The 72,089-nt window shown below is 44.6% G+C and overlaps 1 protein-coding gene and 3 non-coding genes across 4 annotated transcripts; 2 read left to right on the top strand and 2 right to left on the bottom strand.

The window, feature by feature from the left end:
• The first annotated feature begins 45,004 nt into the window (after positions 1–45,004).
• On the top strand, positions 45,005–45,086 carry trnal-aag (transfer RNA leucine (anticodon AAG)). Its single transcript has one exon. It is a non-coding gene; the product is annotated as a tRNA-Leu (tRNA).
• Positions 45,087–52,377: 7,291 nt separating this feature from the next.
• Positions 52,378–52,459, bottom strand: trnal-uag (transfer RNA leucine (anticodon UAG)). Its single transcript has one exon. It is a non-coding gene; the product is annotated as a tRNA-Leu (tRNA).
• A 6,043-nt stretch (positions 52,460–58,502) lies between these two features.
• trnas-gcu (transfer RNA serine (anticodon GCU)) lies at positions 58,503–58,584 on the top strand. The gene has a single exon. It is a non-coding gene; the product is annotated as a tRNA-Ser (tRNA).
• Positions 58,585–64,701: 6,117 nt separating this feature from the next.
• LOC137357527 (transcription factor HES-7.1-A-like) lies at positions 64,702–66,330 on the bottom strand. The gene is made up of 3 exons (XM_068023907.1): positions 66,235–66,330; positions 65,897–65,984; positions 64,702–65,238 (listed from the first exon to the last, which is right to left on the bottom strand). Exons 1-3 carry the CDS (start codon positions 66,289–66,291, stop codon positions 64,703–64,705), a joined length of 681 nt encoding a protein of 226 aa, XP_067880008.1. The 5' UTR covers positions 66,292–66,330; the 3' UTR covers position 64,702.
• Positions 66,331–72,089: the final 5,759 nt, after the last annotated feature.

The following is a 72,089-nucleotide window of genomic DNA, read 5'->3' as shown; positions in this document are numbered from 1 at the left end:
ATCACTATCCAGACTAACCCCCGGGAATACAGTGTTCCCCACATCACTATCCAGACTAACCCCCGGGAATACAGTGTTCCCCACATCATTATCCTGACTAACCACCGGGAATACAATATTCCCCAAATCACTATCCTGACTCACCCTGGGAATACAGTGTTCCCCACATCAATATCCAGACTAACCCCCGGGAATACAGTGTTCCCCACATCACTATCCTGACTCACCCTGGGAATACAGTGTTCCCCACATCACTATCCAGACTAACCCCCAGGAATACAATATTCCCCACATCAATATCCAGACTAACCCCCGGGAATACAGTGTTCCCCACATCAATATCCTGACTAACCCCCGGGAATACAATATTCCCCAAATCACTATCCTGACTCACCCTGGGAATACAGTGTTCCCCACATCAATATCCAGACTAACCCCCGGGAATACAGTGTTCCCCACATCACTATCCTGACTCACCCTGGGAATACAGTGTTCCCCACATCACTATCCTGACTCACCCTGGGAATACAATATTCCCCACATCACTATCCAGACTAACCCCCGGGAATACAGTGTTCCCCACATCAATATCCAGACTAACCCCCGGGAATACAGTGTTCCCCACATCACTATCCTGACTAACCCCCGGGAATACAATATTCCCCAAATCACTATCCAGACTAACCCCCGGGAATACAGTGTTCCCCAAATCACTATCCTGACTCACCCTGGGAATACAGTGTTCCCCACATCACTATCCTGACTAACCCCCGGGAATACAGTGTTCCCCACATCACTATCCAGACTAACCCCCGGGAATACAATATTCCCCAAATCACTATCCAGACTAACCCCCGGGAATACAGTGTTCCCCACATCACTATCCTGACTCACCCTGGGAATACAGTGTTCCCCACATCAATATCCTGACTAACCCCCGGGAATACAGTGTTCCCCACATCACTATCCAGACTAACCCCCGGGAATACAGTGTTCCCCACATCACTATCCAGACTAACCCCCGGGAATACAGTGTTCCCCACATCACTATCCAGACTAACCCCCGGGAATACAGTGTTCCCCACATCACTATCCTGACTAACCCCCGGGAATACAATATTCCCCACGTCACTATCCAGACTAACTCCTGGAAATACAATATTCCCCACGTCACTATCCTGACTAACCCCCGGGAATACAATATTCCCCACATCACTATCCTGACTAACCCCCGGGAATACAATATTCCCCACATCACTATCCTGACTAACTCCTGGAAATACAATATTCCCCACGTCACTATCCTGACTAACCCCCGGGAATACAATATTCCCCACATCACTATCCAGACTAACCCCCGGGAATACAGTGTTCCCCACATCACTATCCAGACTAACCCCCGGGAATACAGTGTTCCCCACATCACTATCCTGACTAACCCCCGGGAATACAATATTTCCCACGTCACTATCCAGACTAACTCCTGGAAATACAATATTCCCCACGTCACTATCCTGACTAACCCCCGGGAATACAATATTCCCCACATCACTATCCAGACTAACCCCCGGGAGTACAATATTCCCCATGTCACTATCCTGACTAACCCCCGGGAATACAGTGTTCCCCACATCACTATCCAGACTAACCCGCAGGAGTACAATATTCCCCAAATAACTGTCCTGACTAATCCCCGGGAATACAGTGTTCCCTACCCCCAACACCAACCCCCGCCCCCCCCCCCCAACCCCGCACCCCCCCTGCTCCCACATCACTGTCCTGGCAGATGTTGCATTAATTTATGTCATAGCTGTTCATGCTAACAAATAGATAACTATTTTCTCTCCTCAGGTTCGAACTGCTTTGCAGACCATTTAAATTGCTCACAGGGAATATATCTTATCTAATATTACTTTATAGCTTCCTGTGATCTTCTAAAGATTGAACTCTTCCTTCTATTTTGGTATGATCTGCAAATTAACACAACTCGCTCTAGCCCTATATTCAAATCATTGATATACACAGTAAAGGGCGGCACAGTGGCGCAGTGGTTAGCACCGCAGCCTCACAGCTCCAAGGACCCGGGTTCGATTCCGGGTACTGCCTGTGTGGAGTTTGCAAGTTCTCCCTGTGTCTGTGTGGATTTTCTCCGGGTGCTCCGGTTTCCTCCCACAAGCCAAAAGACTTGCAGGTTGGTAGGTAAATTGGCCATTATAAGTTGTCATTAGTATAGGTAGGTGGTAGGGAAATATAGGGACAAGTGGGGATGTTTGGTAGGAATATGGGATTAGTGTAGGATTAGTATAAATGGGTGGTTGATGGTCGGCACAGACTCGGTGGGCTGAAGGGCCTGTTTCAGTGCTGTATCTCTAAACTAATCTAATCTCAGAACAGGATGATATGAGACACCACACCCAGTTTGAACCACTCTGAGAAACTGCACTTAATGTCATCTCCATTCTAAATGTTTTTAATGCAGTTGCTCTTTTCCCATTCCCACCATATAAGAACATAAGAAATAGGAGCAGGAGTAAACCACATGGCCCCTTGAGCCTGCTCAGTCATTCAATACAACATGCCTCATCTTCTGCCTCAACTCCACTTTCCCGTCTTTTCCCTAATCCCTTGATTCCCTGAGAGATCTAAAATCTATCTCAGCCTGAAATATACACAATGGTGGCGCATCTCCAACTCTATTGTGTAGAGAATTCTAAAGATTCAACCCTTTGAGTGAAGAAATTTTTCCTTATCTCAGTTCTAAATGATCAACCACCTATCCTAATTGTGCCCCTGTGTTCTAGATTCTTTAGCCAGGGGAAACAACCTCTCAGGTTGTCAAGCCCCTTCAGAATCTTGTATATTTCAATGAGATTATCTCTCATCCATAGAGTATAGGCCCAATTTACTCAGCCTTTCATCACAGGACAACCCTCTCAGCCCAGCAGCCAATCTAGTGAACCTCCGCTGTACCACCTGCAATGCAACTATACCCTTGTGCACAATACTCTGGGTGCAGTTTCACCAAAGCCCCGAACTTGTTGCCCATTCACTTAACCTGTCTATATTTCTTTGCAGCCTCTTTCTGGGGCCAGAACAATTTCTTCCATTGTCTTCCTTGAGTTCCTGCAATTATCCTGTTGGGTCCTGGTGTTTTTCCTTTACCCGTCTAACTTATCTAAATGTTCTTTTTATCCATCATAATATCAGTCACCTCACTCTCGTTTGCTTCAGGATTCATCCCTGACTCTGACATCCTTCTCTTTAGTGAAGACCAGTGCAAAGTATTTATTAATGGATCAACTGTCAGGAGGAAAACATTTAAGGAACAGTGATCATAGTATCAGAAGGTTTAGGTTAGCTATGGAAAAGGACAAGGAGCAATCCAGAATAACAATACTTAATTGGTGGATGGCCAAATTCAGTGGGGTGAGAACAGACCTGGCGCAGGTAAATTGGAATCAAAGATTGGCCACAAAACTGTATCAGAACAATGGGCTGACTTTAAAGAGGACATGGTTCGGGTACAGTTGAGGTAGATTCCCATGAGGGGAAAGGTAGGGCATAGCTCACTGGATGATGAAAGAGATAGAAAGTAAGATGAAGCAGAAAAAGGGTGTGTATGACAGATGTCAGGTTGATAATACGAGTGAGAACCAGGCTGAATATAGAAAGTTCAGAGGGGAAGTGAAAAAGGAAATATGAGAGGTAAAGAAAATAAGTGAAAGTATGAGAATGAGAGTATGAGAAGAGACTGGCAGCTAACATAAAAGGGAATGCAACAGTCTTCTGTGAGTATATATATATATAGTAAAAGGGTAGTAAGAGGAGGGTGGGCTGATGAGAGACCATAAAGGGATCTATGCATGGAGGCAGAGGGCATGGCTGAGGTACTAAGTGAATACTTTACATCTGTCTTTACTAAGGAAGAAGATGCTTCCACTGTCATCGTGAGAAAGGAGGAGACACTGGATGGGCTAAAAATTGATTAAGAGAAAGTATAGAAAGGCTGCCTGTACTAAAAGTTGATAAGTCACTGGGACTGGAAGTAAGGGAGGAAATTGCGGAGGCACTGGCCATAATCTTCCAATCCTCCATAGGGGGCGGTGCCAGAGGACTGAAGAACTGCAAATGTTGCACCCCTGTTCAAAAAATGTTGTAAGGATAAGCCTAGCAACTACAGGTCAGTCAGTTTAACCTTGGTGGTGAGAAAGTTTTTAGAAAGTTAATCCAGGACAAAATTAACAGTCACTTGGACAAATGTGGATTAATTAAGGAAAGCCTGCATGGATTTATTAAAGGCAAATTGTGTTTCACTAACTTGCTTGAGTTTTTTGATGAGGTAACAGAGAGGGTTGATGAGGGAAATATGGTTGATGTTGTGCACATGGATTGCCAAAAGGCGTTTGATAAAGTGTCAAATAACAAGCTTGCCAGAAAAGTTAAAGTTTGTGGAATAAAAGGGACAGAGACAGCATGGATAGGAAGTTGGCTGAGTGATAGGAAACAGACAGTAGTGGTGCGCGGTTGTTTTTCAGACTGGAGGAAGCTGTATAATGAAGTTCCCCAGGGCTCGGTACCTGAACTACTGCTTTGCTTGATCTATATTAATTAGATTTGGGTATGCAGGGCACAATTTCAAAATGTGAAGGTGATTCAAAGCTCACAAGATTTGTAAACTGTGAGAAGGATAGTGATAGACTTCAGAAGGATATAGATAGGCTTGTGGAATGGACACCTGGCAGAAGAAATTTGATGCAGAGAAGTGTGAAATGATACACTTTGGTAGGAAGAATGAGGAGAGAAAATATAAAGTAAAGAGTACAATTCTAAAGGGGTGCAGAAACAGACCTGGGGGTATATGTGCACAAATTGTTGAAGGGAACAGGGCTGGTTGATAATGTGATTATAAATAGAGGCATGTAGTGCAGAAGTAAGGAAGTTATGATGAACCTTTATAAAACACTGGTTCAGCCTCAAATGGAGCATTATGTCCAATTCTGGGCACCATATTTTAGGAAGGCTTTAGAGAGGGTGCAGAAGAGATTTCCGGTATGAGGGACTTCAGTCACCTAGATAGATTAGAGAAACTGGAGTTTATTCACCTTAGAGAAGAGGTAGTTGAGGAAATTTGATAGAGGTGTTCAAAATCATGAGCAGTCTAAAGAGAGTAGGTACAGAGAAACTTCCCTTGGTGGAAGTGTCGAACCAGGGGACACCGATATAAGGTGACTAGAAAAAGAAACAAATGTAACGTAAAACAAAAACCTTTTTACCCAGCGAGTGATTAGGAGCTGGAATGCGTTACCCGAGAGTGTGCCGGAGGAAGATTCAATCGTGACTTTCAAAAGGGAACTGGATACACACCTGAAGGGAAATCATTTGCAGGGCTACAGGGAAAGGGTAGGGGAATGAGACCAGTTGAGTTGCTCTTGCAAATGACACGACACAGACACGATGAGCCAAATGGCATCATTCTGTGCCCTAACCATTCTATGATTAAGTCCATCCTGCCATTGTTTCATCATTATTTAGAGCAGATGATCCTCTACTCCTGGGTTCCACCTCACTTTAACAATTCTCTTTACACTGCTAGGTTTACCACTGCCTGTGGTATTTAACTAGCTTCTCAGACACTTCATTAACTGTTTGTTTCCCATTCCAGACCCTCACCCTGACTCATGAACTAACACCTGGCCTGATGAAGTCCCATTTTATCAGTTACGAGCAGCAGTCCATGCTCTCCAGTGGCCAAGCTGTGCCTTTCAGGAAGCATAGAACCTCCTTCGCGTGTCCGATTGTGGAAGTATTTCAGTCTTCGCCAATCCATGGAGGTCCTCAATGTTCATCTGCTTCTTCATATTTCCAGAGCTTGCCACCAACAGACTGCCCAGATCCAGGTTTTGGTGGCTTTCACAAGGAACACCTTGCGATCCCTCATGCAAGGTCTTTGAGCTTTAGAAATCAGATTCCAAGATCAGGAATGGGATACCCAGCTGTCGAAATTCTTCAATCTTCGTCAGTCGAGAAGGATATGCAGTGCATTGCTACATCTGCGAGCTTCCCTCCCTCAGAAGGTGACCACATTTCACCTTCATTTAACATACAGACAGTTGGCAGAGAGGCAATTGCTTCAAGTCAGGACATCCAAATACATCCAAATAACTGGTGCCCAATGCAAGGTGATGGGTCCTCCCCAGGTTATATATCACTTGCACCGGTGTTTGATGCATATGGGGTGCAACAGTCTGGATCAGCAGATCTGTTCAATGAAGGTTATCCTATGACTTTGAGTGGCACTTTCTAACTTAACGTAATGTGTGAATTTGGGACAGGAATGTATAGGGATGTTGCTCACAAGATGTTTGGGTCAGAGTGAAAGTTTAGAGGACTAACATTCTCATTCGAAGAAATCTTTGAAATTAAATCATTGCTGAACCCAAATTAAATTTACAAATAAATAATATTTGTTAAGCTGGGGAGTGGTAACTGGAATAAAGACAAGAAATGCTGGAATCACTCAGCAGGTCTGGCAGCATCTGTGGAAAGAGAAGCAGAGTTAACTTTTCGGGTCATTGACCCTTCATCGGAACAGGGTCAATGACCCGAAACGTTAACTCTGCTTCTCTTTCCACAGATGCTGCCAGACCTGCTGAGTGATTCCAGCATTTCTTGTTTTTATTTCAGATTTCCAGCATCCGCAGTATTTTGCTTTTATTTTAGTGGTAACTGGAAATGTCTTAATTGATAAATATCAAGCGTGATTCAGGGATATGTTAGATATTCAGAATTCCATTTACCTGGTGTGTACTGTGTTGGGCCAAGCATTGCCTTACTGTATAAATGGGAACACCAGATGCTTTACACACCTGGAGTGCTTGTTTGAGTGGATGTGAGAACAATGTACATGTTCCATTTTCAGTTGCACTGCTGTGCAGTTCGGAGAGACCGATGATTGTAACAGGTGTGACTGCTTCATCCAACCCAATCAGAAAGGGGAATTAGGTGCTAAGTTAAAATTAATTACAAAGTGGCTAAAAGGAGGGTAAGCCACAAACATTCTCCTCTCTCTCTTTCCAAGTAATGATGAGTTTTACCAAATATTTCATTTTGGGTTGATGGAATATGTATTTTGCACTGGAGAGCGTTTGCACTGAATATTCTTGAATTGTTGAGGCATTCATGTTTAGTGAATAAAGTTCATTGATATATCTGCTGGGATTCATTGTGCAATATGTAGCGAGGGACAGTGGATTGTGAACAATGTGCCTTTGGACAAGTTTTTGCACATTTACAGATGTAATGGAAAGTGTTCTGCAATGTAATCTATTTTCTGTTGTTACTTTGATATTAATATTGTTTGAAATAAAGGTTTTTACAAAATGTGCTGCTGGTGATTGTAGCTGGGGTCAGGGATATAAATTTTCGGGAGGGAGGAAGCTTTCTGAAGCAGATGTTCCAGAGGGATGGTCACTCCTGTGGAGTAGTGAGGCAGACTAGGAGACCACCGATAGGTGGGACAGGTAAGGGTAGAGATGGGGTCATATGGGATTCTGCTTTTGTCTAATATGATTACTGGTTTAGGTACCAGTGCTGTGGACCGAAAGATGGCATGAGAAGGGGTACACTGCATTAGGAAGTGAGTGAATATTCCTAGGACAGACAGTCTGTAAGAATAGGGAAATGGTGATTTGGGAATTCTATAGTCAGAGGGAATTCTATCATCAGAGGGGTAGATGGTTTCTTTTGTAGATGTTATTCTGCTTGTATGAGTGAATGCAATGGGTTTTGGAAAGTTGAAGTGGGAGTGCTTGTGGTGAGCATTCAGAGGTCATGATTCATGAACCAACTCATTAGACAATGACAGCACTAGGGTGGGTTTGAAGTTCTGCAAAGGAATTTTAAGAAGCAGAACTCCAGGATGGTGTCTGAATTACTCCCAGTGCTGCTCACTGGACCAGCCAGGGAGAGAAAGATTCGGATTGTCACTATGAGTCTGGAAGGAAGGTGTAGAAAGGGGCACTGGGACCACTTTTGTTGCCAGGGTGTGATGTGCAGAGGGGATGCATTGCACCGAAACCAGAGGAGGGCCCATATCCTTTCCAAGAGGGTAAATCGACATTACAAATGTGAGAAAAAGACCAGGGCACTGTCACAAGAAATAAAGCAAGTGAGTTAGAGAAACAAATTCAGCTTAATGACTATGGTGTAGCAGACATTGCAGAGACTTGGCTACAAGCTGGACATGACTGGAAGGTAAATATTCCAGGTTACAGGGTCTTTAGAAAGTAGGATGAGTGTTATTGATAAAAGGCACACTAACAGCAGTAGAAAGAAAGGGTGATTGGGAAATGCAAATTGTGGGTGGGATTAATGAACAGCAAAGGATGTAAACTCGAGTGGGAGTGCTGCATTTAGTTTTTATTGTCAGCCATTCAGGAGTGAATTCATTTTTCACACAAAGAGTAATGGAAATCTGGAACTCAGTTCACCCTCAAGACTGCAAATACTGAAACTCTGAAAAACGAGATTGACAGCTTTGGTTGGGTGATGATTCGCGGAAAGGGAACAGGATGAATGGAATTGAGATACAGATCAGTCATCATTTAATTGAATGACTGAACAGGTTTGAGCATCTGAAAGACCTTGTCATGTTCCCAAACTGTCACAGCACAGTATAATGTGTGGCAGTGGCTGTAGACGACATGAATATGACCACATGACCAAGCTTTAACAACAGTGATGTGCAACATTTCTTAAATGGCTCATTGTTGGTGCTCCCTGTGGCCTGAAATATATTTCACTTGTTTTTTTATGTATTTTTTACTCCTGTTCAGTATGGTGTACTGTGTATAGTGAGACTCTTGCCATGTCATGTGTGCACACAGTACTCCTCAAGTGTGGCCTAACCAACGTTATGTACAACTGTAACATGACGTCCCAACTCTTGTACTCAATGCCTCGGCCGATGAAGGCAAGCATGCCATACGCCTTCTTCACCACCCTGTCTACCTGTGTTGCCACTTGCAGGGAACGATGTACTTGCACCCCAAGGTCCCTCTGCTCAACAACACTCCCCAGGGCCCTGCCATTCACTGTATATGTCCTGCCCTGGTTTAACTTCCCAAAATGCATCACTTCACACTTGTCTGCATTAAATTCCATTCGCCACTCCCTTGCCCACTTTCCCAGTTGATCGATATCCTGTTGTGCTCTGCCTTGTCTGTTTGAATCTGGAGGTTGAAGAGGGAAAGGGTTGGCCCACTCAAGGACAGAGAAGGGAATCTACGTGTGGAGCCAGAGGAAATGGGCGAGGTACTAAATGAGTACTTTGCATCAGTATTTACCAAAGAGAAGGACTTGGTGGATGATGAGCCTTGGGAAGGGAGTGTAGATAGTCTCAGTCATCTCATTATCAAAAAGGAGGAGGTGTTGGGTGTCTTGCAAAGCATTAAGGTAGATAGGTCCCCAGGGCCTGATGGGATCTACCCCAGAATACTGAGGGAGGCAAGGGAAGAAATTGCTGGGGCCTTGACAGAAATCTTTGCATCCTCATTGGCTACAGGTGAGGTCCCAGAGGACTGGAGAATAGCCAATGTTGTGCCTTTGTTTAAGAAGGGTAGCAAGGATAATCCAGGAAATTATAGGCTGGTGAGCCTTACGTCAGTGGTAGGGAAACTATTAGAGAGGATTCTTCGGGACAGGATTTACTCCCATTTGGAAACAAACAAACTTATTAGCGAGAGGCAGCATGGTTTTGTGAAGGGGAGGTTATGTCTCACTAATTTGATTGAGTTTTTTGAGGAAGTGACAAAGATGATTGATGAAGGAAGGGCAGTGGATGTTGTCTATATGGACTTCAGTAAAGCCTTTGACAAGGTCCCGCATGGCAGACTGGTACAAAAGGTGAATCACACGGGATCAGAGGTGAGCTGGCAAGATGGATACAGAACTGGCTCAGTCATAGAAGACAGAGGGTAGCAGTGGAAGGGTGCTTTTCTGAATGGCTAGTGGTGTTCCGCAGGGATCAGTGCTGGGACCTTTGCTCTTTGTAGTATATATAAATGATTTGGAGGAAAATGTAGCTGGTCTGATTAGTAAGTTTGCAGACGACACAAAGGTTGGTGGAGTTGCGGATAGTGATGAGGATTGTCAGAGGATGCAGCAGGATATCGATCGGTTGGAGACTTGGGCGGAGAAATGGCAGATGGAGTTTAATCCGGACAAATGTGAGGTAATGCATTTTGGAAGGTCTAATGCAGGTGGGAAGTATACAGTAAATGGCAGAACCCTTCGGAGTATTGATAGGCAGAGAGATCTGGGCGTACAGGTCCACAGGTCACTGAAAGTGACAATGCAGGTGGATAAGGTAGTCAAGAAGGCATACGGCATGCTTGCCTTCATCGGTCGGGGCATAGAGTATAAAAATTGGCAAGTCATGTTGCAGCTGTACAGAACCTTAGTTAGGCCACACTTAGAATATTGCATGCAATTCTGGTCGCCACACTACCAGAAGGACGTGGAGGCTTTGGAGAGGGTACAGAAGACGTTTACCAGGATGTTGCCTGGTCTTGAGGGCATTAGCTATGAGGAGAGGTTGGATAAACTCGGATTGTTTTCACTGGAACGACGGAGGTGGAGGGGCGACATGATAGAGGTTTACAAAGTTATGAGTGGTATGGACAGAGTGGATAGTCAGAAGCTTTTTCCCAGGGTGGAAGAGTCAGTTACTAGGGGACATAGTTTAAGGTGAGAGGGGTAAAGTTTAGAGGGGATGTGTGAGGCAAGTTCTTTACACAGAGTGTGGTGAGTGCCTGGAACTTGCTGCCGGGGGAGGTGGTGGAAGCAGGTACGATAGCGACATTTAAGAGGCATCTTGACAAATACATGAATAGGATGGGAATAGAGGGATACGGTCCCTGGAAGTGCAGAAGGTTTTAGTTTAGGCAGGCATCAAGATCAGCGCAGGCTTGGAGGGCCGAATAGCCTGTTCCTGTGCTGTACTGTTCTTTGTTTGTTCTTTGACATAAAGAACATGAAAATCCAAAGTTTAATTTTAACTCTGTGCTGAGTTGCCTACTTACATGTTGAATGGCAGGAACTGCTTTCAGTTCTCATCGGCACCTCTGACAGGATATACTGGCCATGGAGGGGAATATGGCTAATCTATGCAGATCAGATGCATCAGGAAGTAAGGGTGGGAATTGCAGAGGCACAGGCCAAATTCTTTTAATCCTCCTTAGATATATGGGTGGTGCCAGATGACTGGAGAATTGCAAATGTGACACCCTTGTCCAAAAAACAGTGTAAGATAAGCCCAGCGACTACAGATTAGTCAGTTCTACCTTGGGGGTGGAGCAGTTAATGCTTTGGAATAGGAGTGATGCAGGAAACTTTGCATGATTAAGGAATCTTGATGAAAGGTCATTGACCTGAAATGTTGGCTGGGATTTTATCGGCCCCTGGTTGGCGGATGAGGAGGTGGGGGGGCCGATAAAATGCTGGGCAACCAAGTTGGGAGGGCTCCCTGACACAGTCCCACTGCTGGGCCTGTTTATTGGCAGCAGAACAGCAGCAGCTCTGTTGACCACTGACCAGAGGCTGGTGGCCAATTGACCGGCTTATTATCAACCATTTAACACAACTGTCGGCATTTTGCCTGCGTCAGCATGGCACCCTGCCGCATGGGGAGACCGACAGGTAGATCGAGGTAGCCTTCCAATGGCTTCCCCAGGGTGAGGAGGCGGCTGGTGAACCTTCCTTTAACAATGCTTGATGGCCCACGGAGGGGCTCCACTGGTGGCAATGACCAGCCCTGTGGCTCCGGCGATGCCACTGGAGGGTTCAGCCCTCCAACCCTCCCACTGCCGAGTCCTGCCTGCCTGGACATGATACATTGAACAAAATTCACACTGTGCTCTCGCTGTTCACCTGCATGGGTTCAGTCCCAGTGGCAGAACCCAACGTGTGCTGGTAAAATTCCGGCTGTTAACTCTGCTCCACAGGTGCTGCCAGACCGGCTGAACATTTCCAGCATTTGCTGTTTTTATTTCAGATTTCCAGCATTCACAGTAGTTTGCTTTTATTTTTACATTAGTTGAATTTGCTAAAGAATCAGTACAACTTCTAAAATAATGAGCTTGCTTCCAGTCTGGCAGTATTTCAGGACAACAACAAAAACTTATATTTATGTAGTGCCTTTAATGCTTTATAGGAGCATTATAAAACACCCAGCCGCAAAAGGAAATATTACTTCAGATGACCAAAACCTCAGTCAAAGAGGTGGGTTTTAAGCCGTGTCATAATGGAGGAAAGCGAGGTGGAGTGGCGGAGAGGTGTAGGGAGGGAATTCCAGAGCTTGGGGCCAAGTCTACTGAAGGCACGGCCACCAATGGTGGAGTGATTAAAATCAGGGATGTACAGGAAGCCAGAATTAGAGAAACACAGTTATGTTGGAGGGTTGTGAGGCTGGAGGAGGTTACAGAGATAGGGAGGGGAGAGGCCATGGAGGGATTTGAAAACAAGGATGAGAATTTTAAAATCAAGATGTTGCTTGACCGGGACCCAATGTAGGCCACAGGGTGATAGGTGAACGGGATTTGGTGTGAGTTAAGACACAGGCACCAGAGTTTTGCCTGACCTTAAGTTTACAGAGAATAGAATGTGGGAGACCAGCCAGGAGTGCATTGGAATAGTCAAGTCTAGAGGTAATGAAGACATGAATGAGGGTTTCAGCAGCAGATGAGTTGAGACAAGGCAAAATTGGGCGATGTTACAGAGGTGGAAATAGACAGTCTTCGTGATGGCATGAATATGAAATTCGGAAACTCATCTCGGGCTCAAATGTCACTGATTGTGTCCACCTCCACCTGGCTTGTGGGTAACGAGTGCCAGGTCATTACCAGCAGCCATGTAAAAAAGTGCTTCCTCATATTCCCCATGCATCTCTTCCCCAAAACTTTCAATCTGTGTCCCCAATAGCATTTGTTAATGGGAACAGTTTTTCCTTGTCTAATCTATCTAAACCTGCCATAATCTTGTACACTTCTATTAAATCTCCCCTCAATCTCCCTTGTTCTAAGGAGAACAAATCCAGCTTTTCCAACTGAACCGTGTGACTAAAATCCTCCATCCCTGGAACCATTCTGGTAAATCTCCTCTGCACCCTCTCAAGGATCCTCACATCCTTCCTGTACTGTATTGAAAGAAATTGATCTCTACTGGACTTTATGTAGTGTCAAATTTGAACTGTTACATAATGTACTTTACAAATTTTAGGAATAAAGTATATTTTTGTCAAAAAAGAGAGCATTGTCTAACAAAATATAATTTGCACAGACTCCTTTGTCCTCACATAATCAATTATTAGGCAGACAATGCCACAATCATTAACCTTTCAGTGCAGTCATCACCAGACCTGAGAACGGTAGGAAAATGTGACCAGAAACAGTGGGCGACATGATTAGGTAAAGATATGGGACAGTGGGTCATGTGATCAAGTACAGGCACAGATACAGTGGGTCACACAATCAGATGTAGGAGGGGAGTAAATTCTCCTTTAGGAAAATTGAGTCTTTTATTAATATTTACAGCAAAGTCTCTGGATATCCTCCTAAGAATGTGATCTCTTCATTTTAATCACAATGTACAGTTTGAAACTGTGCACAGCTACCAGCAGATTATGGGAATGTCTGCTCACAGGCAGCAGTGAATACCACACATTACCATTTGAACAAGTATTACACCTGGTGTTAGGCACTGGACAGAGCAGTGTGATCATGATGCTAATGCATGGGCAGTCAGCTCTGATGAAAGGTCATTGACCTGAAATGCCAAATCTGTCTGACCTGACCTGCTGATTGTTTCCAGCATTTTATGTTTTATTTCAGATTTCCAGCATCTGTAGTATTTTGTCTTTGTTTTGTTTTGACAAGGAGCTGATTCCTGCTCCATCACAACTTGGATGAGGAAAATATTCTACAACAATTTAAAAAAGCTCAAACCATCATGGAAAGGGTGTAGGATATTCTGCAGGAGGAAAGGAGTGAGCCAAAGGTTGTGGTACACATTGCTACCAACGATATAGCAAGGGTGGGTGTTGAGGTCCTACGGTCAGGTTTTCTGGAGCTAAGGAGGATGTTAAACAGTAATACCTTGAAGGTAGTAATCTCTGGATCACTCCCAGTGCCAGACACTTCTTCTCCTTTGGCTTCCTTATCTCGAGAGACAATGGGTAAGCGCCTGGAGGTGGTCAGTGGTTTGTGAAGCAGCGCCTGGAGTGGCTATAAAGGCCAATTCTAGAGTGACAGGCTCTTCCACAGGTGCTGCAGAAAAATTTGTTTGTCGGGGCTGTTACACAGTTGGCTCTCTCCTTGCGCTTCTGTCTTTTTTCCTGCCAACTGCTAAGTCTCTTCGACTCACCACTCTTTAGCCCCGCCTTTATGGCTGTCCGCCAGCTCTGGTGATCACTGGCAACTGACTCCCACGACTTGTGGTCAATATCACAGAACTTCATGTCACGTTTGCAGACGTCTTTAAAGCGGAGACATGGATGGCCGGTGGGTCTGATACCAGTGATGAGCTCGCTGTACAATGTGTCCTTGGGGATCCTGTCATCTTCCATGCGGCTCACATGGCCAAGCCATCTCAAGCGCCGCTGACTCAGTAGTGTGTATATGCTGGGGATGTTGGCCGCCTCGAGGACTTCTGCATTGGAGATACGGTCCTGCCACCTGATGCCAAGGATTCTTCGGAGGCAGCAAAGATGGAATGAATTGAGACGTCGCTCTTGGCTGACATACGTTGTCCAGGCCTCGCTGCCATAGAGCAAGGTACTGAAGACACAGGCTTGATACACTCGGACTTTTGTGTTCCATGTCAGTGCACCATTTTCCCACACTCTCTTGGCCAGTCTGGACATAGCAGTGGAAGCCTTTCCCATGTGCTCGTTGATTTCTGCATCAAGAGACAGGTTACTGGTGATAGTTGAGTCTAGGTAGGTGAACTCTTGAACCACTTCCAGAGCGTGGTCAAGATTTTGATGGATGGAGCATTTCTGACGTCCTGTCGCATGATGTTCATTTTCTTGAGGCTGATGGTTAGGCCAAATTTGTTGCAGGCAGCCGCAATCCTGTCGATGAGTCTCTGCAGACACTCTTCAGTGTGAGATGTTAATGCAGCATCATCAGCAAAGAGGAGTTCCCTGATGAGGACTTTCCGTACTTTGGACTTCGCTCTTAGACGGGCAAGGTTGAACAACCTGCCACCTGATCTTGTGTGGAGGAAAATTCCTTCTTCTGAAGACTTGAACGCATATGAGAGCAGCAGGGAGAAGAAGATCCCAAACAGTGTAGATGCGAGAACACAGCCCTGTTTCACGCCACTCAGGATAGGAGAGGGGTCTGCTGAGGCACCGCTATGCTGAATTGTGCCTTTCATATTGTCATGGAATGAGATGATGATACTTAGTAGCTTTGATAGACATCTGATCTTTGCTAGTAGTCTGAAGAGACCACGTCAGCTGACGAGGTCAAAGGCTTTGGTGAGATCAATGAAGGTGGTAATCTCTGGATCACTCCCAGTGCCACACACTAGCAAGAGTAGAAATAGGAAGATAGGAAAGATTAATGTGTAGCTTGAAACATGGTGCAGGAGGGAGGGCTTCAGATTCTTGGGACATTGGGACCAGTTCTGGGGCAGAGGCAATTACTCAAAAGGGATGGGTTCCACCTTAAGAGTTCTCATGGGGATGTTTACTAGTGTGGTAGGGGGATGGGCACCAACATATAGAAGCAGAAAAGAGGAATAAGATGCATAATGTGAGAGTGTTGGAAATAGTTCTATAATAGATTGCAGATAGCAAAGGCCTACAAGGAACGCAAAGATAGGATTACAATGCATATTTGTAATCACAAAAAGTGTGGTGAATAAGGTTGGTGAGCTACAAGCACAAATAGTCGTGTGGGAATATGATGTAATGGCAATGATGGAAACGTGGCTTAAAAATAGTGAGGACTGGGTGCTTAATGTACAAGGATATAAAGTGTTCAGAAAAGATAGAGAAGGATAAAAAGGAGGTGGCAGTGCAGATTAGGGAAGACATTGTAGTGTTGCAAAGAGGGGATGTCCTTGAGGGTGTAAAGACAGAATCCATTTGGTTAGAGTTCAAAAAGCAAAAAGGGTATGATCACACTACTAGGGGTATTCTATAGGCCTCCAAATACTGAAAGAGAGAAAGAGAGAGACATAGTAGCAAATCTGCAGGGAAATCACAGAGATCTGCAAGAACTATAGAGTGGTGACATTGGGGGACTTTAATTACCCAAATGTCAGTTGGGATCATTTTAAAGGGAAGGGAGGGGGAAGAATTTCTGGATTATTGCTGAGAAAAGAGACATGCTGTTGAAGCTTTTCATCTTGAACTCATCAGGTCAGACACAAGAATGCCACATTTCAAAGGGGGCAACTATTTATACTGTCTAAGAAAAGGAGTGCGATTGGTTGGCAAGTTGACTCTGATTGGTCGAGGTGTTGCCATGGAGAATGCACCAGGGAACTATTGTCCCCCATGTTTGTTTAATTCAAAAAGGGTGCAATGCGGAGACATAAAAACAAGAAATGCTGGAAATACTCAGCAGGTCTGGCAGCATCTGTGGAGAGAGAAGCAGAGTTAACATTTCAGATCAGTGACCCTTCTTCAGAACTGGCAAATATTAGAAATGTAAAAGGTTATAAGCAAGTAAAGCGTGGGTGGGGCAAGAGATAACAAAGGAGAAAGTGTAGATAGGACAAGGTCACAGAATAGCTGTCCAGTAGGTCGTGGAGCAAAGGCAAACAATATGTTAATGGTGTGTTGAAAGACAAAGCATTAGAACAGATAAGGTGTTAACGGACTAAAAATTGAACAGCCGCAAGTACAAACATCAAAAAAAACAGTGGGTAAGCAAACTGAACAAACTAAGATGAAATAAAATAAAATAAACACACAAAAATGGGGAGCCCCGTCCTGCTCTGAAATTATTGAACTCAATGTTCAGTCCGGCAGGCAATTCTGAGACATGTTCCTTTTGCCTGCAGAGGACAGGTCCCTGCATATGAATATATGTAGCTTGTAACAAGTGTAAGTGAACCACATTGTGAGCCCAACTGATAATCTTAAATTGGTTGTTAGTGTTATTCATAGCACACTCGGGATTGTTCAGTAAGTGCTGCCCAATCGCGGAATCACATCTAATGTTCGATATTATGTTCTGAGTTTTACAAATACAGGCTGGTTGAGTATGGTCAGTACTCTGCCTATTGTGAACAGCTGAAGGGACATGTTATTTGATGCAATCCACCAGTCATTGGGATGCACATCCTACGTACCTGACATCTCACTGGCACTGGAATTCATATACCACATTACTCATTTGTGTGGTAGGCAGAAATAATCAAGAATCAATAACCTCTGAAATAATCAAGGGTGCCAAGCCTGCTAGACTCTCAGCACTCCATGAACTGCTTTGTCTGTGCTGGGACGAGGGAGCAGTACTACAGGACATGCGCGATCCCAATATCATCACCCTCTATAAGAACAAGGGTGACCGCGGTGACTGCAACAACTACCGTGGAATCTCCCTGCTTAGCATAGTGGGGAAAGTCTTCACTCAAGTCGCTTTAAACAGGGTCCAGAAGCTGGCTGAGCGTATCTACCCTGAGGCACAGTGCGGCTTTCGAGCAGAAAGATCCACCATTGACATGCTGTTCTCCCTTCGCCAGCTACAGGAGAAATGCCGTGAACAACAGATGCCCCTCTACGTTGCTTCCATAGATCTCACCAAAGCCTTTGACCTCGTCAGCAGACGTGGTCTCTTCAGACTACTAGCAAAGATTGGATGTCTATCAAAGTTACTAAGTATCATCACCTCATTCCATGACAATATGAAAGGCACAATTCAGCATAGCAGTGCCTCATCAGACCCCTTTCCTATCCTGAGTGGCGTGAAACAGGGCTGTGTTCTCACACCTACACTGTTTGGGATCTTCTTCTCACTGCTGCTCTCACATGCGTTCAAGTCTTCAGAAGAAGGAATTTTCCTCCACACAAGATCAGGTGGCAGGTTGTTCAACCTTGCCCGTCTTTGAGTGAAGTCCAAAGTATGGAAAGTCCTCATCAGGGAACTCCTCTTTGCTGACAATGCTGCATTAACATCTCACACTGAAGAGTGTCTGCAGAGACTCATTGACAGGATTGCAGCTGCCTGCAACGACTTTGGCCTAACCATCAGCCTCAAGAAAACAAACATCATGGGACAGGACATCAGACATGCTTCATCCATCAATATCTTGACCACACTCTGGAAGTGGTTCAAGAGTTCATCTACCTAGGCTCAACTATCACCAGTAACCTGTCTCTCGATGCAGAAATCAACGAGCGCATGGGTAAGGCGTCCACTGCTATGTCTAGACTGGCCAAGAGGGTGTGGGAAAAGGACGCACTGACATGGAACACAAAAGTCCGAGCGTATCAAGCCTGTGTCCTCAGTACCTTGCTCTACGGCAGCGAGGTCTGGAAAACATATGCCAGCCAAGAGCGATGTCTCAACTCATTCCATCTTCGCTGCCTCCGGAGAATCCTTGGCATCAGGTGGCAGGACCATATCTCCAACGCAGAAGTCCTCAAGGTGGCCAACATCCGCAGCATATACACCCTCCTGTGCCAGCGGCGCTTGAGATGACTTGGCCATGTGAGCCACATGGAAGATGGCAGGATCCCCAAGGACACATTGTACAGCGAGCTTGTCACTGGTATCAGACCCACCAGCCGTCCATGTCTCCGCTTTAAAGACGTCTGCAAACGCAACATGAGGTCCTGTGACATTGACCACATGTCGTGGGAGTCAGTTGCCAGCGATCGCCAGAGCTGGCGGACAGCCATAAAGGCGGGGCTAAAGTGTGGCGAGTCGAAGAGACTTCGCAGTTGGCAGGAAAAAAAACAGAAGCGCAAGGGGAGAGCCAACTGTGTAACAGCCCCGACAACCAATTTTATCTGCAGCACCTGTGGAAGAGTCTGTCACTCTAGAATTGGCCTTTATAGCCACTCTAGACGCTGGTTCACAAACCACTGACCACCTCTAGATGCTTACCCATTGTTTCTCGAGACAAGGAGGCCAAAGAAGGTAGGCAGAACATCTTTTTGATTTGACGGCAGCATCCTGATAGTGGACAATAACACTTGTGTTGCTACTGCAATTTCTGGACTGTGTTCAGGAGAACTTTCTTGATCAGTGTGTTCTCCGTCCAATTAGAAAGGAGGCATAAAAAACAAAAAATAGCTGGAAATACTCAGCAGGTCTGGCAGCATCTGTGGAGAGAGAAACAGAGTTAACGTTTCAGGTCAGTGATCTTTCATCAGAACTGCACTGACCTGAAATATTAACTCTGTTTCTCTCTCCACAGATGCTGCCGGATCTGCTGAGTATTTATACCTTTTTTTTGGTTTTTATTTCAGATTTCCAGAATCTGCAGTATTTTGCTTTTCCAGAAAGGAGACATTGCTGGATCTGGTGCTGGGCCAAATGGACCAAGTGTCTGTGAGGGACACTTGAGTAACAGTGATCATCGTATGGTAAGGTTTAGACTGGTAATGCAGAACAGCTGGCAGTGAATTACAAAGTTAATCTCATTGACTGAACCAGATTTCACCTGCACAGGTTCATGAGAAACAAGTTAACAGCCAATCACAGGTTTCAGAGCAGTGTTAGCAAGTCATTAACACAGGAGCGTGTTATCATTAACCTGCCGACACCTCATTAAAATGACAAACAGGATTAGTCAGAATTATTTACATCGAAAGATGAGAATTTCTATTCTCTGGGGCTGCTAAAGAATATTTAAAAATAAACAAAAGATTGCATTGATTAGTTGGGATGGAGCAGAAACTTGGAAATCTCTTTGTTTATTGTTTTAAGACTGGAAATTCCAGCACTGAACAACTGATGCAACAGATCAATGAATCCGAGAATCTGTCATTCCTGGGAAAACTGCCAGGATTGTATCCCTCGTTGGGTTTCCCAAAGGGGAATGGGGAAATGAGACCTCAGTCAAAGCGTAAATACCAAGCCGTTAAATATACATTGTACACAGGGCAGTAAATGTGCCCGGTATTGCACTCAAGTGGCTTTTGCGCAGATGTATTGGTCAGTGTCAAACAAGTGAAGGCGGCCGAGTTGGAATGTGAGGTACGGGAGACAGATACCTCCTCCTCGGGCTAATCTCAAGCACATTAACTCGAAATAGACCCAACATGCGGCAAAGGCTGCATAATGAGAAGCGCAGAATGCCACTTATTTCCCGCAACTTGAGAATGCCGGACATAGAAACATAGAAAATAGGAGCAGGAGTAGGCCATTCGGCCCTTCGAGCCTGCTCCGCCATTCATTATGATCATGGCTGATCATCCAACTCAGTAACCTGTTCCCACTTTCGCCCCATATCCTTTGATCCCTTTAGACCCAAGAGCTATATCTAACTCCTTCTTGAAAACATACAACGTTTTGGCCTCAACTGCCTTCTGTGGTAGTGAATTCCACAGGCTCACCACTCTCTGGGTGAAGAAATTTCTCCTCATCTCAGTCCTGAAAGTTTACCCCGTATCCTTAGACTATGACCCCTAGTTCTGGACTCCCCCACCATCGGGAACATCCTTCCTGCATCTACCCTGTCAAGTCCTGTTAGAATTTTATAGGTTTCTATGAGATCCCCCCTCACTCTTCTGAACTCCAGCGAATATAATCCTAACCGACTCAATCTCTCCTCATACGTCAGTCCTGCCATCCCAGGAATCAGTCTGGTAAACCTTTGCTGCACTCTCTCTAGGACCAATCCAGTTTTATGTTATGGAATGATGCAGCAAAATACTGTAGACCATTCAGCCCATTGTGTCTGTGCCAGCTGTTTGAAAGAGCTATCCAATTAGTTCCATTCCCCATAGCCCTGCAAAATTTTCCCCTTCCAGTATTTATCCAATTCCCTTTTGAAAGTTACCATTGAATCTGCTTCCAGCTCCCTTTCAGGCAGCGCGTTCCAGATCACAACTCACTGTATTGTTTTTGTTGCCAAATATTTCAATCTGTGTCCTTTGTTTACCATCACTCCTGTCACTGGAAACAGTTTCTCCCTATTTATCAAAACCCTTCATGATTTTGAACATCCTCTACCAAATCTCCCCTTAACCTTCTCTGCTCTAAGGAGAACAATCCCTGCTTCTCCACATTAACTGAAGTCCCTCATCCTCGGGACCATTCAAGTAAATCTCCACTCTCCAGATCCTTGACACCCTTCCTGAAGTGTGGTGCTCAGAATTTGGTCACAATATTCCAATTCAGGGTTAACCAGTATTTTATAAAGGTTTGATTTAACTTCCTTGTTTTTTATATTCTTTGTCTCTATTTATAGAGCCCAGGATTTTAACACCCCTTTCAACCTTCCCTGCCACATTTAAAGATTTGTGTACATACATCCCTAGGTCTCTCTGTCCCTGTGAACCCCATTTAAAATTGTACCATTTCGCTTAGTGCATCTCCTCATTTTTCCTTCCGAAATACATCACTTTGCACCTCTCTGTAAAATTTTATCTGCCATGTGTCTACCAATTTCTCCAGTCTATCTAGATCCTCCTGAAGTCTATTCCTAGAAAGTCATCGACTCATATGTGACACAGAGGAAGCCATTCATCCCATCAAGTTCATACCAGCTCTTGTCAGAGCTAGCCAGTCAGCTCCACTCCCCCGCTTAATCCCATATCTTGCAAGTCTATTTCCCTCAAGTGGTCATCAAATGTCCTCATGAAGTCAATGGACTGTTGCTATCCTCTTCATTGTTTACTGCACTCCCCAGTTTTGTATCATCAAACTTTGCAATTATGTCCTGTATATCCTAACCCAGGTCACTGAGAAATATCAAAAAGAGCAGTGGTCCTAAAGCCTACCACTGTACACTTCCCTCTCTACTCTACTCTCTGCCTACTGTCTATTAGCCAGATTTGTATCCACACAACTGTCCCTTTATGCCAATGGGCTTCGATTTTGCTGACAAGTCAATTATGTAGTACAAATTCAAAATACTGTAGAACAATTCTGATGAAAGGTCATCGACCTAAACCATTAACTGTATTTCTCTCTCCACAGATGCTGCCTGACCTGATTATTTCCAGCATTTTCTGTGATACTGTTTCAAATGCTTTTTGAAAGTCCATATGCACAACATCAACCACACTGCCTTCACCAATGCTCTCTGTTACTTCATTAAAGAACTTGATAATTTTATTATCTGTGTCTACCAGACACTCCATTCCCTGCAGTGCCCGTGGGCTGTGAAGGTCCCAAATGTATCAATGGGTACACCTGGGCATGGACAAGATCACAGAACAGCAGCAGCCAAGTCAACCCCTCTCCCAGGCTATGCCTCCATGGACTGTACTCCCTTTCACATGCTAACCCCAGCACCCTCCCCTCTCCAAGCTGCTAGACAAATTGGGAGTAAAATCAGGAAGCACTTCTTCACACAAAGGGTAGTGGAAATCTGGAACTCTCTCCCTCAAATGGCTATAAAGGCTGGGGCTCAATTAAAACTTCAAGACTGCAATTGATAGATTTTTGTTGGGTTATGGTATTAAGATTGATAGAACAAAGATGCACAAACGGTGTTAAGGTATAGATAATCCATTATGTAATTGAATGATGGAGCAGGCTGGTGGGGTTGAATGGTTTCCTCCAATTCCTATAATTTCTAATTGATCAGCTGCCATTTCACAGCAACGACCTGGAGGCATGGACTAAAATTCAGTAGATGGGCCAACACTGAGAGAGCTCCAGCCCAGACAGAACATCTGGAAACAGACAGCAGGTGAGAGAAAGGACAGATCAGATTACTCAACCTATATGAAGCTACCCGAGTTTAGTCTTCTCAGATAATTCCTATTTCTGCATTTGCTTTTTCTTTTTACTGGTACCACGTGTCCCTTGTTATCTTTATAACAAGCAGTTAACCAAAAGAATGTTACATAAATTGCTTTAATCTAATACTGACACAAACTAGTTAAAACAAGACAGAGCTTGTGCTGTCAGCACTGTGCACACTTTAAAACTTTTACTGTAAATTATATTCAAATTATTAACATTGCAAGCGTTTTATAGAAAATTGATCGAGAAACTTTAAAGCCTGGAAGCAGCAAAATGCAGATTAAGCCCATGAGCCAGGATATAAGGCAATATAGACTTTTTCTATAGGAACAGGATCTGACACCAATCCCAAAACCGATTGTGAAGACACTTGGACCATTGAACTCCCCCCTCAGTTCGTGCACAAAATAAAACGTATAGATGTGCGGCCCTAACCTCAGTGTTTCAGCACTTTATTCTGTAACTACAGTGTTCCTAATCCTCCGGGAGACCAGACACACCATGAAATTCCCACATGTCAAAGAGCCTGCATAAGTATGATGGGCCGAACAGAGTATGCGGGGTGGGGCGTGGTGGCAATGTAGAGTTCTGGAACATTTTGTGTGACTCCGAGTGTAGTCCCGGAGTGACTCCCAGATGTAATCGCAGAGTGACTCTCACCCTTTACGTTAAATGTGCTAAATAAGTGCAAGTTCTTATTGTTGCACACAACAACAACAATCTGTGATTTGGGTGACATGTTCCATGCCAACTCCACCTCATAATAATCAGCATCGCAGGTAGACACAAAAGACAATGTCACCACGGCCTCCAAATGGTCTTTACAGAATGGGGGTGGATCCCATAGCCTCCTGCTTGTCCTTGGCTCATTTTCCCCTCGAGCCGCTAAACTCTTGTTACGTTCCTCTGGTGAAGATTCGGTGGGTCGGGCTTTCGGGACTGATCCGGCGGTAACTCCTGATTGCACAGGCTGTGCTCGCAGGTACAACAGGCAATCACTAAAGTGACGAATGCCGCCTCTGTGCGATACATCTTGCAGCGCGCCGCGTAGTCTAGCAAATCCAGGCACAATTCCTCGCTTGTCTCTGTACCGCAGCGCCATTTTCATACAGTCACTGAATGGCGCAGTCCTGCCACATCCAATCCGATTTACTCCACGTGATGTCAAGAAACGATTGAAGACACTGGATACTGCAAAGGCTATGGGCCCTGACAATATTCCCGCAATAGTACTTTAGACCTGTGCTCCAGAACTTGCCATGCCCCTAGCCAAGCTGTTCCAGTACAGCTACAACACTGGCATCTACCCGGCAATGTGGAAAATTGCCCAGGAATGTCCAGCTGCTTCATCAATGACCTTCCTTCAATCATAAGGTCAGAAGTGGGGAGGAATGTTCATTCATTCGCAACTCCTCAGATACTGAAGCAGTCCATTGTAGAAATGCAGCAAGACCTGGACAATATCCAGGCTTGGGCTGATAAGTGGCAAGTAACATTCACGCTACACAGTGCCAGGCAATGACCATCTCAAACAAAAGAAAATCTAACCATCTCCGCTTGGAATTCAATGGCATTACCATTGCTGAATCCCCCACTATCAACATCCTAGGGAGGCGGGGATGGGGGCATTGACCAAAAACTGAACTGGACCAGCCACATAAATGCCATGGCTACAAGAGCAGGTCAGAGGCTGGGAACTCTGCAGTGAATAACTTCCCTCCTGACTTCCTGAAGCCTGTCCACCATCTACAAGGCACAAGTCAGGAGTGTGATTGAATACTCTCCACTTGTCTGGATGGGTGCAGCTCCAACAACACTCAAGAAGCTCAACACCATCCAAGACAAAGCAGCCCGCTTGATTAGCATCCCATCCACAAACATTCACTCCCTTCACCACCAACGCACAGTGGCAGCAGTGTGTACCATCTACAAGATGCACTGCAGCAATGCACCAAGGCTCCTTAGACAGCACCTTCCAAACCCGCAACCTCTACCACCTAGAAGGACAAGAGCAGCAGATACATGGGAACACCGCCACCTGCAAGTTCCCCTCCAAGCCGCACACCATCCTGACTTGGAACTATATCGCCGTTCCTTCACTATCACTGGGTCAAAATCCTGGAACTCCCTTCCTAACAGCACTGTGGGTGTATCTACCTCACATGGACTGCAGCGGTTCAGGAAGGCAGCTCACCACCACCTTCTCAAGGGCAATTAGGGATGGGCAATAAATGCTGGGCTAGCTAGTGATGCCCACATCCCATAAATGAGTAAAAAAAAGTATTTCACAAATCCAGGAGGATCCAACAACCATCTGTCTAAAGGAAAGACAATAGCTTTTAAATAATTCATACTAAAATGCATATAATTTACAGAAAAACAAACTCACGGCCTATTAGAGTCATGGTTCATGGTCACAATTAACTAATCACAGAATTGTTACAGCACAGAGGAAGCCATTCAGCCCATCGTGTCTATGGTGGCTCTCCAAAGTAGTAATTTATCTAGTTCCATTCCCTGGCCTTCTCCCCATAACCTTGCACATTCTTCCTTTTCAGATAACAGAGATTCCTCTTGAATGCCTCAATTGAACCTGCCTCCAGCACATTCTCAGGCAGTGCATTCCAGATCCTAACCACTCACTGCATGGAAAAGTTTTTCCTCATGTTGCTTTTGCTTGGCAGTTAATGTAAAAGGGAACCCAAAAATCTTCTACCAGTATGTAAAAAGTAAGTAGTAAGAGGCAGAGTGGGCCAATTAGGGACAAAGAGGGTGATATATGCTTTGAGGTGCAGGGCAAGGCTGGAATACTTAATGAGTACTTTGTATTGTGTTTACTAAGCAAGTGGATGAAAACATCAGCAGAAGCAGAAATGGTAGAGGAAATGGTTGGAGTGAAAAGATGGACAACAGGAAAGGCTGGCTATGCTTAGATGGAATAAGTCACCTGGTCTGGATGGCTTATATCACAGCTTGCTAAAGGAAGTGGGAGAGATGATAATGGAAGGGCTTGCCCTAGATACAGGGGATGTGCCAAAGGATTGGAGAGTGGCAAATGCAACACCCTTATTCAAGAAAAGCTGTAAGGACATTCCTAGTAATTACAGGCCAGACAGTTTTATGTCAACGGTGAGTACAGTTTTGGAAACAGTAATCAGAGAAAAAATTCAACAGGCTCTTGGAGAGGTTTGAATTAATTAAGGAGAACCAGCATGGATTTGTAAAAGGCAGATCGTGCCTCGACTTAAGCTAATTGAATTTTGTCATAATGTAACAGAGAAGGTTGATGAAGGCTGAGCAATGCATGTTGTGTATATAAATTTTAAGAAAGACTTTGACAAAGTACCACATAAAAGGTTGGTTAATAAAATAGAGGCTCATGGCATAGGTGGGTCAGTTCAACTTGGATAAAAAAAATTGGCTCAAAGACAGAAAACAGTGAGTTGTGGTAAATGGTTGTTTTTCAGACTGGAGGATGGTAGACTGTGATGTTTCCCAAGGGTCAATGCTTGGCCCACTGCTTTTTTGATATATATATAAATAACTTGGATATTGGAATACAGAGTCAAATTTCAAAATTTGTCTCAAAACCAAACTTGGAGGTATGGATGACGGTGAGGATGGTACCAATTAACTGCAACAGGACATAGATAGGCTCAGAATGCGCAGACAAATAGCAGATGGAATTTAATACAGAGAAGTGTGAAATGATGCATTTTAGAAGAAGGGATGGGAAGAGGCAAGATAGATTAAATGGCATAGCTCTCAAGAATGTGCAGGGACAGAGGGACCTGGTGTTTATGTGCATAGATCTTTGAAGGTGGCAGGACATATTGAGAAAGGACTTAGCAAAGCATATGTGATCTTCGATTTCATAACTAGAGGTATTGAGTCCAAAAGCAGGGAAGTTATGCTGAACCTTTTATAAAGCTCTGGTTAGGCTCCAACTGGAATATTGTGGCCAGTTCTGGTCACCACACTTTAGGAAGGATGTAAGAGTCCTTTAGAGGGTGCAGAGGAGATTTTCCAGAATGTTCCAGGGATGGGGGATTTTAGTTACAAGGTTAGGTTGGAGAAGCTGGGGTTGTTCCCCTTGGAGCAAAGGAGATTGAGGGGAGATTTGATAGAGTACAAGATGATGACAGGTTAGATAAGATAGACAAAGAAAAACTGTTCTCATCAGCTGATGGTACAAGGACTGGGGGAGACAGATTGAAGGTTTTGGGTAAGGGATGCAGGGGGGTTAGGATACAAAAACAAGGGGTTGATAAATTTGTACAGCCAATTCCAATTACCTTTTCTGCCCTTATCTCACTGAGCTGTTATCTTTCATGATCGGTGTCAAGGGCGTTTTGCTCAATTCCATTTAAAATGTTAACTATTCTTCCTTTAAGATATGCCCCTGTATAGTTTTCCACATCAGCCCATCCCATAAACACTGTTCTCCTGTAATTTTTCACAGTCTTTGTCACAATCTTACATAACAGCAATTTGGTATTATCAACAAATTTCCTAAATTTGATGAGAGGTCACTGATCCGAAACGTTAACTCTGTTTCTCTGCACAGATGCTGCCTGACCTGCTGAGTATTTCCAGCACTTTCTCTTTTTAATTCAGATTTCCAGCATCTGCAATATTTTGCTTTAAATTTTTCTGAATTGTTTGCCAATCCCCAACACAATTATGTATATAGAAAATACGAATGGCCCCAACACAGGGACTGCCACCGAATTGCTATCGAAGTGACCACAAAGGTGCAGGACAGCCGTGTGGAGATTCATTAACAGTGGCGGGCAGGTCGACAACTGCGAAGAGGATTAGTAATGTCTGATTAGTGACAGAGTTAAGATCAGTAATGTCTGATTAGTGACAGAGTTAAGATCAGTAATATCTGATTAGTGACAGAGTTAAGATGAGTAATGTCTGATTAGTGACAGAGTTAAGATGAGTAATATCTGATTAGTGACAGAGTTAAGATGAGTAATGTCTGATTAGTGACAGAGTTAAGATCAGTAATATCTGATTAGTGACAGAGTTAAGATGAGTAATGTCTGATTAGTGACAGAGTTAAGATTAGTAATGTCTGATTAGTGACAGAGTTAAGATCAGTAATGTCTGATTAGTGAGAGTTAAGATCAGTAATATCTGATTAGTGACAGAGTTAAGATCAGTAATATCTGATTAGTGAGAGTTAAGATCAGTAATGTCTGATTAGTGACAGAGTTAAGATCAGTAATATCTGATTAGTGAGAGTTAAGATCAGTAATGTCTGATTAGTGACAGAGTTAAGATCAGTAATGTCTGATTAGTGACAGAGTTAAGATTAGTAATGTCTGATTAGTGAGAGTTAAGATCAGTAATATCTGATTAGTGAGAGTTAAGATCAGTAATATCTGATTAGTGACAGAGTTAAGATTAGTAATGTCTGATTAGTGACAGAGTTAAGATCAGTAATGTCTGATTAGTGACAGAGTTAAGATCAGTAATATCTGATTAGTGACAGAGTTAAGATTAGTAATGTCTGATTAGTGACAGAGTTAAGATCAGTAATATCTGATTAGTGAGAGTTAAGATCAGTAATGTCTGATTAGTGACAGAGTTAAGATCAGTAATGTCTGATTAGTGACAGAGTTAAGATCAGTAATGTCTGATTAGTGAGAGTTAAGATCAGTAATGTCTGATTAGTGACAGAGTTAAGATTAGTAATGTCTGATTAGTGACAGAGTTAAGATTAGTAATGCCTTAAAACCACCTCGGGTAACACTTCATTGAAAATACTTTCCCTTTAGCGGAGACAACTCACTGCATTTGAAAAGATGAACCAGCTGAAGATGTTTTATCTCATTTTCCAGGATGTTGGCTTTCCCCATTCGATAATATTTCGCGTTCTGGAGGAAAAAGGAAAAATGAGAGAACAATATTTGGTATAAATTGTTGGTTATGTAAGCATGCGTAAATAACCGTGTGTAAATTCGGTTCCCGGAAATCAGGAGCTGATATTGGTTTTCAGTTGTGCATGGAGAGAAAAACGATCAATGTTGAAAAGAATGAGGAAAATGGCGCTCCACCAAAAGGTTGTCGTTGAGTAACTTTTATTGGGGGGTTTAAACCACTGTAGGTTACAGTGGGAGACGAGGTAGCAGGTTCGCAGAGCAGTGGGAAAGGCTGAGGTTATTGGAATACGCAGTCACTCAGGAAATCTGTGTAATTTGTTTCAGTATTTTAAAGCAGACTCTTGGATTTCACAAGCTATACAAGTAGCAGTCCCCGTTTCTGCAATAAACCACATGAAATGTTGCCGATCCCAGTGAAACCAATGGCAATATCATAAAAATCTTAAAATAACTCAGTAATATATCATGACACTGGAGTGAAGAATCAGGATAAGGAACTGTCTGCCCTGATACAGTTCCAAATATGTCAATGGATCCACAGCGCTTTGCTGAAATGATCAGAAACCCGTTTTAGTGTCGAATGATAAATCAGGGCGAATATTATTTAACGAAGTCAAATTTGGAAGCACGAAGATCTTTGTTCGATATAAATATTTTCTTGCCTCTATTTGAGATTGGATCAGCAGCACCGCCTTATGTTGCGTCAGACTTCCGCTGATTCTCCTACCAGAATCGGAGGTGATTTAAAAGCTAGAGAGTTCGATGCTGTTGACCCCGGTGCTGATCTTCATCATTATGATTTAAGTTTTAAATTCCTCCTGCCTGCCTTGTTGTTCTTCGCAGTCCTTTCTCAGAGTGACCACAGACTAAACTGAAAAACGACTGGTTTAACATTCGGGGAGGACAACCAATGGTAGCAGGGTAGACACCAGATGAGCCAATGGCCCTGCTATCCAAATATTATAGTGACAAGCAATTTAAAACAAGTGCTCATCGACCAGAACTCAGCTCTTCGGTAAACTTTCCCTCCTTGTCCTTCTCCACCTGTCTGCAGCCTTTGACATGGTCGACCACCCCATCCTCCTCCAACGTCTCTCCACTGTCGTCCAGCTGGGTGGGACTGCACTCACCCGGTTCCATTCTTCTCCATCTAAGCGTAGCCTGAATATCACTTGCAATGGCTTCTCTTCCTGCTCCCACACTGTTACCTCTGGTGTCCCCCATGGATCTATCCTTGTCCCCCTCCTATTTCTCATCTACTTGCTGCCCCTCAGTGACATCATCTGAAAACATAGCGTTAGTTTCCACATTTACACGAACAACATCCAGCTCTAGAACAAAGAACAAAGAAAATTACAGCACAGGAACAGGCCCTTCGGCCCTCCAAGCCAGCGCCGATCCAGATCCTCTATCTAAACATGTCGCCTATTTTCTAAGGGTCTGTATCTCTTTGCTTCCTGCCCATTCATGTATCTGTCTAGATACATCTTAAAAGACGCTATCGTGCCCGCGTCTACCACCTCCGCTGGCAACGCGTTCCAGGCACCCACCACCCTCTGCGTAAAGAACTTTCCATGCATATCCCCCCTAAACTTTTCCCCTCTCACTTTGAACTCATGTCCCCTTGTAATTGAATCCCCCACTCTGGGAAAAAGCTTCTTGCTATCCACCCTGTCTATACCTCTCATGATTTTGTACACCTCAATCAGGTCCCCCCTCAACCTCCGTCTTTCTAATGAAAATAATCCTAATCTACTCAACCTCTCTTCATAGCGAGCGCCCTCCATATCAGGCAACATCCTGGTGAACCTCCTCTGCACCCTCTCCAAAGCATCTACATCCTTTTGGTAATGTGGCGACCAGAACTGCACGCAGTATTTCAAATGTGGCCGAACCAAAGCCTTATACAACTGTAACATGACCTGCCAACCCTTGTACTCAATACCCCGTCCGATGAAGGAAAGCATGCCGTATGCCTTCTTGACCACTCTATTGACCTGCGTTGCCACCTTCAGGGAACAATGGACCTGAACACCCAAATCTCCCTGTACATCAATTTTCCCCAGGACTTTTCCATTTACTGTATAGTTCACTCTTGAATTGGATCTTCCAAAATGCATCACCTCGCATTTGCCCTGATTGAACTCCATCTGCCATTTCTCTGCCCAACTCTCCAGTCTATCTATATTCTGCTGTATTCTCTGACAGTCCCCTTCACTGTCTGCTACTCCACCAATCTTAGTGTCGTCTGCAAACTTGCTAATCAGACCACCTATACTTTCCTCCAAATCATTTATGTATATCACAAACAACAGTGGTCCCAGCACGGATCCCTGTGGAACACCACTGGTCACACGTCTCCATTTTGAGAAACTCCCTTCTACTGCTACTCTCTGTCTCCTGTTGCCCAGCCAGTTCTTTATCCATCTAGCTAGTACACCTTGGACCCCAAGCGCCTTCACTTTCTCCATCAGCCTGCCATGGGGAACCTTATCAAACGCCTTACTGAAGTCCATGTATATGACATCTACAGCCCTTCCCTCATCAATCAACTTTGTCACTTCCTCAAAGAATTCTATTAAGTTGGTAAGACATGACCTTCCCTGTACAAAACCATGTTGCCTATCACTGATAAGCCCATTTTCTTCCAAATGGGAATAGATCCTATCCCTCAGTATTTTCTCCAGCAGCTTCCCTACCACTGACGTCAGGCTCACCGGTCTATAATTACCTGGATTTTCCCTGCTACCCTTCTTAAACAAGGGGACAACATTAGCAGTTCTCCAGTCCTCCGGGACCTCACCCGTGTTTAAGGATGCTGCAAAGATATCTGTTAAGGCCCCAGCTATTTCCTCTCTCACTTCCCTCAGTAACCTGGGATAGATCCCATCCGGACCTGGGGACTTGTCCACCTTAATGCCTTTTAGAATACCCAACACTTCCTCCCTCCTTATGCCGACTTGACCTAGAGTAATCAAACATCTGTCCCTAACCTCAACATCCGTCATGTCCCTCTCCTCGGTGAATACCGATGCAAAGTACTCATTTAGAATCTCACCCATTTTCTCTGACTCCACGCATAACTTTCCTCCTTTGTCCTTGAGTGGGCCAATCCTTTCTCTAGTTACCCTCTTGCTCCTTATATATGAATAAAAGGCTTTGGGATTTTCCTTAACCCTGTTTGCTAAAGATATTTCATGACCCCTTTTAGCCCTCTTAATTCCTCGTTTCAGATTGGTCCTACATTCCCGATATTCTTTCAAAGCTTCGTCTTTCTTCAGCCTCCTAGACCTTATGTATGCTTCCTTTTTCCTCTTATCTAGTCTCACAATTTCACCTGTCATCCATGGTTCCCTAATCTTGCCATTTCTATCCCTCATTTTCACAGGAACATGTCTCTCCTGCACGCTAATCAACCTCTCTTTAAAAGCCTCCCACATATCAAATGTGGATTTACCTTCAAACAGCTGCTCCCAATCTACTTTCCCCAGCTCCTGCCGAATTTTGGTATAGTTGGCCTTCACCCAATTTAACACTCTTCCTTTGGGACCACTCTCGTCTTTGTCCATGAGTATTCTAAAACTTACGGAATTGTGATCACTATTCCCAAAGTAGTCCCCTGCTGAAACTTCAACCACCTGGCCGGGCTCATTCCCCAACACCAGGTCCAGTATGGCCCCTTTCCGACTTGGACTATTTGCATACTGCTCTAGAAAACCCTCCTGGATGCTCCTTACAAATTCTGCTCCATCAGGACCTCTAACACTAAGTGAATCCCAGTCAATGTTGGGAAAATTAAAATCTCCTATCACCACCACCCTGTTGCTCCTACATCTTTCCATAATCTGTTTACATATTTGTACCTCTATCTCACGCTCGCTGTTGGGAGGCCTGTAGTACAGCCCCAACATTGTTACCGCACCCTTCCTATTTCTGAGTTCTGTCCATATTGCCTCACATCTCGAGTCCTCCATAGTGCCCTCCTTCAGCACAGCTGTGATATCCTCTTTGACCAGTACTGCAACTCCTCCACCCCTTTTACCTCCCTCTCTATCCCGCCGAAAGCATCGATATCCTGGGATATTTAGTTGCCAATCATGCCCTTCCCTCAACCAAGTCTCAGTAATAGCAATAACATCATACTCCCAGGTACTAATCCAGGCCCTAAGTTCATCTGCCTTACCTACTACACTTCTTGCATTAAAACAAATGCACCTCAGACCACCAGTCCCTTTGCTTTCATCATCTGCTCCCTGCCTACTCTTTCCCTTAGTCACGCTGACTTCATTATCTAGTTCCTTACAGGCTTTAGTTACTACCTCCTTACTGTCCACTGACCTCCTCATTTGGTTCCCATCCCCCTGCCACATTAGTTTAAACCCTCCCCAATAGCGTTAGCAAAAGCACCCCCAAGGACATTGGTTCCAGTCCGGCCCAGGTGTAGACCGTCCAATTTGTAATAGTCCCACCTCCCCCAGAACCGGTCCCAATGTCCCAAAAATCTGAACCCCTCCCTCTTGCACCATCTCTCAAGCCACGCATTCATCCTGACTATTCTTTCATTTCTACTCTGACTATCACGTGGTACTGGTAGCAATCCTGAGATTACTACCTCTGAGGTCCTACGTTTTAACTTGGCTCCTAACTCCCTAAATTCTGCTTGTAGGACCTCATCCCGTTTTTTACCTGTATCATTGGTGCCTATGTGCACAACGACAACTGGCTGTTCACCCTCCCCTTTCAGAATGTTCTGCAGCCGATCTGAGACATCCCTGACCTGTGCACCTGGGAGGCAACATACCATTCGGGAGTGTCGTTTTCGACCACAGAACCGCCTATCAACTCCCCTTACAATCGAATCCCCGATGACTATAGCCCTTCCACTCTTTTTCCCGCCCTTCCAAACAGCAGAGCCAGCCACGGTGCCATGAACCTGGCTACTGCTGCCTTCCCCTGGTGAGCCATCTCCCTCAACAGTATCCAAAACGGTATACCTGTTTTGGAGGGAGATGACCGCAGGGGACACATGCGGTGCTTTCCTGCTCTTTCTCTGCCTTTTGGTCACCCATTCCCTTTCACCCTCAGCAATCCTAATCTGCGGTGTGACCAATTCGCTAAACGTGCTATCCACGACATCTTCAGCATCGCGGATGCTCCAAAGTGAGTCCATCCGCAGCTCCAGAGCCGTCATGCGGTCTAACAAGAGCTGCAGCTGGACACACTTCCAGCACGTGAAGGAGTCAGGGACATCAGCCGTGTCCCTGAGCTGCCACATTGAGCAAGAGGAGCATAACACGGGGCTGAGATCTCCTGCCATTTTTAATCTTAAGCTTAAGTTAGTCTTAACTTAGATAAACGAAAAAGGAATGAAAAGTTTTCACCAATCACACGAAAAAAGATAAATAAATAGAAAAAGCCTTACCTTATCTACACACCACCGAGTCCTTTTTTTTTTGGTTAGAGGAGGAGGGCGGGTGGGAGACACTACAGGTGTAGTGTCTCGGGTTCAGCCGCTGCCCAAATATATAGGACTTACTTACCCAGCTGCCACCTCGCTCTCCCTGTCCCCTCTCTCCACTCCTGCACTGCTGTTAAATTACTAGACTGATTATCCAACATCCAGTGTGCAAGGAGCAGAATTTATATTACAGAGATTATAGAGATACAGCACTGAAACAGGCCCTTCGGCCCACCGAATCTGTGCCGACCATCAACCACCCATTTATACTAATCCTACATTAATCCCATATTCCCTACCATTCTCCTACCTACATTAAGGGCAATTTACAACGGCCAATTTACGTATCAACCTGCAAGTCTTTGGCGGTGGGAGGAAACCGGAGCACACAGCGGAAACCCACGCGGTCACAGGGAGAACTTGCAAACTCCACACAAGCAGTACCCAGAACTGAACCCGGGTTGCTGGAGCTGTGAGGCTGCGGTTGTCGGGATGACTGAAACCATTGTTTTCAATGCCTGCGCCAAACTCCATTCCCAGCTACGGACTCCATCTCTCTCCCTGCCAACAGTCTGAGACTAAACCAGTCTGTTGGCAAACTTGCTGTCATATCTGACCCCAAGATGAACTTCTGACCTCACTAAGACTGCCTATTTTCACCTGCATAATATCCCCCGACTTTACCCCTGTCTCAGCTCATCAGCTGTTGATAGCCTCATCCATGATTTCCATAGAATCATAGAAAGTTTAAGGCACAGAAAGAGCCCTCTTGGCCCATTGTGTCTGTGCTCACCGAAAAACGATTCACCCATTCTAATCCCACCTTCCAGCGTTTGGTCTGGAGCCCTGCAGACTACGGCACTTGAGGTGTTATCTGTAGACTTGACTATTCCATCACACTCCTGGCTGGTCTTCCACATTCTACTCTCCATAAACTTGAGATCATCCAAAACTCTGCTGCCCCGTGTTTTAACTCACCGGTTCCCCTATCACACCCTGTGCTCACAGACCTATATTAACTTGCACCCAGTCCCGTTCCTTTATCACCCCGTGCTCACTGACCTATATTAACACACACCCAGTCCCCTTCCTCTATCACCCCCTGTGCCCACTGACCTATATTAACACACACCCAGTCCCCTTCCTCTATCACCCCCTGCGGCCACTGACCTATATTAACACACACCCAGTCCCGTTCCTCTATCACCCCCTGTGCTCTCTGACCTATATTAACACACCCCAAGTCCCGTTCCTCTATCACCTCCTGTGCTCACTGACCTATATTAACACACACCCAGTCCCCTTCCTCTATCACCCCCTGCGGCCACTGACCTATATTAACACACACCAAGTCCCGTTCCCTTTTCACCCCCTGTGCTCACTGACCTATATTAACACACACACAGTCCCGTTCCTCTATCACCCCCTGTGCTCACTGACCTATATTAACACACACACAGTCCCGTTCCTCTATCACCCCCTGTGCTCACTGACCTATATTAACACACACCCAGTCCCGTTCCTCTATCACCCCCTGTGCTCACTGACCTATATTAACACACACACAGTCCCATTCCTCTATCACCCCCTGTGCTCACTGACCTATATTAACACACACCCAGTCCCCTTCCTCTATCACCCCCTGTGCTCACTGACCTATATTAACACACACCCAGTCCCCTTCCTCTATCACCCCCTGTGCCCACTGACCTATATTAACACACACCCAGTCCCGTTCCTCTATCACCCCCTGTGCTCACTGACCTATATTAACACACACCCAGTCCCCTTCCTCTATCACCCCCTGTGCCCACTGACCTATATTAACACACACCCAGTCCCATTCCTCTATCACCCCCTCATGGCATTTTATTCTGTTAAATATAAGTTGTTATTGAGCGGACAGCTTTTCATTTCATTCTGCAATATTTGTGATGTCACAATGTAATTAAATAAGAAGCACCACATTTTACAGGTTAAAGGCCTAAGGTTAAAGTTAACCTCAATGGATGTGTGATGTGTTACTCACAGAGGTAATGAATTTTCACAGTTTTCCTAATCATATGGCTCAACTTCAGCAGAAGAGCTGTGGTAACTTCCGGAGCTCTTCCTCCTAACATAAACGGAGGAAACATCACCATTTGTTTAGTTGGTAGGTCCTATACCGCCATCATGTATGCCTTCTCAATGGCTTCCATCAGTGCTGCCTCTGCAGCATCCTCAAGATCCGCTGGCAGGAACGCATCTCAAACATTGCAGTCCTGCAAACAGCCAACATCACCAGCATCGAGGCCATCCTCCTGCAAAGCCAACTGTGTTGGGTGGGTCACATTGCCCAGATGGATGACAGTCGCCTGCTCAAGACTGTGTTGCATTGAGAGCTGACCATGGGTAAAAGCTCCATGCAAACAATTCAAGGAGTCCCTGAAGAAGTCCCTCAATGCATGCCACATCGACCATCACCAGTGGAAAGCGCAGGCCATATATTGTGATGCCTGGAGATCCTACATCAGGAGGGCTACAGACACCTTTGAGACTGAGTGAAGAACCAGCATGAAAGAGAAAAGGAGAAGGATAATATCCAATTGCCCCCAGCAGTGACTACACCTTCACTTGTAGCAGGTGTGGGAAAATCTGCCGGTCACGGATAGGCATGACTATCCACCAGTGGGCCTGCAACCGATGGCTACAACCTTCCGAAAGTCTTCGTCCATGAAGAAATGCCAAGAGGTATGACTGAACTGGCTGTTGGTATAATCTGAACCAGGATGAGTTTTTCAGCTTAAACACTACAGCCACATCCCAGCCACCTTGCAAAGTCCCACTGAAAAGTTCTGAACAATCTGACTTCAGTTTTTACACTAACCCAGAGGCGTGGGAATGTGAGAAATTGTTGTCATGGATCCCCGTCACCAAAAATGATCGACATTTTGCAGTTTTAGTAGATGAAAAAGTGATTGGGAGAATATTTTTGATCCCAGTTGAAAATGATCGCCTGAAACTTTCATGGCGCTACTTCCATCCTCCCATGGTAACTTTTCCAGGAGATTGGTGATGCCATGGAAAAACGCTGTTTCTGCAGGGCTTCCACCAAATTTACAACGGTAGAGGTTACAGCGTAAAAATGTTTACTGCACTGTCCATTTCCCACCTTATTCTGTTAGGTTTCAGCTAGGCTTTAAAAGAAAACTGCACTCTAATTTGGACAAATATTCCTCACCAAGTGTGTCTAGAATTTTATACCCTTTAGGGAAAAAAGCAGTTGAATAGCTGCTTCCTGTTAAACTCGACTGCAAGGTTATAACTCTGAATTTCTGAGAACTGATAAGACAAAACAAAATCCCTTTACATGTTGAAGTTAAAGCAAGTCACCACTTCACAGTCTGGCAGGACTTCAGTTTAGGCAAGCAAAAATAATCAGAATTATTGTGTCTGCCTTGTCTTTGTCTAAAGATTAAAACTATTTGCTGTTATCTTTGTGAAGTTAAATCTCTGTCACTATCACTACGTTTTCCATCTCTCTGTATCTCCCAATCTCTCTTTCTCTCTCTCTAGGAACAGGAGAAGGCCATGCAGCTCCTCGACCCTGTTCCGTCATTCAATGCAGTTATGGCTGATCAGTGATCTAACTCCATATTCCTGCCTTTGTCCCATATCCTTCTACCATCAATCATAAGGTTAGAAGTGGGGATGTTAGCTGATGATTGCACAATGTTCAGCACCATTCGTGACTCCTCAGATACTGAAGCAGTCCGTGTAGAAATGCAGCAAGACCTGGACAATATCCAGGCTTAGGCTGATAAGTGGCAAGTAACATTCGCGCTACACAAGTGCCAGGCAATGACTATCTCCAACAAGAGAGAATCTAACCATCTCCCCTTGACATTCAATGGCATTACCATCGCTGAATCCCCCACTATCAACATCCTGGGGGCTACCATCGACCAGAAACTTAACTGGAGTAGCCATATAAATACCGTGGCTACAAGAGCAGGTCAGAGGCTAGGAATCCTGAGGCGAGTAACTTACCTCCTGAATCCCCAAAGCCTGTCCACCATCTACAAGGCACAAGTCAGGAGTGTGATGGAATACTCTCCACTTGCCTGGATGGGTGCAGCTCCAACAACACTCAAGAAGCTCGACACCATCCAGAACAAAGCAGCCCACTTGATTGGCACCCCATCTACAAACATTCACTCCCTCCTCCACCGACGCACAGTGGCAGCAGTGTGTACCATCTACAGGATGCACTGCAGCAATGCAAAAAAGGCTCCTTAGACAGCACCTTCCAAACCCGCGACCTCTACCAACTAGAAGGACCAGGGCAGCAAATGCATGGGAACACCACCACCTGCAAGTTCCCCTCCAAGTCACACACCATCCTGACTTGGAACTCTTTCGCCGTTCCTTCACTGTCGCTGGGTCAAAATCCTGGAACTCCATTCCTAACAGCACTGTGGGTCTACCTACCCCACATGGACTGCAGCGGTTCAAGAAGGCAGCTCACCACCACCTTCTCAAGGGCAATTAGGGATGGGCAATAAATGCTGGCCTGGCCAGTGACGCCCACATCCCTGAATGAATATATATTTTTAAAAATCCCTTAATACTTTGGTTAACAAAAATCTATCAATCTCAGAGTTAAAATGAACAATTGATCCAGCACCAATGGCCATTTGCAGAGACAGTTTCAAACTTCTACCGCCTCTTTGTGTAGAAGTGTTTCCAAACGCTCTCTCCATATTCCACTCTATCTCCTTCTTCTCTCTTCCATGGTGTATCTCTCTCTCTATCTCACCTTCTCTCATCCTCCCTCTCTGTCAATCTACCATCCATTCTCTCACTATCTCATTCTCTTATCACACTGTTAATCTCCCACTCTCACACACACAATCCCCGTCTCTCTCTCTTCCTCTCATTGTTTATCTCTAACTATTCCCCCCCCTCTCTCACACACAGTTTCTCTCGTTTGTTTGTTTGTTTAGAGATACAGCACTGAAACAGGCCCTTCGGCCCACCAAGTCTGTGCAGACCATCAACCACCCATTTATACTAATCCTACACTAATCCCATATTCCTACCACATCCCCACCTGTCCCTATATTTCCCTACCACCTACCTATACTAGGGGCAATTTATAATGGCCAATTTACCAACCAACCAGCAAGTCTTTTTGGCTTGTGGGAGGAAACCGGAGCACCCGGAGAAAACCCACACAGACACAGGGAGAACTTGCAAACTCCACACAGGCAGTACCCGGAATCGAACCCGGGTCGCTGGAGCTGTGAGGCTGCAGTGCTAACCACTGCGCCACCCTCTCACTATTCCTCTCTCTCAAACTCTCTTCCTCGCACTATCTATCTCTAACTATTTCTCTCTCTCTCACACACTCTCTCTTCCTCTCACTGTCTATCTCTAACTATTTCTCTCTCTCTCACACACTCTCACTCGCTCTCTTTTCCTCTCACTGTCTATCTCTAACTATTCCTCTCTCACATACTCTCTTCCTCTCACTATCTCTAATTATTCCTCTCACTCTCTATCTCTAACTATTTCTCTCTCTCTCACACTCTCTCTCTCTCTTCCTCTCACTGTCTATCTATCTATTTCTCTCTCACACTCTTTCTCTCTCAGCCTCTCACTGTCTATCTCTAACTATTTCTCTCTCTTTCACACACTCTCTTCCTCTCACTGTGTATCTCTGACTATTTCTCTCTCACTCACACACACTCTCTCTCTCTTCCTCTCACTGCCTATCTCTGACTATTTCTCTCTCACTCACACACACTCTCTCTCCTTCCTCTCCCTGTCTATCTCTAACTATTTCTCTCTCTCTCACACACACTCTCTCTCCTTCCTCTCCCTGTCTATCTCAAACTATTTCACTCTCTCTCACACTCTCTCTCTCTCTTCCTCTCACTGTCTATCTCTATCTATTTCTCTCTCTCACACACTCTCTCTCTCTTCCTCTCACGATCTATGTCTAACTATTTCTCTCTCTCTCACTCTCTCTCTCGCTTCCTCTCACTGTCTATCTCTATCTATTTCTCTCTCTCACACACTCTCTCTCTTCCTCTCACTGTCTGTCTCTAACTATTTCTCTGCCTCACACACTCTCTCTCTTCCTCTCACTGTCTGTCTCTAACTATTTCTCTGCCTCACACACTCTCTCTCTTCCTCTCACTGTCTATCTCTAACTATTTCTCTCTCTCTTTCTCTCAGTGTGTATCTCTAATATTTCTCTCTCTCTCACACACACTCTCTCTCCTTCCTCTCCCTGTCTATCTCAAACTATTTCACTCTCTCTCACACTCTCTCTCTCTCTCTTCCTCTCACTGTCTATATCTATTTCTCTCTCTCACACACTCTCTCTCTCTTCCTCTCACAATCTATGTCTAACTATTTCTCTCTCTCTCACACTCTCTCTCTCGCTTCCTCTCACTGTCTATCTCTATCTATTTCTCTGCCTCACACACTCTCTCTCTCTTCCTCTCACTGTCTGTCTCTAACTATTTCCCTCTCTCACACACTCTCTCTTCCTCTCACTGTCTATCCGTAACTATTTCTCTCTCACTCACACACTCTCTCTCTCCCTCTCACTGTCTATCTGTAACTATTCCTCTCTCACACATTCTCTCTCTTCCTCTCACTGTCTATCTCTAACTATTTCTCTCTCTCACACACACTCTCTCTCTTCCTCTCACTGTCTGTCTCTACACACTCTCTCTCTCTTCCTCTCACTGTCTATCTCTATTCCTCTCTCACACTCTTTCTCTCTCTTCCTCTCACTGTCTATCTCTAACTATTCCTCTCTCTCACACTCTCTCTCTCACACTCTCCCTCTGAGTAGCGGCGATCCGCACTGAGACAAATCTTTTTGCTGAAAGTGATACTCACCTGAATTAGCCTGTGTGCTACAAATTCTGTAACTCTCTCCGCTCTCTCGTAAACACAGAGTGTTGATTTTAGGTTTAACGAAATCCAACATTTTAAATCTCTCCTCTTGGAATCAGAGAGGGTCTCGCACCTCTCAGCCGCCCACTCCCCCCTTCTCTGCAGCAGTACCGTATCCTGGTTACAAAGACGAACACGTGCTTCTGTTTTGGGGCTGAGGCGCAGTTTGCGGCGTTGCTCAGGGATTAACTGTGTCTGATGAGTCGGCAGATGCCCAGAATCGGATTTCTCTCAGCTCTTTTAACTTTATTGCTTTTTATCTCCCGGGTTCTCACAAAAGGGGCATAGAGACTCACTTTTCTCGTCTCTGACCACCGCTATCGGAAATCTCTTATTTCAAAGGGATTAGATTTTAATTAGAAACTTTAATTTCAGTTTACAATCGGCTTGGCCTTCACTGATTCAGCTTTTTAGAAGCTACTTCCGTTTAAACAAGAGCTTTTATTTTTCAAAAGAATATATTACAATTCGGGCAATTATAGCAGTTACTTTGAAGTGTGTATGTTGTAAATTTGGAATAAACGGCGACCTTTATATCATCAAATTCAATTAAATAACGATACCAATCCACTCCAGTCAGTGCTGAAATTGCTTCATTTATTTTAATACTAACTTCATGCACCACTGTTTTCCTGCCCTTTTGGATCTCACCTATGGTCGGATTGTCTCCGGGAAAAGCATTAACTGGATCAGTAGTCTGATATTAACTACACTGATTCCAAAATAGACAATTTTTTTAAAAATGAAGCGCACGCGAATTTTGAAATGATGAGAGGGTTTGACTGGGTAAATAAGGAGAAAGTGTTTGCAGAGACAGAAGGGTCAGTAACCAGAGCACACAGATTTAAGGTAATTGGCACAAGGAAATGAGGAAACATTTTCTTATGCGCTGCCTGAAAGGACGGTGGAAGCAGTTTCAATTGCAATTTTCAAAAGGGATTTGGATAAATAGGTGAAGAACAAAAATTTGCAGGGTTACCCGCGGTATTGGGACCAATTGGATAGGTCTTTCAAAGAGCCGGCACAGGCACTACGGGCCGAACGACCTCCTTCTGTGCTGTAAACTTCTGCAATTATTCTCTCAATTTCTCTCACTGTTTCTCTCCCCATCTCTCTCCGCTTCTCTCTCTTTTCGCCTCTGACTGTCTCTGCTTCTCTCTCTCCATCTCTCTCTCCGCCCCTGACTCTCTCTGCTTCTCTCCCTTTCCATCTCTCTCTGCTTCTCTCTCTCTCCGCCCCTGACTCTCTCTGCTTCTCTCTCTTTCCATCTCTCTCTGCTCCTCTCCCTTTCCATCTCTCTCTGCTTCTCTCCCTTTCCATCTCTCTCTGCTTCTCTCCCTTTCCATCTCTCTCCGCCCCGACTCTCTCTGCTTCTCTCTCTCCATCTCTCTCTGCTTCTCTCCCTGCTTCTCTCTCTCTCTCTCCGCCCCGACTCTCTTTGCTTCTCTCTCTCCATCTCTCTCTGCTTCTCTCCCTTTCCATCTCTCTCTGCTTCTCTCTCTCTCTCCGCCCCGACTCTCTCTGCTTCTCTCTCTCCATCTCTCTCTGCTTCTCTCTCTCTCTGCTTCTCTCTCTCTCCATCTCTCTGCTTCTCTTTCTCTCCATCTCTCTCTGCTTCTCTCCCTTTCCATCTCTCTCTCTCTCCATATCCCTGTCTCTGCCTTCACCTCTCTCTCTCTCTACCTGTTTGTCTCCCTTATTGCATTTCTTTCCCCGTGTCTTTCCGTCCCTCTCTTTCTTCCAATCCCACTCGTTATTTTAATTTTTAAACCACATATTGTTCTACATTTTCATTGTTTCTTTTTCGTATGTTTTTCCGATCCCCTCTTTTCTTTTCCATCGTTGATTGTCTTGATCTCTCATATTTCACATTTTTTTTATCGCTCAGATCCCGTCTCCTATTACTGTGTCTAGATTCACTCACACAACCATGGCCGCTGGGTACCCAGACCCGGTATTAAACACCGTATCCCAGTGAATAGCCACACATAATGAGATTTGTTGCTGCACATTTTCAGGCTGGAACTAGTCACTTGTCACATGAGCATGATGAACTATTCATGCGACAATCATGAGCTCCGTCCTCATCGAGACTTTCTTTAGAACGAGGGAAAGCAGCTTAGTTATAAATTGAAATCGCTAATTCCAGTTTACAACTGATTTGGACCCCGTCACCCCCCCAACCATGTAAGAGTTTTAAAAGATTAGAGAGAAAATTAAACCAGCTTTTGTAACATTTAACCTTTGGCGGTACTTCCGTTTAAACAGAGGACATCGGCTTTAACAGGAGGAGATAAAGGTTTCAAAAATAACAGCAACATTCAGAACATGGGGCAAATCCCCCAAACCGCAGCCGTGCAGAATAAACTGGGGTCATTGTACCCACAGTGTTTCAAATTGAGAACCTAAGAGGCGGCACAATGTGCAGAGAAAGCAAAAAGAAATGGTTAGATGATCCAGCCTGATTTTTTAAAAAGTCTGTAGGTTATGAGAGGGAGAGGAGACAGAGGTTAAAGGCTCCAATAAAGGTTAAAGGCTCCAATACCTCTAGGTTCTTGGGAAAGAATAATTAAAGTAGGAAACTGTTGAGCATAACTCTCAGCACATTGAAGATCCGGGGAGAGAAACAGCCCTAAGACGGGTTGAAGTTACCTTCAAGAGAATGTGTCAATACAATAGCGAAAACTAGCATGTTGGGTTTAGAGCCATTAAGCAGGGATGTACCTGTATTTGAAAGATTCTGGATATGTGGAACTGTATTCTTTATCAATTGGCGAAAGCTCAACGCTCCTTGCCAGTAATCCAGAGGCCCAGGCTAATGCCACAGGCATAGGGTTCAAATCCCATCATGGCAGTTAGTGGAATGAATTTAAATTCAATATATTAATAAATTCAAATAATTAATAAACATCTGAAATTGAAAGCTAGTCAGTAATGGTGCCACGAAACTATTGTTGATTGTTGTAAAAACCCATCTGGTTCACTAATGTCCTTTAGGGAAGGAAATCTGCCATCCTTACCTGGTCTGGCCTACATATGACTCCAGACCCACAGCAATGTGGTTGACTCTTAAATTCACCTTGAAATGGCTTAGCAAACCACTCAGGTTAGGATGGGCAATAAATGCTGGCCTTGCCAGTGACACCCACATTCCATGAAAGAATAAAAAATATTCCCCCTTTGCAATAAATACCAACATCCATTTGCCTTCCTAATTATTTGCTGTACCTGCATGCTGACATTTTGTGATTCATTTATGAGGGCATCCAGATCCCTCTGTACTGCAGCACTCTGCAGTCACTCTCCATTTAAATAATATTCTGCTTGTTTATTTTTCCTGCCAAAGTGAACAACCTCACATTTTCCCACATTATACTCCATCTGCCAAATTTTTTCCCATTCACTTAACCTATCCATATCACTAGTGTGTTTATGTAGTGCATTTAAGGGAAGCTAGTGAAACACATGAGGAAGAAAGGATTACAGGACATGTTGATGGATTTCGATGAAGTAGGTAGGAGGAGGCTGATGTGGAACATAAACACTGACATGTACCATTTGGGCTGAGTGGCCTGGTTCCCAGCTGTAAATACATGTAATATAATGTCAAGTAAAGCAATGTAACACGCTCAAAATGCAGCATGATTCAATGTGTCAAAAAATACCAGGTCAAGCTAATATCCACCACATATAAACATTCCCCTACACTGACAAGATCAAGCAGTATTTCATGGAACAGGCAGTGAACAAACTTAAGCGGTAGCGTGGCCGAGCGGTCTAAGGCGCTGGATTAAGGCTCCAGTCTCTTCGGGGGCGTGGGTTCGAATCCCACCGCTGCCACACGAACTTTTATTAAACATAAACTGCACAGCAAAAAGGAATCATTTTTCCAACTTGAGCAAAGCTTAATTAGCGCAAAGAGCAAATATATAATAACTAGCTTTCAAATTTAAAATTAAGTTCGGTACAACCTAATTGGTTACCCTGTGCTTGCAATTAAATTTATCCCGTATTTATTAAGAGAAATCGCATACTGTTGAAAACAATGGAAAAAAAGTTAATAACTGATCAATAAACCATAAATTACATAGTTTTCCTTAATTCACCCTTGCAGTCCAAAGCATATATGAGGTGTGTTTCTAAATATCATGCAGAAAATACTGGAAACACTCGGGCGGGTTAACACTTATGGTATCGACCTTAATAAAAATGAAAGCAATTTCAGATGAGCAGCGTTTAGAAAGAGAAGGGGAGCAGAAAATGCACACACAGGAAAATAAATAAAACCCACAAAGTATTGAAATGAAACATTGCAGATGTTTAAATGGTTGCGAGTGGGATTAATACGAGATATTAGGCTAAGAGAAATTAGACATTTACGAGGCACATCGACAATCTCTCGAGATGAGCCAAGAAGAAATCAGGAAAATCGGCAAAGCGGAGCGGAGCCAGGACAGAGAAACAAGCCATTCCGTCCATGCGAGTGTTTACGCTTCGTATCCTACTTCATCTCATCCGTCTGCATATCCTTCCACTCCCTTGTCCCTCATGTGTTTATTCAGCCTCCCCTTTACTTGCATCTATTCTATTCACCTCAACCATTCTCTGTGGCAAGGAGTTCCAGATTCTCACCACTCTCTTGAGTAAAGAAATTTTATCTGAATTCCCTATTGGATTTATTAGTGACTGTCTTATATCTCTGGCCCCTAGTTCTGGTCTCTATGTCTACCCTACAAACCCTTCCATAATCTTTCACACTGAGGCCACTCCTCTTTGTAGAGAAAAGTGCCCCAGTTCAATCTTTCCAGTTTGCTTTAACATTTTTCCCCAAAAATATACTTTTTCATAAAAATCTGTAAAAAAACATTACAAAACAGTTCAAAACAGCACCAGTTGACATTCCAAAAAGTGCAAAGGAGATCAGTTTCCTTCAATACAGAAGTGAGTTGCCTCACAACCCTTCCATTCCATTTTACATGCCATGTATGTACATTTTACAGCAAACCCATATCTGGTGTATAAAGCCTGAGGGGTTTCCCATGGATCCAGCCCTTCAGTTCACTTTGGAACCTTACACAGTGGTCTTTCCCCATTTAGCCTTTGCAATGGCTGCCCCAAGCCTTAGTGCGTCCCTCAGCACGTCGTCCTGGACCTTGGAATATGCCAACCTGCAACACTCGGTCATGGATAACTCTTTGCACTGGAAGACCAGCAAGTTTCGGGCAGACCAAAGAGCGTCTTTCACCGAATTGATAGTCCTCCAGCAGCAGTTGATGTTTGTCTCGGTGTGCGTCCCTGGGAACAGCCCGTAGAGCACAGACTCCTGTGTTACAGAGCTGCTTGGGATGAACCTCGACAAAAACCACTGCATCTCATTCCACACCTGCTTTGCAAAGACACATTCCAGAAGGAGATGGGCAACTGTCTCTTCCCCACCACAGCCACCTCGAGGGCAGTGTGCAGAGGGGGTGGGACTCCAGGTGTGCAGGAAGGATCTGACAGGGAGGGCTGTTCTCACCACCAGCCAAGCTACATCTTGGTGCTTGTTTGAAAGTTCTGGTGATGAGGCATTCTGCCAAATGACTTTGGCAGTCAGCTCGGGGAACCATCTGACAGGATCCACCATCTCCTTTTCCCGTAGGGCCTTGAGGACATTCCGTGCAGACCACTGCCTGATGGATTGGTGTTCAAAGGTGTTTTCCCGCAGAGACTTTTCCACAAAGGATAGTTGGTATGGCACGGTCCAACCGGATGGAGCGTTCCATGGCAATGTGACCAGATACATCCTTCGCAACAGCGGGGACAGATGGAACCTCAGCATGGAGTGACACTTGGAGTTTGCGTACTGGGGATCTACACACAACTTGATGCTGCCACACACAAAGGTGGTCATCAGGATGAGGGCAACGTTAGTACATTTTTCCCACCCTTATCCAGAGATTTGAACATGGTGTCCCTCCGGACCTGGTCCATTTTGGATTTCCAGGTAAAGCAGAAAATGGCTCGGGTGACCGCCGCAGCACAGAAGTGGGGTATGGGCCAGACCTCCGCCACCTACAGCAACAACGTGAGTGCCTCGTACCTGATGACCAGGTTCTTATCCACAATGGAGAGCGATCGCTGCTCCCACATGCTAAGCTAATTGTGTACCCTGGCTACTCACTCCTTCCAGGTTTTGCGCATGCCCCAGACCTTCTGGACTATATTCCCAGCACCTTCAAGTAGTCTGACCTGACAGTGAAGGGGACAAAGGATCGGTCAGCCCAGTTCCCAAAGAACATGGTCTCACTCTTGCCATGGTTAACTTTGGCTCCTGAGACCAGTTTGAACTAAGCGCAGATTATCAGTCTGCGCATGGACAGCAGATCCAAGCAGAAGACGGCAACATCATCCATGTACAGGGAGGCTTTGACCCGAGTGCCTCCACTGCCTGGGATTGTCACTCCTCTTATGCCCACATCCTTCCTAATGGACTCAGCAAAAGGTTCGATACAGCAAACAAACAAGACCGGGGAGAAAGGACAGCCCTGTCTGACTCCAGATTTGATTGGGAAACTTTCTGATTCCCACCCATTGATTGAGACTGCACTACTGATGTTTGTGTACAGCAGTTTGATCCAATTGCGGATTTCCTCCCCAAACCCCATTTTGGAAAGCACGTCCATCATGTATGTGTGCGATATCCTGTCAAAAGCCTTCTCCTGGTCCAGGCTGATGAGGCAGGTGTCCACCGCCCCTGCCGCACCCCCACCCCCCCACCCCCACCCCGTCACATGCATAGGCGATCGTATTCCTGAATAGCGCAAGACAATCAGAGATCTTCCTGTCGGGTACAGTACAGGTCTGGTCAGGGTGAATCACCACCTCCATAGCAGACTTGACCCGACTGGCGATGACATTGGACAGAATCTTGAGTCAACATTAAGCAGTGAGATGGGCCGCCAATTTCTGTTTCCGCCCTCTCCCACTTCCACTTGTAGATGAGGGTGATGATGCCTTTCCTCATGAATTCTGACATGCTGCCAGCCAGGAGCATACTCTCATATACTTCCAGCAGGTCCACAGAGCTGAATACAACTCAACTGGTAAGCTGTCACTTCCGGCAGTTTTACTCATCTTGAAGGACCTGACAGCCTTTGTCAGCTCATCCAGAGTTGGCAGCGTGTCCAGCCTCTCCCTCATGCTGTCATCTAAGACCTCTGTGATAGATGACAGAAAGGACTGGGAGCCCATGCTGTCCGTGGGCTTCATGTCATACAGCCCAGCATAAAAGAATTTGCTGACCCTTAGTATGTCGGACTGCAAAGATGTTACTGAAGGAGCAGCATGATTTAATTAGCAAACAAAAAATGTAACCCACAATTAGAAATACAGAGAAAAGGAAACATTAAGGTATTTTAGAAGAGGCACTTTCACTATGATAGAAATCTAATTCCAAAATAACTTATAATAACACTTAAACTGAGAATATCTACCCAAATTGCACCTTTAAGGTGGTTAAATCTCCTATGATGTTTCACCAAGATGTATGGAAAAATGGACACAGATTTAAAGGAGAAAAGAGGAATCGAAATCTTGGCAAAAGAGGTGGATCTTAAGAGGGGTTTCAGTAGGAATGTAGGGACAAGTGAAGGCCATTGAGCACTCCAGCTGATACCACCATTCAATCAGACTATGGTTAATCTGTATTTTAACTCCATTTACCCATCTTTTCTCCATATCCATTCATACTCTTACCTAACCAAAATCGATCAGTCTCAGTCTTGAAAATTTCAATTGTCCCAGCATCCACAGGGATTAAGGGAGAGAGTTCCAAATTTTGACTAACTTTTGCATGCAAAAGTTCTTCCTGATTTCACTCCTGAATGACTTAGTTTTAATTTTAAGTTTATTCCCCCTTTGTACTGTTCTCGACCAGAAAAAATAGTTTCTCCATAGCTAGTTATCAAATCTCTATGTAATGTTAAATTTTAGTGTAGTTCACCCCTCAATATTGTAAACTTGAAGGAATACAAGCCAAGTTTATGAAATTTGTCCTCATAATTTTAATCCATGGACAATCTGCACTGTTTCCCCTCCAAGGCCAATTTATCTGCCCTGATGATATGGAGGCCGATACAGTAAGGACTTTCAAAAGAGAATTGGATAAACATCTGAAGAGAAAGAAATGGAGGGCTAAGGAGAAAGGGTGGGGAGTGGAAATAGTTGAGTTGCTTTTGCAGAGAACTGGCACCTACATGGCGGGCTGAAGGGCCTCCTTCTGTGCTGTAACCATTCTATGATTCTAGGATTCTCAGAGAAGTGGTACCACACAGTCATAGCGTTGCATTTCACAAGGTGGAAAGCAGTAATCAACAACCTTGCCAATGGAAAAAAGTTCTGCATGTTTACCTGACTTACCTTTTCACCTCACATCATTCTTGTGTGGAAGTACACTTAAAAGACAGTTTGGAATTTAGGGGAGATTGAAGAATTTAGGCAAACTCTTACTTTTTAAATTTTATATTCGCTTTACATTTGCTTATCTGCTCCACTATACCTCTTGTATAAAGCGAAAATCAACATGATATTGATTCATAGAAACATAGACATAGAAAATAGGAGCAGAAGTAGGCCATTCAGCCCTTTGAGCCTGCTCCGCCATTCATTATGATCAGGGTTGATCATCCAACTCAGTAACCTGTTCCCACTTTCACCCCCATACCCTTTGATCCTTTTAGACCCAAGAGCTATGTCTAACTCCTTCTTGAAAACATACAATGTATTGGCCTCAACTGCTTTCTGTGGTAGCGAATTCCACAGGATCACCACTCCCTGAGTGAAGAAATTTCTCCTCATCTCAGTCCTGAAAAGTTTACCCTGTATCCTTAGACTATGACCCCTGGTTCTGGACTCCCCCACCATCGGGAACATCCTTCCTGCATCTACCCTGTCAAGTACTGTTAGAATTTTATACGTTTCTATGAGATCCCCCCTCACTCTTCTGAACTCCAGCGAATATAATCCTAACTGACTCAATCTCTCCTCATACGTCAGTCCCGCCATCTCAGGAATCAGTCTGGTAAACCTTCGCTGCACTCCCTCTATAGCAAGAACATTCTTCCTCAGATAAGGAGACCAAAACTGCACACAATATTCCAGGTGTGGCCTCACCAAGGCCCTGTATAATTGCAGCAAGACATCCCTGCTCCTGTACTCAAATCCTCTTGCTATGAAGGCCAACATACCATTTGCCTTTTTTACCGCCTGTTGCACTTGCATGCTTACCTTCAGCGACTGGTGTATGAGAACATCCAGGTTTCACTGCATATTCCCACCTCTCAGTTTATAGCCATTCAGATAATAACCTACCTTCCTGTTTTTGCTACCAAAGTGGATAACCTCACATTTATCCACATTATACTGCATCTGCCATGCATTAGTCCACTCACTCAACTTGTCCAAATCACCCTGAAGCCTCTCTGTATCCTCCTCACAACTCACCCTCCCACCCAGTTTTGTGTCATCTGCAAATTTGGAGATATTACATTTAGTTCCCTCATCTAAATCATTAATATATATTGTGAATAGCTGGGGTCCCAGCACCGATCCCTGCGGTACCCCACTAGTCACTGCCTGCCATTCGGAAAAAGACTCATTTATCCCAACTTTTTGTTTCCTGTCCACCAACCAATTTTCTGTCCATCACAATACACTACCCCCAATCCCATGCGCTTTAATTTTACATGCTAATCTCTTATGTGGGACTTTGTAGAAAGCCTCCTGAAAATCCAAATAAACCACATCCACTGGCTCCCTCTCATCAACTCTACTAGATACATCCTCAAAGAATTCTAGTAGATTTGTCAAGTATGATTTCCCTTTCGTAAATCCATGCTGACTCTGCCCGATTCTACCACTGTTCTCTCAGTGCTCTGCTATCAAATCTTTGATAATGGACTCTAGAAATTTCCCCACTACTGACGTCAGGCTGACTGGTCTAGAACTCCCTGCTTTCTCTCTACCTCCCTTTTTAAATAGTGGGGTTATATTAGCTACCCTGCAATCTGTAGGAATTGTTCCAGAGTCTGTAGAATCTTGGAAGATGACCACCAATGCATCCACTATTTCTAGGGCCACTTCCTTAAGTACTCTGGGATGCATACCATCAGGCCCTGGGGATTTATCGGCCTTCAATCCCATCAATTTCCCCCACACCATTTCTCTACTAATACTGATTTCCTTCAGTTCCTCTCCCTCACTAAACCCTGTGGTCCCTAACATTTCTTGTATGATATTTGTGTCCTCCTTTGTGAAGACAGAACCAAAGTATGCATTTAGTTGGTCAGCCATTTCTTTATTCCCCATAATAAATTCCCCTGTTTCTGACTGTAAGGGACCTACATTTGTCTTCACCATTCTTTTTCTCTTCACATCCCTATAGAAACTTTTACAGTCAGTTTTTATGTTCCCCCTAAGCTTGCTCTCGGACTCTATTTTCTCCTTCTTAATCAATCCCTTGGTCCTCCTTTGCTGAATTCTAAACTGCTCTCAATCCTCAGGTCTGTTGTCTGGCAAATTTATATGCCTCTTCCTTGGATCTAATGCTATCTGACTCACTATAGTTGATCTCTTACAATTGTCCACATTAATAATGCAAATTTGGCTCATACTTTTTTTTACAGTCTTTCATTTCGTAAAGCAAGTTTCTTCGCTCTTGTCTTGAGAGTGACCATTCTTGTGGGGATCTACTACAATTTTTGTTGGCTGCTCGCCATGATCCGAAACCCCAAAGAATAATTTTTGGATGCAGTTTAACGTTGGCCGGCTGTTCCAGGATGTGCGTCGTACCGTGAGATCGCACACTCACTCAGAGTCCTCAAGTGCTCACCTCCGACTGGATATCATTGGATCTCGAATCCCCAAGGTCATTGTAACACTCCCCCTGTAGAGATCAGCGAATGCAGCACAGATTGGAACTGGAAATTGCAGAGATGTAGCACACTTATAGCTTAGCTCGCCGTTTTGCTAACTTATATCAAATATAGTAAGAACTTAAAATGATATATGTTTAAAAGTTATCCAAACAATACGTTTGTTAAAACGGACGGAAGCTGATATCGTAAATATATATCTGCAGAAAATATCCCACTGGCAGCGGTGGGATTCGAACCCACGCCTCCGAAGAGACTGGAGCCTAAATCCAGCGCCTTAGACCGCTCGGCCACGCTACCGATACAAACTGGATGCGGAAGTTCACATCACAGTATTCAGCTTCCGATTTTTAAAACGTGTTGGTATTTTATTGAATGATAGAATGGTTGCAGCACAGAAGAAAGGGCCTTGCGGCCCGTCGTGATTGTGCCGGCTCTCTGCAAGAGCAATTCATCTCTTCCCTCCGCCTCGCTTTTTCCCGTACCCCTGCAATGTTTTTTCCTCGGAGAATTATCCAGCTCTCTTTTGAAGGCCTCCATTGAATTTGCCTCCAGCACACTCACTTTTTTTTAATTTCCAAAATATACTTTATTCATAAAAATCTGTAAAAATTATATTGCCAAACAGTTTCCAAACAGCACCAAAAAATACAAACATTGCAAGGGAGATCAGTTTCCTTCAATACTATCATGAGTTTCTTCACAACCCTTCCGTTTCACAATTGTCATGTCAATTACAGTTTTACATTTACAGCAATTCAGAATATTAACGATACAGTTCGAGGGGTTTCCCATGGATCCAGCCCCTCAGTTCAGCTTGGTGGGGGTCCTTACACTGTGGTCTTTCCCCATTGAGCCTTTGCTGCGGCTGCCCCAAGCTTTAGTGCGTCCCTCAGCACGTAGTCCTGGACCTTGGAATGTGCCAGTCTGCAACATTCGGTGGTGGACAACTCTTTGCGCTGGAAGACCAGCAAGTTTCGGGCAGACCAAAGGGCGTCTTTCACCGAATTGATAGTCCTCCAGCAGCAGTTGATGTTTGTCTCGGTGTGCGTCCCTGGGAACAACCCGTAGAGCACAGACTCCTGTGTTACAGAGCTGCTTGGGATGAACCTCGACAAAAACCACTGCATCTCTTTCCATACCTGCTTTGCAAAGGCACATTCCAGGAGGAGGTGGGCGACCGTCTCTTCCCCACCACAGCCACCGCGGGGGCATTGTGTGGAGGGGCGAGACTTCGGGTGTGCATGAAGGATCTGATGGGGAGGGCTGTTCTCACCACCAGCCAAGCTACGTCTTGGTGCTTGTTTGAAAGTTCTGGTGATGAGGCATTCCGCCAAATGACTTTGACGGTCTGCTCGGGGAACCATCCGACAGGATCCACCGTCTCCTTTTCCTGTAGGCCCTTGAGGACATTCCATGCAGACCACTGCCTGATGGACCGGTGGTCAAAGGTGTTTTTCCGCAGAAACTGCTCCACGAAGGATAGGTGGTACGGCGCGGTCCAACTGGATGGAGTGTTCCTCAGCAATGTGACCAGGCCCATCCTTCGCAATACCGGGGACAGATAGAACCTCAGCACGTAGTGACACTTGGTGTTTGCGAACTGGAGGTCTACACACAGCTTGATGCAGCCGCACACAAAGGTGGTCATCAGGATGAGGGCGATGTTGGGTACATTTTTCCCGCCCTTATCCAGAGGTTTGAACATCATGTCCCTCCGGACCCAGTCCATTTTAGATCTCCAGGTAAAATGGGAAATGGCTCAGATGACCGCCACAGCGCAGGAGTGGGATACGGGCCAGACTTGCACCACATACAGCAACAACGTGAGCACCTCGCACCTGATGACCAGGTTCTTACCCACAGTGGAGAGAGATCACTGCTCCCACATGCTAAGCTTATTGTGTACCCTGGCTACTCACTCCCTCCAGGTATTGGCGCATGCGCCTGCCCTTCCAAACGATATCCCCAGCACCTTCAGGTAGTCTGACCTGACGGTGAAGGGGACAAAGGACCGGTCAGCCCAGTTCCCAAAGAACATGGCCTCACTCTTGCCGTGTTTAACTTTGGCTCCCGAGGCCAGTTCAAACTGGTCGCAGATGCTCATCAGTCTGCGAACGGATAGTAAATCCGAGCAGAATACCACGATGTCGTCCATGTACAGGGAGGCTTTGACCTGAGTGCCTCCACTGCCTGGGATTGTCACCCCTCTTATGCCCACATCTTTCCTAATGGACTCAGCAAAAGGTTCGATACAGCAAACAAACAAGCCAGGGGAGAGAGGACAGCTCTGTCCTTCTCCAGATTGGATCGAGAAACTTTCCGATTCCCACCCATTGATTGAGACTGCGCTACTGATGTTTGTGTACAGCAGTTTGATCCAATTGCAGGTTCCCTCCCCAAACCCCATTTTGGAAAGCACGTCATGTAGGTGTGTGATATCCTGTCAAAAGCCTTCTCTTGGTCCAGGCTGATGAGGCAGGTGTCCACCCTCCTGTCCTGTACATAGGCGATCGTATCCCTGAGCAGTGCAAGACTATCAGAGATCTTCCTGCCGGGTACAGTGCAGGTCTGATCAGGGTGAATCACCAACTCCAGAGCAGACTTGACTCGACTGGCGATGACTTTTGACAGAATCTTGTAGTCAACATTAAGCAGTGAGATGGGCTGCCAATTTCTGATTTTGCCCTCTCCCCCTTCCGCTTGTAGATGAAGGTGATGATGCCTTTCCTCATGGATTCTGACATGCTGCTGGCCAGGAGTATACCCTCGTATATTTCCAGCAGGTCTGGGCCGACCTAGTCCCACAGGGCTGAATACAACTCAACCGGTAAGCCATCACTTCTGGGAGTTTTACTCGTCTTGAAGGACTTTACGGCCTTTGACAGCTCGTCCAGAGTTAGCGGCTTGTCCAGTCTCTCCTTCGTGCTGTCATCTAAGACCTCTGTGATAGATGGCAGGAAGGACTGGGAGGCTCTACTGTCTGTGGGCTTCGCGTCGTACAGCCCAGCATAAAAGGATTTGCTGATCCTTAGTATGTCACCGAGCCATCCTCTTCCTTCAGGCTTCTGATCACAGAGCCCTCTCTGTGTACCTTTTGGAAGAAGTAACGCGAGCACGTCTCATCCTGCTCAATGGAGCGGACTCTGGACCGGAAGATGATCTTGGAGGCCTCCGTGGCAAAGAGCGAGGGCTGCTGACTCTTCACCTCATGGAGGTCCTCCTTGACCTCGACCCCCATCGACTGCAGCCGGAGCAGATTTTGCATTCTTCTCTGGAGTCGGGACATTTCCCTCTGTCTCGCCCTCTGAACACCTTTGAAGCTAAAGAACCTCTTGCTGTTCTCCTTGATCACCTCCCACCAGTGAACTGGAGACTCAAAGAGGGGTTTCACTGTTCTCCAACCTTCGTAATCCCTTTTGAGTGCCTCAATGTTCTCTGGGGTTAGCAGCATAGCATTGAGCTTCCCTGTCCCCCTGCCAACCCTCTGGTCGTCCTGTAAGTGACAGTCGGCCAGTAAGAGGCAGTGGTCAGAGAAGAACACCGGCTTGACATTGGTGGATCTGACCATGACAGCACGGGACACAAACAGGAAGTCAATCCCGGCGCAGGCTTGGAGGGCCGAAGGGCCTGTTCCTGTGCTGTAATTTTCTTTGTTCTTTGTTCTTTGGAACGGGCAGACCCGTCCGATCTTGACCATGTGTATCTGCGCTGCGCTCCGTCTGCAGGTTTGCTGAAGACGTCGTGCAGTTTGGCCTCTTTTACTGTTTCTATTAGGAATCTGGACGTAGCGTCCAGTTTGCTGTCGTCACTGCCGGATCGTCCAGCTGCATCGATGATGCAGTTGAAGTTACCGCCTAGGATGTCCGGCCTGGACGTTGCCAGCAGCAGTGGGAGCTGCTGGAAGATGGTCAGCCGCTCGCTGTGTTGTACCGGGGCGTACACGTTGATCAACCGGAGCGGAGCATTATTGTACATTACATCTGCTACGAGGAGGCGACCGCCCACCACCTCCTTAACCTCAGAGATGATGAAGTTACCTCCCCGCAGCAGAATACCCAGGCTGGAGGAACGGGAATCATTACCCCTTGACCAGATCGATGGCCCGTGGGACCACCATCGCAACCATTGCCTGTAGGTGCTGAGGTGTGGTATTCCACACTCCTGCAGAAACAGTAGGTCAGTTTTGACCTTGGTGAGGTAGTCCAAGGTTGAAATACATCGCATAGTGGATTCAATGCTATGCATGTTAATTGAAGCAATCTTTATACCCATTTTTAAGTTAGTTGTTGCTTCCCACACCAGTTGTCCTTGCTAGTCCCAGTCCTTCGGTATGTTCCTGCATACCCATGGTGTACACAAGCTGTTTCAAATTCGTTGGGCTCAGAAACCCCTCCTGGTTTCTCATGCAAGGTTTGTTCTGCTGGGGTGACATCAGGGATGTGGGAGGGGGTCTTGTAGGCAGCAAGGATTGGGCTGTCCTCTGCTGTTCCTCCTTGAAAACATCACTGCTCTTGGCTTCCCAGAGCTGGAGTGCGCCAGACGTGTCGTTGCTGTCTGTGTCCTGGAGCTGGGATGCGCTGGGCATGTGATTATGTTTGGCGCTTTGGGTTTGGGGCGTGCTGGGCCCATCACAGCTTCCAGTGCCCGGGGGCTGGGGGGCTTTATCTTCCAGCTCCTTTGAGTTCTGCTGCTTCTTTTGCAGGTGTTGTTGTTCCAGCACTTCCTTGTCCAGTGAAGAGGAGCTGCTGTAGTCTGTCTCAGACGGTAGCCTCCTCTTGCCACTGGTTTGGGTGGTGACCTGTTCCGCTTTTGGAGGTTTTTTCTTTGTGGTTTTCCTTTGTACCACTTGCCACTGACCTGTTTGTCCATCTGCTGCCTCCTCCTCCATTGATTCTGTCTCTGGAGGAGGGGTTTCCGGGCACAGGGTAGGTGCTGGTTCGCTGGTTTCAGCTGCTTCCCCTTTCTTCTCCTTCTCAGGTAGACTTTCCTCGCTGCGGAGAGGGTTGCTTGTCTCCTTCCCAGCACCAGACGCATTCATAGTTCCTTCTCCCGGCCTTTCCTTGAACCTTGCCGCCAGTGCATAACTGAGAAAGCGTTTGGGGCTGGTTTTGTAGAGGTGGCCTGCCTCACTGCACAGGTTGCAACACTTACTCTGCTTACAGTCCTTGGTCTGATGGCCTTCCTTCTTGCAGTTCTTGCAGACGACTGTGCTGCAGTTAGCTGCCACGTGACCAGATTTGCCACAGGTGTTACAAACTCTAGGTTGCCCCATGTAGACCAAGAAGCCTTGACTTCCCCTGATAGCGAAGCTGGAGGGAGGATGATGGCTCCATTGGCATTGACCTTCAAGGTCACCTTGACCTGCCGCTTGCTGGTCCAAATTCCAAATGGGTCCTTGACATCAGTGCTGCTGCCGGCCACCTCGATGTACCTGGCGAGGAAGGTGAGTACATCCACCACCGGAACATGGGGGTTGTAGAGGCGAATTGTCACCACCTGGTCACGTTGTGACGGCAGCATGAAGAGTGGCTCCACTTTGAGGATGGACAGCGACGCCTGGTTTCCCTTCTCCTTGAACACCTTCAGGAACTTGATGCATCCCGCAACATTTTTGAACGTCACGTCAAAATATGCACTGCTAGGGAAGTCCTGCAGGCATGACCCCACCACCGAACATCAAGCCACTGTCCGCAGGACTGTTACTGACCTCATCTCCTCCGGAGATCTTCCCTCTACAGCTTCCCACTTCATAAACCCACAACCCCAGACAGCCCGCTTCTATTTTTCTTTTTTTTAAATAAAGGAAAGGTCACAGACCTAAAACATTAACTCTGTTTCTTTCTCCACAGATGCTGCTTGACTTGCTGAGTATTTCCAGCACTTTCTGTTTTTATTTCAGATTTCTAGTATCTGCAGTATTTTGCTTTTATTATATTGGAAGAGTCCAGTCTGAAAGTAACAACAGCACAGATGAGGGTTTTAGCAGAATCCATTTACTACATTTGCTTTCCAGATGAGCACTATCCGTACACTTTAGTTAAAATATGAAAAGCTAAATGTATGAACTGTAATTGTCTCTCGAGATAAGGAGGCCAAAGAAGAATAATAAGAATAAGAATGAACTGTAAGACAATTTGCAAGTTCAGTCATTTGAACAATATTTTAATCTGTAAGTCTTAGCTGCTTTGGGGACCTCTAGCGAATTTTAATGATATAATAACATCTTAGAATTGCATTTCAGAAACATTTAACGGCAAAGAAGTTATTTCGAAATACTTTCACTACAACATATATTGAACAAATTCAGTACACATCATTTGTGACTAAAGCAGACTCCGTAGACGAGGTGGCCGAGTGGTTAAGGCGATGGACTGCTAATCCATTGTGCTCTGCACGCGTGGGTTCGAATCCCATCCTCGTCGAAAAAAAGTACAATTTTGAACTAAAAACAAGAAATGCTGGAAATACTCAGCAGGTCTGGCAGCATCTGTGGAGAGAGAAGCAGAGTTAATGTTTCATATCAGTGACCCTTCAGAACTGGCAAATATTAGAAAAGTGAAAGATTATAAACAAGCCGAGTGGGGATGGGGCAAGAGATAACAAAAGAGGTGTACAAAGGACGAGGTGGAGCAAAGGCAAACAATATGTTAATGATGTGTTGAAACACAAAGCATCAGTACAGATAGGGTGTTAACGGACTGAAAATTCAACAGCCGCAAGTACAAATATGAAAAACAGTGAGTAAACAAACTGAGATGAAATAAACACAAAAAATATATGTAAAGAAAAAAAAAATTAAAGTGGGGGGCTGTCATGCTCTGAAATGATTGAACTCAATGTTCAGTCCGGCAGGCTGCAGCATGCCTAATCGGTAAATGAGATGCTGTTCCTCGAGCTTGTGTTGATGTTCACTGGAACACTGCAGCAATCCCATGACAGAGATGAGAGCAGGGGGGAGTGTTGAAATGGCAAGCAACCGGAAGCTCGGGGTCATACTTGTGGACTGAGCGGAGATGTTCCGCAAAGCAGTCACCCATTCTGCGTTTGGTCTCCCCAATGTAGAGGAGACCACATTGTGAGCAACGATCACAGAATACTACATTGAAAGAAGTACAAGTAAATCGCTGCTTCACCTGAAAGGAATGTTTGGGGCCTGGTTTAGTGAGGAGAGAAGAGGTAAATGGGCAGGTATTACACCTCCTGCGATTGCAGGGGAAGGTGCCATGGGAAGGGGATGAGGTGGTGGGGTAATGGAGGAGTAGACCAGGGTGTCGCGGAGGGAACAATCCCTTCGGAATGCTGACAGGGAAGGGAGGGAAATATGTGTTTGGTAGTGGCATCATGCTGGAGGTAGCAGAAGTGGCGGAGGATGATCCTTTGAATATGGAGGCTGATGGGGTGGAAAGTGAGAACAAGGGGAAGCCTGGCTCGGTTCTGGGAGGGAGGGTGCGGGAAATGGGCTGGACACGGTTGAGGGCCCTGTCAACCACAGTGGGAAGGAATCCTCGGTTGAGGAAAAAGAGGACATATCTGAAGTGCTGTCATGGAAGGTAGCATCATCAGAGCAGATGTGTCGGAGACGGAGAAACTGGGAAAATGGAATGGAGGCAGGGTGTGAAGAAGTGTAGTCGAGGTAGCTGTGGGAGTCGGTGGGCTTATAATAGATATTAGTAGACAGCCTGTCCCCAGAGATGGGGACAGAGAAGTCGAGGAAGGGAAGTGTCAGAGATGGACCATGTAAAGGTGAGAGAAGGGTGGAAATTCGAACCAAAGTTGATAAAGTTTTCCAGTTTGAGGTGGGAGCAGGAAACGGCACCGATACAGTCATCAATGTACCGGAAAAAGAGTTGGGGGAGGGGGCTGAGTAGGATTGGAACAAGGAATATTCGACATAGCCCACAAAAAGACAGGCATAACTAGGACCCATGCGGGTATCCATAGCAACACCTTTCACATGAAGGAAGTGAGTGGATTTGAAGGAGAAGTTGTTCAATGTGAGAACAAGTTCAGCCAGGCGGAGGAGGGTGGTGGTGGATGGGGACTGGTTGGGCCTCTGTTCAACGAAGAAGCTGGTGGGGGATGGAGGTGTCGAGAGATTGGACATCCATAGTGAAGAGGCGGCGGTTGGGGCCAGGAAACTAGAAATGGTCAAAATGACGTAGGGCATCAGAAGAGTCACAGATGTAGGTGGGAAGAGGTTGGACTGGGTAGAAAAGATAGAGTCCAGATAGGAAGAAATAAGTTCAGTGGGGCAGGAACAGGCTGATACAACAGGTCTGCCGGGACAGTCCTGTTTGAGGATTTTGGGAAGGAGGTAGAAGCGGGCTGTCCGGGGTTGTGGGGCTATGAGGTTGGAAGCTGTAGGGGGATGATCTCCAGAGGTGATGAGGTCAGTGACAGTCCTGTGGACAGTAGCTTGATGTTTGGTGGTGGGGTCATGGTCCAGAGGGAGGTAGGAAGAAGTGTCTGAGAGTTGGCGCTGAGCCTCTGCAAGGTAGAGGTCGGTACGCCATACAACAACAGCACCATCCTTGTCTGCAGGTTTGATGACCATATCAGGGTTAGACCTGAGAGAACAGAATGCCTCAAGTTCAGAGGGGGACAGGTTCAGGTGAGTGAGGGGGCAGAGAAATTGAGATGACCAATGTCTGGCCGACAGTTTTCAATGAAAAGATCAAGAGCGGGTAAGAGGCCGGGGGAAGGGTCCAGGTAGAAGGAGAATGCTGGAGGCAGATGAATGGGTCTGCTGATCGGGGGGAGGACTCCTGGTCAAAGAAGGGTGCCCGGAGGCGGAGGCGACAGAAGAAGAGCTCAACTTCATGCCGAGCGCGAAATTCATTGAGGTGGGGGCATAAGGGGATAAATTTGAGACCTTTGCTGCGTACAGAACGTTCAGCATCAGAGAGGGGGATGTCAGAGGGTATAGTGAATACATGGCAAGGGGTCAGATCAGAAGGGGAAGGGTCAGAAGGAAGTGAAGCGGAAGGAGGATCTGGAGGGGCATTAGTCCCCATCAGCTGCTGGAGCTTGCATTCCTTGTTACCTGAAAGGAAGAAAAAAAGTTTTTTGTTAATACGTCGGATGAGACGAAGGATGAAATGAAACTGTGGAGTCGAACAGCTTTGAGATAAGTTGAGGAGGTGCTGCTGGAGAGAGAGATTCAGTGTGTGTATGTGGTGGCGCATAGCACTGAGTGTGGATCTCAGGATGTGGCGAGAATAGCAGTCCGAGGAATGTTGTAATTCTCGAAGATACCTATAATCCTGGGTGGATTCAAAACATGAAGGATGAAACTACAGTTGGAATCCACATTGGAAACAAGCTATTCAATTCATTCCAGTTCCCCCTACTCTTTCACCAGAGCCCTGCAAATCTCTCCTTTTCAGATATTTATCCAATTCCATTTTGAAAGTTACTATTGAATCTGCTTCCACCGCCATTTCAGGCAGCTCATTCTGGATTATAACAGCTGATGTGTGAAAAAACTCATCTCCCCTCTAGTTCTTTTGCCAATTATCATAAACCTGTGTCCTCTGGTTACCAACTCGCCTGCCATGGAAACAGTTTCCCCTTATTAACTCTATCAAAACCTCTCATAATTTTGAACAGCTCTATTAAATCTCCCCATAACCTTCTCTGCTATAAGGAGAACAATCCCAGCTTCTCCAGTCTCTCCACATTAACTGAAGTCTCTCATCACTGGTACCATTCTGCACCCTCTCCAAGGTATTGACATCTTTCCAAAAGCTCAAACTCCTTGGTTTTGGTGCATTCCCATGCCCCTTTACTGATGACAGTCAGGGAATCTTGGGTCAAACAAATGGGACTCACTCTGGCTTGTAGCCAAACTTCTTCTTATGGTCAAGGAAGTGGTCAGAGTGGATGTAAAAACAGCTGGCCATCATTGTTTACCATGATGTTACTGTTGTGTCAGTCTCCAACTTCCAGAATGAAATAAAACATTCCAGCTGGATTTAGAAAGGTTTAGCACAACGTCCTTGCTTTTGTATTCCATGCCTCTATCTATAAAGTCAAGGATCCATGGTGCCTTTTCTAACAGCCTTCTCAACTCGTCCTGCACCATCAAATATTTGTGTATTTACACCCCCAGGTCTCTCTGTTCCTGCATCCTGTGTAAGGATGCATGCATGGAGGGAGCAGGTGGGTGTCAGAAGGGAGAGATTGGGTGCGTGCAACAAGGAAGGAGGGATTGGTTGGGTGCAAAGACTGATTGTGTGGGTGCAGGTAAAGAGAGAGAGAGACAGAGATCCACTGGGTGCAGCTACGGAAGGAAAGAGGATGGTTGTGGGTAGGGAAGGGTCAGGTGGCTTACCCTCTCCTTCCCCCAAACACAAATATTTGTCTACATACAACCTCAGATCTCTCCATTTCTGCCCCCTTTAAATTTGCACCATTTAGTTTGCATTGCTGGGCTCATTCTTCATATCAAAATGAGTCACTTCACACTTCTCTATGTTAAATTCCATTTGTCACCTGTCTGTGTATTTCACCAGTTTGTATCTGTCTTCCTCAAGTCTCTTACTGTCATTGATGGCCACGTATTCAGACACACAAAATAAAAATACTGCGGATGCTGGAAATCTGACCCACCCCACAGAAAGTGCTGGAAATACTCAGCAGATCTGGCAGCATCTGTGGAGAGAGAAACAGAGTTAACATTTCAGGTTGATGAAATGATCTGCAACCACTTCACGATGCGCTGCGAATTACCCGCCCGTATCCTTTTCGCCCGATTCCCAGACCCTCTTTTAAGGCCTGTTGAAAATCAACACTTGCGCTAAGCTTTTAGCCACTCCTTCATTCGCAGGACACTTGTTTATCTTCAGGTGTCGGCGATGCGCATTCGGATGTTTTGTACTATAAAGTAAACGGGGGTCGTTGTTGTTACTGAATTGAATAAGTGGCGCGTGTTTGAAGGGAGAAAGACATGGTTTCAGCAGAGGATAAAGTCAAACTCTATTGGCGTGGATTTCTCTGTGGCTTTGGAATTTGCAGCTTTGCATTCGGTCCAATCTCTGGAGACCGTTAGACATTACAATTGGCGTGTCGCTTAATTCCAGGAACAGGAGAAGTGCCCATTCCTGGGAATTTCCATATTTCATCAGTGCACATAAACCATCTGCTTGTTAATAAAACCATTACATTTTTATGCAAGGGAAATTGGGTGTAATTCGGTTGTTTTAAGATACCATGAGACATTGGAAATTTTGTGAATTTAGTTAGTGCCTCTCTCCTCCACGCTCAACATTCAATAACGAATTACTCGTGCAAAAAAAAAGTTTTATGCCACACGTAGAGGCGAAAAGCTGTTTTCGTGTTACACTCCCCACTCCGTATTACCGCGCGGCAAACCCTACGCATTCCCCTATCTACAAATGACCCATCGACATTCACTAGATCATTTGACATCGCAGCCGCTCCATATGTACACCTTCGCTTCTCGCTCCTACACATTGCACTAAATACACGGGGATCACATCGCCTGCAAAGATAGGTCCACACAACGCGAATGTGCCCATATTGTTCCTGGCCTACATTGATTTCATGTCCCCAATCTATTAAGAGAAGACACGTACTGGCCACTGATTATGCCTCAGCTAGGATATTGTGTCCAATTCTCCGCACCACACTTTATGGGGGACTTCAAGGCCTTGGAGAGGACGCAAAGGGGTTTACTAGAAAGGTCCCAGGGATAAGGGACTTCAGTTAACGTGGAGAGACTGGCGAAGCTGGGATTGTTCTCCTTAAAGCAGAGAAGGTTAAGTGGAAATTTAACGAGGTGTTCAAAATCACCAGGGATTTTAATAGAGTAAATCAGGAGGATCTGTTTCCAGTGACAGGAGGCTCGGTAACCAGAGGGACACAGATTGAAGATAATCAGTAAAAGAACCAGAGGGGGAGATGAGGAGAATGTTTTTACACAGTGAGTTGTTGTGATCTGGAACGCGCTGCCTGAAAGGGCGGTGGAAGCAGATTCAATAGTAACTTTCAAAAGGGGAATTGGATAAATACTGGAAGGGGAAACAATTGCAAGTTTATAGGGAGAGGGCTGGTAATTGGGAGTAATTGGATTGCACTTTCAAAGAGCAGGTACAGATGCGATAGGCCGAAGGGTCTTCTTCTGTGGTGTTTGATTCTATGTTTCTATGATTGATAGAAAATCACTGTGTGCCAGAGCCTCTGTGTATGTGTATGAGTCTCATTGTGAATGTGTGAGAGAGTGGGTCTATGTGAATCTGGTAAAGTTCGATGAAACAGGGTACAACAGATTTGTAGAATTTTATAATTATTACTGTGGATTCATTAAAACATGGAATGACGCAAATAAAGATCTTGTTAAAATCTTTATTCCAAAATATACACAATAAATGAAACGCGCAACGCATTGAATACATAATATTAAGGAAATGTAAAACTAATCAAAAATCTGTGATCTGAGAATAGATAAAGCGCGGGATTTTGGTGATTTTACAACTTGAAGGCTAAGAGACAAACAGAAGTTTCTTTCTCCGACCAGACCTATGGCCAAGGCCTCCACACATTGTGAGAAACAGTCATTCTGGCGGAATCCTGCTGTGCAAAAACGGGTTTTGGCGACACAATTATTTTCTGGGGAAAATCCCGAAATTGTGCAGAGCCGGAGTCGTGATTAAGTTCATGATTTTTCGCGATAAAGTTGAACCGATTCAGTGTCTGGTGCGAGGCAGTGGGTCGAGTGGTGAGGAGATTGGACACTTTGTGTGCGGAAGGATTGCTGGTGATCGTGGGGGTCTTGGTGTTAGCGGCTGCAGGGACGACATCCCAGCTCTCGGAGTCTAGTTGTCCCGGTCTGAGAGGCTGCAAGTTGGGGGCGGAGGAAGACACACATTCCGGGAGTCTGCGGCTGTGCTTCTCATCAATTGATTCGTCCACGAAAAGTGCCAGCCGCTCCATCAGGCTGCTCTTAGTCTGCGCGTTGAACCTGGCGCAGCTCCTGACGAAGCTATTCACTTGCAGGAGGCATTCCTTAAATCCAGCCTCGTAGTTTTGCCGCGTGACTTCTGTGCCCTGATGTTCTGTTTAAATATAATATTGGTCAATGATATACACAACGCGTACTTTACAGCAATGGTTTAAAACTCGATAGTAGTCCTTTACGAACATCCCATAATAGTCACATCCGTGGAATTTATGTACGCATGCTCAAAATATTCACTTCAAACGTTTTTGGAAAGGGAAATGTATGAATATTTATTGACGGATCCTTATCAATATCAGCATTCTGTTCAGATCAATAAAATTAACCAATCCGTAATCGATTCCTTTTACACTCAAAATAAATAGGATTAATAACGAATCAATCTCGAACTCCAACCCTAAACTTTTGCTTTAAAGTCCTCTCCGTCAAATAAGAGATTGGAGTTTTCCCCAAGAGAAAATGTTTTGTTTTTCCAGCTTTCTTTTAAATGACAGGAATTATGAAAATAGAAAATAGCCGAATAAAGGCAAGTAGACTCACAACGACTGGTGTAACAAGTATCGATTATTAATCTGCATGTTAACTTCAAGTAACCGACTTTACTGAATGCGACAAGGAACATGCGGATATCGCCTTGGCAAAACCGAGATCCGCACATCGAACGGAAACTAACAGTCGGCGCATGAACACTTGGATAGAATAAAAGTGGAGGGAGAGGGAACAGGTCATCCTTGCAGCTCAGAGCAGATACCCACCCTGGCCATTTGCAAGCGCCGCGTTTTTCAGATACTGCACCGTCATTTCTAAGATTTCTGCCTTCTCCATTTTACCATTCCGGAAACTCTAAACAGAACAGAAATAAGCGGTAAAAAAAAAGGAAACCTGGGTAAAAGTGGAAAGAAACACGGGGGTGGGGGCGGTGGTTAATATCCAATTCGACTGCAGCCATTTCACAGAATCATCATATTATTCAACAAATTCGGTATAACGTTTCTGCGAATAGTGCCACATTTCAAACTATTCCCCGAAATATATTACAGACAATGATACTCTTCCTTAAAGTCTGGAGATGTCGCAGAAAGGGTTCCCTCACCTCGCTCTGGGTATGTTTCAACAGGAAGGATTTGAGTTGATCTAAACTCCGGTTCATTCGATCTCGTCTCCGTTTCTCCACCAAAGGTTTAAGCAACTGCGGAGATTGAATGAAAGAAGGTTCTTTGTGACACTTAGAAAGAAACGGCAGATATTTTGCATCGGGGGGAACGGAGCCACTTGGTAACATTTGCCTTTAATCCGATAGAAACAGAGACAACAAATATTCTCTTCACTGCTCTCTGCCAAAGATCTTTGGAAATAATTTAAATACATCAGTTTCAGTGAGTAACTAGTTCCACCTTAACGCATATATTTATTAAAAATGAAAATAAACGCTTCAAACAATACATCAGCCTTGAGAAAGACTTGAGCTCCAATAAGTCCGCCTCCTGATTTAGTGGCGAATCATTTTACCTTTTTAACCTCTTTTAAATTAGACGATTCAGCGGCCATCTTCATCGCTGGGTATTATCCGGTGGTCGCCGGAGTTAAAAGTAAATGGACAGTAAGAACCGCCCGTATTTGTAGGGAAACCGTGAGCCACGTGAGGTTGGGGCCGGATCGGGACTGCCTTTGATGATCGCCGCCCTCCCCCAGGTGTTTCATTCTCCATACATTTGCTCTGTGGCTCCCACAGAGCTCCCGCAGAGTTGTGAAGACAAAGTATCTAACATCCAAATGCAAACTGCGCGGTTCACTAAATACCACTCTGCTTTTAAATTTTAACTTTTATCAAGGATTATGAATTTCAGTTAGTTTCAGATCGCATTAGTGTCCCGACTATTATGGCTACATCCACATTGAATAAAGGAATGTTAGATCTGTTTGGATCCTCCAGAATATCGTTTATATTTTAATTAATTAAATAATGTAAAACATTTGCACCCCTGCAGAAAGAATTTTCATTTTCCGTTTCAAATTTCAAACATTATTTTGTTGCACAAATATGGACTAAATAGGCATTAAAAGCTGATTGTACCAAATAAAAACAATCCTGTCAATTTTACAGCATGTGTATCAATAGTGTCCACAAGTGATTTAATAAAAGTTCTACAAAAGATTTGTAACTGATCCCTGGTTCCCAGCACACTTCCAGGCGGAGGTGTCAGGATGGGAAATATTTAAACATTAATATTCCACACTCCACCTCACTTTCCTTTCTCAGGTCTTCTTTGTGGTGTGTGTGAGGTGTCGGCTGATCAAAGAGTTTAAAGTTGAAAGGGAGTTTCGCTCATGCTCTCTATAGAGCTTAGATCTATCTATCTATCTATCTATCTATCTATCTATCTATCTATCTATCTATCTATCTATCTATCTATCTATCTATCTATCTATCTATCTTTCACGTTGTGTATGACAGCGGTTTCCCTAAGGAGTTGCAGTGTTTAATAGGAAGAACAGACTGCCAGGTCATATTGTGATGTTAGATGATTTTTTTTGTTCACAGATTTAAAGAGTGAAGTCAGTGATGGGATTCGGTAATACCTGAAACAATTAAACCCAGGCAGGTTAATTAATATACTTGCGCATAAAATCTAGAATCAACGTTCTGATTATGAACACTCTCTATCATGTAGCAATGTAGAAATATTCGAGAAACCTTTAATGTTGAATGTGTGGAGGTTAAAAACAGCCCTCGAGAATAGTCGGTTTATGACTCCTGGTCGCAGAGTCTTTTGAGCGAAATGACAGGAAGATGACAACTTGTGCCTTGCACGCGCCTGTTTGATGCGACCGCAGCCTCTGGTGTCAGAACAAAAGGCTGGGTGTTTATTGTGTCGAGAATCTTCTTCATCTGGTGTTTTCCATAGTCTGTTCAGATATTATCATCCCGAGTAAATTACTCCGCACCGCCAATCTCACTGTACTGAGTTCCGAGCAAAATCATCAAGAAGTAAAGCTGAGTGAAAGCAGAAAAGATGATTGCAGAGGCTACAGTTTAGGGCCCTCAGCCAGTGTAAAATCCTCGGCTGCTTGTATCATGTAAATATTTTATGTAAATGTAGGTGTAATCTGCACTGTAAACGGAGCGAGGCACCTTGGATTGCCATGTAACGCATTTAACTAAATTGATCTCGATTGCACGACGTAAATTGCCTCGTTTGAATTGCACCTTGACAATTTTTTTGAATAAACTACATTTTTGAAAATGTTACACAGTCAGATCGAACTCAGAAGTGACCAGTTGACGAGTCCATCAGCTCCTGAATGCTTTCCCTATCATCACTAGAATAATTGCAATCACAACAAACTCAGTTGTGAGCGCCTGATATATAAGCATTGAACACTCTCCCCAGTTTACAGTTTGGTGATTTAATGGTTAATTTTACAGTAACAGTAACTGATGCAGTTCTATAAAAGTAACAGATTTTAGCGAGAGTCTGCACAAGCAATATGTTTAATAAAAACAGAAAGCGCTGGAAATACTCAGCAGGTCTGGCAACATCGGTGGAGAGAGAAGCAAAGTTAACGTTTCAGGTCTGTGACCTTTCATCAGAAGCCTTATATTAATCTGCTGTCGAAGTTAACTTTCAAAATGATTACTGGGGATTGATTAACAAATATCATTTATGGATTAAGATAGACGGTATTAAAACGGCTTTCTTTCTCCTCGCAGCATGAAATACACCGTTAGGGATGTATCAACAAATGTGAAATAAAAACGAGCTGTTCCTTTATAGGGAAAAAATGATACAATAGTGATTACCAGTGATTTAATTTAACGCTTACATTGTTCGTAACTCCAAGTAACTGACTGCTCGTTCCCAGCGCACTTCCAGGCGGAGGTGTCAGGATGGGAAACACTTAAAGGTTAATATTCCACACTCCACCTCACTTTCCTTTCTCGGATCTTGTTTCATGGTGTGTGAGGTGTCGGCTGATCAAAGAGTTTAAAGTTGAAAGGGTATTTCGCATATGCTCTGTCTAGGGTTTACATCATTTATCTATTTATCTATCTATCTAATCTCTATCGCTCTTTATCTAGCTCTCCATCGGTGTACTTGCTTATCTATCTACTTATCTACCAAACTATCTATCATTCTATTTGTCTATCTCTATCACACAATCAGTCTATCTCTATCTCGGGCACTCTCGCTATCTACTACGTTTCTCTATTTATCTGTCTACCTATCTCATCTATCTATCTATCTATCTTGCTATCTATCTGTTTATATATCTGTCTGTCTATCTATCTATCTGTCTGTCTGTCCAGCTATCTGTCTGTTTACATATCTATCTATCTATCTATCTATCTATCTATCTATCTATCTGTCTGTTTACATATCTATCTATCTATCTGTCTGTCTGTCTGTCTGTCTGTCCAGCTATCTGTCTGTTTACATATCTATCTGTCTGTTTACATATCTATCTATCTATCTATCTATCTATCTATCTATCTATCTATCTGTTTATATATCTGTCTGTCTGTCTGTCTATCTATCAATCTGTCTGTTTACATATCTATCTATCTTTCTATCTATCTATCTATCTATCTATCTATCTATCTATCTATCTATCTATCTATCTGTCTGTCTGTCTTTCTGTCTAGCTATCTGTCTGTTTACATATCTATCTATCTGTCTGTCTGTTTACATATCTATCTATCTATCTATCTATCTATCTATCTATCTATCTATCTATCTATCTATCTATCTGTTTATATATCTGTCTGTCTGTTTACATATCTATCTATCTGTCTGTCTGTCCAGCTATCTGTCTGTTTACATATCTATCTATCTATCTGTCTGTTTACATATCTATCTATCTATCTATCTATCTATCTATCTATCTATCTATCTATCTATCTATCTATCTATCTATCTATCTGTTTATATATCTGTCTGTCTGTCTATCTATCAATCTGTCTGTTTACATATCTATCTATCTATCTATCTATCTATCTATCTATCTATCTATCTATCTATCTATCTATCTATCTATCTATCTATCTGTCTGTCTGTCTTTCTGTCTAGCTATCTGTCTGTTTACATATCTATCTATCTGTCTGTCTGTCTTTCTGTCTAGCTATCTGTCTGTTTACATATCTATCTATCTATCTATCTATCTATCTATCTATCTATCTATCTATCTATCTGTTTATATATCTGTCTGTCTGTTTACATATCTATCTATCTATCTATCTATCTATCTATCTATCTATCTATCTATCTATCTATCTATCTATCCGAAGAAGGGTCACTGACCTGAAACATTAACTCTGCTTCTCTTTCCACAGATGCTGCCAGACCTGCTGAGTGGTTCCAGCATTTCTTGTTTTTATTTCAGATTTCCAGCATCCGCAGTATTTTGCTTTTATTATATGTCTGTCTGTCTGTCTGTCTGTCTGTCTATCTATCTATTTATCCCTCTGTCTGTCTGTCTATCTCTCTCTTTTTCTATCTCTATGTATCTATCTACCCCAGATCCTCAGTAAAGGATGTTCCCCTTCTGTCCGTGAAAACTTTTTCAGTCCTGAGCTAAGAAAGTGCTCATTAAAAGGCTTCGATTCTTACAATTTTACTGGCAGCATTTTTTGTTCATTCTCGGGATCCTGGCAAGGCCTGCCATTTGATACCCATCGTTCTCGCCGTGAGAAGGTGGCAGTGGGTATGACTGAACAGCTGCGGCCCGTGTGCAATAAATTGTTCTGCAATGGAGTGTGGAATGTCGGATTTTAATAAAAAACTTTCATCGGAGAGCAGCCTCCTAACTCCACACACGTTGATATTTAGATTGTGGAACATCTTATATTATCTCCTCTCCCACATACACGTTGATTGAACCTCTTCAGGGCCTCTGAGTGTTTGCACAGAACTATCTCCTTTAATTTTAAAAATCTATTTTATGTTATTAACCAAAAATCATAACAACCTGTTAATCCCTCGTTAAACTTTCCGAAACATTGTTTTATTCACCGCCGCCCTAATCCTACTTTGTAATTAGCTTTAATTCTGAATGACGGGAATCCTTTTCACACAAGCGGTGGATGAATAAGAGGATCTGAAATTTATTAGACTCCTCACCGTTTCCGAACACAACCGTAAACAAATGGATTGGGTGTTAGCTTTTAACTGCATCTTTTAAATGAGATGAGAGACCATGTTAAATGGAATAAAACACTCAGCGTTGGAGATTCAAACTAGATCTCGGGGTACAAGAGAATAGTTTATATGGAAACATTCTGACCCTAACATTTCTCATTACTAGCTGTTATTTTTACATTCCCGCCCTCTTCATAAAGAGTAACAATTAAACAGTTTAACTACCAAAACCCTACTAATCCTCTGGCCGCTTTGGAACAGATGGCTCGCTTACATTTGTTAATGTTCTCCACGGATGATGCATTGTGTGTGTGGTCATCCACCCCCTCCCCCAAAGATTGACTAATCCCGAGTATAGAACATCGGGAAGGAGAAAACAATGGATTAAAGTTCCGCTGGACCGTCTCCTGATTGGAACATAATGGCTGTTCTCTTCTGATCGAATAGTCAATTCAACAATAAGGCACGAGGGATTCTTTTATTAAAGCGCATTCTCTAAAAAGCTAATTTAAATAGTACATCGATATTGACATTTATTATGAGACACTGTTTTGCTGAGATGTTACCCGATGAAAATCCCTATGACTCTGCGAAAACTGTTCACCTTTTGCACTTTCTTTTTCGTCCTTACTCTAATTTATCTACGTCTGCTCAATAAATTACAACAAATTAGCACATTCGCTCGAAATTGAAAAGTCGAGTTTCGGAGCCACGAGGTCATGCTGCAGCTGTACAAAACTCTGGTGAGACCGCACCTGGAGTATTGCGTGCAGTTCTGGTCACCGCATTATAGGAAGGATGTGGAAGCTAT

The sequence above is a fragment of the Heterodontus francisci genome, chromosome 48 (assembly GCF_036365525.1).
Source record: "Heterodontus francisci isolate sHetFra1 chromosome 48, sHetFra1.hap1, whole genome shotgun sequence".
In the NCBI taxonomy this organism is placed as follows: domain Eukaryota; kingdom Metazoa; phylum Chordata; class Chondrichthyes; order Heterodontiformes; family Heterodontidae; genus Heterodontus; species Heterodontus francisci.
The sequence above is the reverse complement of the archived record's forward strand: the minus strand, read 5'-3'. Positions and strand labels throughout refer to the sequence as shown.

What these genes read in the sequence shown, in the direction of transcription:
- LOC137357527 (XM_068023907.1), bottom strand. Translation starts at nt 66,291, where the DNA reads ATGAACCGGAGTTTAGATCAACTCAAATCCTTCCTGTTGAAACATACC. An exon ending in TGAAACATACCCAGAGCGAG is followed by an intron (nt 65,985 to 66,234) that starts GTGAGGGAACCC and finishes TGTTCTGTTTAG; the next exon opens with AGTTTCCGGAATGGTAAAAT. An exon ending in GGCGCTTGCAAATGGCCAGG is followed by an intron (nt 65,239 to 65,896) that starts GTGGGTATCTGC and finishes ATATTTAAACAG; the next exon opens with AACATCAGGGCACAGAAGTC.